General features: G+C 43.7%; 1 protein-coding gene, 1 non-coding gene and 2 pseudogenes across 4 annotated transcripts; 3 read left to right on the top strand and 1 right to left on the bottom strand.

Annotated features, from left to right (window-relative positions):
• The first annotated feature begins 23,588 nt into the window (after positions 1 to 23,588).
• LOC141585218 (glyceraldehyde-3-phosphate dehydrogenase pseudogene) lies at positions 23,589 to 24,593 on the top strand (annotated as a pseudogene).
• Positions 24,594 to 27,965: 3,372 nt separating this feature from the next.
• Positions 27,966 to 30,450, top strand: LOC101039153 (interferon-related developmental regulator 1-like; annotated as a pseudogene).
• A 10,307-nt stretch (positions 30,451 to 40,757) lies between these two features.
• Positions 40,758 to 40,864, top strand: LOC120365108 (U6 spliceosomal RNA). Its single transcript, XR_005580127.1, has one exon. It is a non-coding gene; the product is annotated as a U6 spliceosomal RNA (small nuclear RNA).
• A 6,129-nt stretch (positions 40,865 to 46,993) lies between these two features.
• Positions 46,994 to 66,731, bottom strand: APOBEC1 (apolipoprotein B mRNA editing enzyme catalytic subunit 1). Of its 3 annotated transcripts, none has more exons than XM_039472164.2 (5): positions 66,639 to 66,731; positions 53,914 to 53,941; positions 51,652 to 52,049; positions 50,868 to 50,986; positions 46,994 to 47,290 (listed from the first exon to the last, which is right to left on the bottom strand). In XM_039472164.2, exons 1-5 carry the CDS (start codon positions 66,652 to 66,654, stop codon positions 47,141 to 47,143), a joined length of 711 nt encoding a protein of 236 aa, XP_039328098.2. In that variant the 5' UTR covers positions 66,655 to 66,731; the 3' UTR covers positions 46,994 to 47,140. The 3 variants fall into 3 exon arrangements, with proteins under 3 accessions (XP_039328098.2, XP_074259230.1, XP_074259231.1); XM_074403129.1 differs by having other exon boundaries at positions 66,603 to 66,727; XM_074403130.1 differs by lacking the exon at positions 50,868 to 50,986 and having other exon boundaries at positions 66,603 to 66,727.
• Between the last annotated feature and the right edge of the window lie 5,068 nt (positions 66,732 to 71,799).

The following is a 71,799-nucleotide window of genomic DNA, read 5'->3' as shown; positions in this document are numbered from 1 at the left end:
TTGGCTTTAGCAACTGAATCATTTCACAATCCAAGCGGCACACAATAAAAATTCAATTTTCAATGCACTTTAAATCCAAGAATTTAAAATTAAAAGAACAAAAAAGCAGTATATAGAAGTAGACTATTTAAAAATAGGTCCAGTAAATAGTGACAGAATTAGAATGACTGAAGTCCGGGGAAAGCACAGACTGATCAGATTAAAGAGACGGCTTAGGACAGGAGAATGTTTCCTTTAGAGTTAAAAATAGAAACAGGATATGAGGCAGGAGTGGAGCCCAGTTATAGAGATCAGGCAAAAATGTAGGACAAGATGGCAAACCTCTTAGTTCATCAAAATGCTGATGCTATTCCTGTCCAAGAATGCAGGATTGCAAACGTGAGTTTGTGTTTTCAATGATGGCCAACAAGAAAGAATATTCAGGGGAGAAAACGGCATTGCAGAAGTCTTTTTACTTCTTCAAAATCATAAAGTCTGGAAAGTATGTATCAACCTTTAAAAAATAATTAGACCTTTAAAAATTAAGAAGTCACTTTAAAAATCAGATATTAGGGGTGGGCACAGTGGCTCACGCCTGTAATCCCAGCACTTTGGGAGGCCAAGGTGGGCAGATCACGTGAGGTTAGGAGTTTGAGACCAGCCTGGCCAACACGGTGAGACCCGTCTCTACCAAAAATACAAAAATTAGCCGGGCATGGTGGCGCATGCCTGTAAATCCCAGCTACTCAGAAGGCTGAGGTAGGAGAATCACTTGAACCCGGCAGGCGGAGGTTGCAGTGAGCCAAGATCACACCACTACATTCCAGCCTCTGCGACAGAGCGAGACTCAGAGAAAAAATATATCAGGTATTAAATATGAAAAAGGAAAATATAACTTCATGAGCAAAGAAGAAGCACAAATACCAAATTCTAACATATAGAAGAACCAAATAAAGGAAACTAAGGCCTTTGCAGAAGTCAGGCCAATCCTGTCTAACAAGCACAGAGGACCCACTGTTTACCCAGGGGGTGTTCTGTGCATTTTCAAGCACATGGCCTCCTTTCATCTTGCCAGCCACTCTGTAAAATCATTAATAATTTCTGCATCTTGCAGATAAGAATGTCAAGGTTTAAATAAGTTCAAGGCGTTTCTCAACACTGTGTTATGTAGAAGAACAAGGACTGAAACAGTGACACCCACTCCATGCCTATTTTCCTTTCCATTTAAACATATTCTATGTTAGGGTTAGAAAACGCTTTAGCCGGGCGCGGTGGCTCACGCCTGTAATCCCAGCACTTTGGGAGGCCGAGGCGGGTGGATCGCGAGGTCAAGAGATCGAGACCATCCTGGTCAACATGGTGAAACCCCGTCTCTAACTAAAAATACAAAAATTAGCTGGGCATGGTGGCACGTGCCCGTAATCCCAGCTACTCAGGAGGCTGAGGCAGGAGAATTGCCTGAACCCAGGAGGCGGAGGTTGCGGTGAGCCGAGATCGCGCCATTGTACTCCAACCTGGGTAACAAGAGCGAAACTCCGTCTCAAAAAAAAAAAAAAAGAAAAAGAAAACGCTTTCATATAAAGATTCCAGAAAACTTTAAGGCAAAGGAAAGCAAACTGAACAACGAATTCTCATCATGAAGAACACAATCTCAGAGACCAGAAATTTTCATTTAGGCTGAAGAAGTTGGAAAAAAGAAAAAAATGTAAACTCTAAGAAAAACTTAAATCCATAATAAAAGTGCCATTACAAATGGTCAAAGATAACTTGGTGGGCTTCAGAAATATTTTTATCTTTTCTTTATTGTCAATGTTCCAAGTATAAGATATTACCACTGATTTATAATATAGAATCTTTTCCCTTATTCTCTCTGGAAAAGAAACGAGTAATAAGTCAGATAACAATCAAACGAAACGAGTAATAAGTCAGATAACAATCAAACTTGTTCTTTCTGCTGAATTCCAGAAGTAGTATGTGAGATTTAGGTTCATCCTTGTTAAGTTTCTTTAAAGTTTGTCAGCACAGTATGAGAGTTTTCATAAATGGATTTTTTAAGGAAGAGTGTAACATGCTTCCTTTTTTTAAAAGCAGCTGCTTGAAAAACCCAGAAACAGCACATTCAGTTACTTGCTGAAAACGTCAGCCTTTTACATCCACAGTAAAAATTGAGTACAAAATGTACAAAGCATAGATTTTTCCCTGTGTGCTTATTATTAAATCCTTAAGTCAAAAATATTTAAGAAGTCATCAATAGGCATAGATGCCAAGAAAACAAGCGAATAAGATAAATATGCAGTTATTTATAGTAGTGAAAATTTTGAAATAAATGTGTATTCAATAAGAAATTTTTCAATAAAATTTAGGACATCAATTCAGTAGCTATTATGCAGCTATTAAAGATGCTAATGTCACTAGGTGCTGACATAGAAAATCAGTATTATTTTATAAGTTGGAAAGGAAGGTTACAGAACATTAAAATATATAATCACATTTTACAACTATCTACATATGTTTATATTTTTACATATATCTATGCATATATTAAAAGGTCTGAAATGACAAAAATTGAATTACACTTTACCTATTTCTGACTGACCTGTACTATATATTTTATTTTATATTGAAAGTAAAGAAATAACTTTTTAAAATAGCATATGGCTCCCTATGTATGATTTATCAGGGGAATATGGTTACATCTGAAATATAGAAAGCTAACTCAGAAGGAGAATAAAAAGCAAAAGGAAAAACAAAGTGTGTATCCCAAGTGAATATGAAATCTCCTGATATCTAAAGTTAATCTTCAGTTTAGCTGGGCACAGTGGCTCATCATAATCCCAGCATTTTGGGAGGCCAAGGCAGGAGAATTGCTGAGGCCAGAAGTTTGAGATTGGCCTGGTCAATACAATGAGATCCCATCTCTACAAAAAATAATAATTTTTTTTTTTTTGAGACGGAGTTTCGCTCTTGTTACCCAGGCTGGAGTGCAATGGCGCGATCTCGGCTCACCGCAACCTCCGCCTCCTGGGTTCAGGCAATTCTCCTGCCTCAGCCTCCTGAGTAGCTGGGATTACAGGCACGCACCACCATGCCCAGCTAATCTTTTGTATTTTTAGTAGAGACGGGGTTTCACCATGTTGATCAGGATGGTCTCGATCTCTTGACCTCGTGATCCACCCGCCTCGGCCTCCCAAAGTGCTGGGATTACAGGCATGAGCCACCGTCCCGGGCCAAAAATAATAAATTTTTTTTTAAATCCAAGTGTGGTGCTGTGCTCCTGTAGTCCTGGCTAATTAGGCAGCTGAGGTGGGAGGATTGCTTGAACCCAGGAGTTCAAGGCTGCAGTGAATCATAATCGTGCCACTGCACTCCAACCTGAGTGACAGAGCAAGACCGTCTCCAAAAAAAAAAAAAAAACTCACAAACAACAACAACAAAAATCTTCAGTTTAATAGTAAATTATCTATAATTTGAGTCCTTATCCTGTGGTCCTGCAAAGAATTCAGTCCTTATGCCTAAAATCTCCCAAACTCTCCTGCGGATGTTTACATGATTTGCTCACTTCTCAAAGTAACTCTTCCCCCTTCTCTAGGATCACTTCTGTTCTCTTACACATTTTTCTTCCTAATATTCCTGCTAATAACCCTTCGTGAAGATTTAAAGAATTCATTTGGAGAACAAGACAAAACAGAAAACTTAAAAGTGAATATCGGATAATCCGTGCTTTGCGACCATTAGCACTGCCCTGTCACAGAGGTTCTTTGGTGGAGAATCAACAACTCCCTTTTTAGCCCCAATCTTCTCATGTTTCTAGAACTTGCTTCTACTCAAAGTAGAGGCCTCTCTTTGTTATGACTTCTTTTTTTTTTTTTTTTTTTTTTTTTGAGACAGAGTCTCACTCAGTCACCAGGCGCCAGGCTGGAGTGCAGTGGCGCGACCTTGGCTCACTGCAACATCCGCCTCCCAGGTTCAGGCAATTCTCCTGCCTCAGCCTCCCAAGCAGCTGGGACCACAGGCGCGCGCCACCACGCCCAGCTAATTTTTTTGTATCTTTAGTAGAGACAGGCTTTCACCATGTTGGCCAGGATGGTCTCGATCTCTTGACCTCATGATCCACCTGCCTCAGCCTCCCAAAGTGCCGGGACCACAGGCACGTGCCACCATGCCCAGCTAATTTTTTTTGTATTTTTAGTAGAAAGAGGGTTTCACCATGTTGGCCAGGATGGTCTCGATCTCTTGACCTCGTGATCCCCCCACCTTAGCCTCCCAAAGTGCTGGGATTACAGGCGTGAGCCACCGTGCCCGGCCTGTTATGACTTCTTTACCAGGGCTCCTACAAGTAAAAAAAATACAATAATCTGTCACTAGTTAACATATAGTAACCTTGACACCAACAAAAATAATCATTTTGCTTTATTTTGCAGAGCTGTTCTTCCTAGTTTTGGCTGTTTTTACCTGGCATAGCCAAGGGTAATTGAAGAGGTCTCCCAAACAAATGAGTCCCTAAATAACGACCTGCAATTCTGTAACTAGAAACAGCTTATAAATCAGTAACTTTTGCTGTGTGTAGTACAGGAGTAGTTGAAGAAAGAAATAATAAGGGCCTGAATTAATTCAAGGGCACATTAGAGAAGATAGTTAATAGATGTTAGAATATAGAAGTAAATAAACTTGGTTAATGGATGCAGGCACTAATGGAGTGGTGTGGATGACTTCCAGATTTTCTGCCAAGCAACTAGGTTAAAGGGGAAGATTTGAGGAATCTCCAATGTGGTTACAAATACTGGTACACAGTTCTGGGCATACAAGTGTTTTAGAGTTCAATATGAATTTAAGATTATTCTAGGAAAGTCAATCCCCAGGTGTCTGGCATTATAGAGAGACACTTAAAAAAGAAAGTGAAAATCTTTAGAGAATGGATTAAAAAAAAGAGAAGACTCATTCATACATTCAAGACTCACAAATAAAATCAATGAACAAATAGGCAGAAAAACAATGCCCAGCAGTAATGACCAAGAGTCAGCTAAAAAAAAGAAAAAATGTGGCAAGTAGGTTAAAAAGACATTTGTTAGGCCGGGCACAATGGCTCACACCTGTAATCCTAGCACTTTGGGAGGCCAAGGTGGGTGGATCACCTGAGGTCAGGAGTTCAAGACCAGCCTGGCCATCATGGTGAAACCTCATCTTTAAAAAAAAAAAAAAAAAAGGTCAGGAGTTCAAGACCAGCCTGGCCATCATGGTGAAACCCCATCTTTAAAAAAAAAAAAAAAAAAAAAGGCCGGGTGCGGTGGTTCAAGCCTATAATCCCAGCACTTTGGGAGGCCAAGGCGGGTGGATCACGAGGTCAAGAGATCAAGACTGTCCTGGTCAACATGGTGAAACCCCGTCTCTACTAAAAATACAAAAAATTAGCTGGGCATGGTGGCGTGTGCATGTAATCCCAGCTACTCGGGAGGCTGAGGCAGGAGAATTGCCTGAACCCAGGAGGCGGAGGTTGCGGTGAGCCAAGATCGCGCCATTGCACTCCAGCCTCGGTAACAAGAGTGAAACTCCGACTCAAAAAAAAAAAAAAAAAAAAATTTAAAAAAAAAAAGACATTTGTTATTGAAGAAAAGTGAGTTACTATTCTGTGACAGCTTTTATGAACAATATAAATGACATATGTCATTTTGACCACCAAGTCAAGAATGTGACTTAGATGCTAAGAGAAAAATTGTTAGAGAGCCAGTATGAGCAATGACTTAAGAAATATGCCAAGATGGACGGCTGTGCCAGTCTGAATGAGGTATTTCTGGGGACTGATTCTAATTCAGATTAGAACTCAGCTTTAATTCTTTCTCCACTCCATAAAGAAAATTAAAAAGGCAACCTGAAACAGGCAGTAAAATCTCTCAGAACAACTTTCTTAATCTAAGTATAATTAGACATTCCAAGATATAAATGGGGAAAATCCATGTATTACCAATATAGATTCTAGGTTTTCACCACCACATACATGAAAGGCATATTGATGAGAACACCACCAGTTTTCAGTGTTCACGGCAAAATCCTTGGGTTTCATCCTGAATCCCCTTCCTTCCACATTCCGTAGCCAATTCTTCAGGAAATCCTATTTGCACCACTTCCAAAATACATCTACATCCATTACCATCATCCTCCTCAGGGTCACCATCATCCCCTGCCTGGACTCCTGCTCCAGCCTCCTAACTACTTTTGCCTCTCCCAAGCATCTATTCTCATCAAGATAACTAGGGTAAACTTTTTACATTTTAGGTCAGGTCACGTTACTGGTTGATTCAAAATCCTTCAAAGGGTCCCTGTCTCATTCAGAATAAAAGCTAAGCTACTTAAAATGGCCAAGCTGGCCGGGCGCGGTGGCTCACGCCTGTAATCCCAGCACTTTGGGAGGCCGAGGTGGGTGGATCACGAGGTCGAGAGATCAAGACCATCCTGGTCAACATGGTGAAACCCCGTCTCTACTAAAAATACAAAAAACTAGCTGGGCGTGGTGGCGCGTGCCTGTAATCCCAGCTACTCAGGAGGCTGAGGCAGGAGAATTGCCTGAACCCAGGAGGCGGAGGTTGCGGTGAGCCGAGATCGCGCCATTGCACTCCAGCCTGGGTAACAAGAGCGAAACTCCGTCTCAAAAAAAAAAAAAAAAAAAAAAAAAAAATGGCCAAGCTAAAGGGAAGTAACCAGCTCACCCCACAACTACCACCATTCCACTTACCTCTCTGAATCTTCTTTACCGTTTTACTACTCATTAATTTCCACCACAATGGCCATCTTGCTGTTCTTAGTCCTGCTCTCGGGCCTTTGCAATGGCTGTTCTCTTTTTCTTGAATATTGGTCCCCCAAATATCCACCTAGCCAATGCCCCCACCCCCTGCAAATCTTAACTCAGCTTATCCGTGAGTCTTGGCCATAATTTTTTTTAATTTCTCCATTTTTATAACTATTACTGTATTCGCTTTTCTTTTTGTTTATCGAATTTTCATTTTCTAACATACTAGAATTTATTTATTTATTTGGTCTATTTTGCCCGAGGGTACATCTCTCCCCTGCTCCACATCCCACATCTGAAAATAGGCTCCGTGATGGGTAGGGATTTTGTTCTCTGATATGTTCCAAGCACTTACAAAAATACTTCATACATATTTTTGAGTAGACTAATGAGAGTCAGTTACTTTTTCTAAATCAGTCAGTGCCATGTATTCCAGTCACTGCAGTTCACAAACAAGTTTTCCGTCACTCTGGACAACCGATGTTGTTCATTGGTGCTAACGTTGGGTGGAAGGTGATGAAGAGACCCAGACATCATGGCACCTTACTCTTCTTTTTGGAACATCATTACAATTTAATATTTTAAATACTATAATTAATGATATCTTGCCGGGCGTGGTGGCTCACGCCTGTAATCCCAGCACTTTGGGAGGCTGAGGCGGGTGGATCATGAGGTCAGGAGATCGAGACCATCCTAGTCAACAAGGTGAAACCCCGTCTCTACTAAAAATACAAAAAATTAGCTGGGCATGGTGGCAGGTGCCTGTAATCCCAGCTACTCAGGAGGCTGAGGCAGGAGAATTGCCTGAACCCAGGAGGCGGAGGTTGCGGTGAGCCGAGATCGCACCATTGCACTCCAGCCTGGGTAACAAGAGTGAAACTCCGTGTCAAAAATAATAATTATTATTATTATTATAATACCTCATTGCACCTCCTTGCAAATGTGTTTACCTAGAGAAGGCAACACAAGTTGAGTTATTCTAGATCATGTAGCCTTCTAGGAATTGTCTTGTGCATAGTTAAATAAATAAAATTTCACTAATAGATCAATATGAATTAAATTAATAGTTGGGGTTTTTTTGTTTTTTTGAGACAGAGTCTTCTCTGTTGCCAGGCGCCAGGCTGGAGTGCAGTGGCACAATCTTGGCTCACTGCAACCTCCGCCTCCCAGCTTCAAGCAATTCTCCTGCCTCAGCCTCCTGAGCAGCTGGGACTACAAGCGCATGCCACCACGCCCAGCTAATTTTTGTATTTTTAGTAGAGACGGGGTTTCATCACGTTGGCCAGGATGGTCTTGATCTCTTGACCTCGTGATCCGCCTGCCTCGGCCTCCCAAAGTGCCGGGATTACAGGCGTGAGCCACCACGCCTGGCCAAGAGTTTTTTTTGTTGTTGTTGTTGTTGTTTTTGAGACGGAGTTTCGCTCTTGTTACCCAGGCTGGGGTGCAACGGCGCGATCTCGGCTCACCGCAACCTCCGCCTCCTGGGTTCAGGCAATTCTCCTGCCTCAGCCTCCTGAGTAGCTGGGATTACAGGCACGCGCCACCGTGCCCAGCTGATTTTTTGTATTTTTAGTAGAGACGGGGTTTCACCATGTTGACCAGGATGGTCTCAATCTCTCGACCTTGTGGTCCCCCGGCCTCGGCCTCCCAAAGTGCTGGGATTACAGGCGTGAGCCACTGCGCCCGGCCAAGAGTTGTTTTATAAAGATTGAGTATTTCAGGAAAATGAGTCACTAAAAAGTAATTAGATTAAATGTATATAAGAAAATTTGAAAATATTATCAAAAGATCCTAAAAAGCTAGACAGCTCCTACACAGAGATTGCTTGAAAAATGTCTTTTAGCCGGGCGCGGTGGCTCAAGCCTGTAATCCCAGCACTTTGGGAGGCCGACGCGGGTGGATCACGAGGTCAAGAGATCAAGACCATCCTAGTCAACATGGTGAAACCCCGTCTCTACTAAAAATACAAAAAATTAGCTGGGCATGGCGGCGCGTGCCTGTAATCCCAGCTACTCAGGAGGCTGAGGCAGGAGAATTGCCTGAACCCAGGAGGCGGAGGTTGCGGTGAGCCGAGATCGCGCCATTGCACTCCAGCCTGGGTAACAAGAGTGAAACTCCGTCTCAAAAAAAAAAAAAAAAAGAAAAAAAAAGAAAAATGTCTTTTTAAGCTCTGACTCTAAAGAATCGGAAATTAGTTATCTTAGCTACTGCTTTATATATAAGATTATTCAAGAGTAAGGGGATAGAACTACCGTCTGTCAAGCCAATCAAAAAGGAATCATTTTGCCTTATATAAAAGGATTGGGAAGGAATGTGCATTTATATATTTTCTATTTTGTTTCAATAACGGTATTTACATAACATCTGAAATGATTTTCTCACAGCCACTCTCAACCCAAAAGTTGAAACGTGATGTCCACTTTATCCAAATAATTTATTAAAATAGGCAAGTACTTTCTTGTTTCCTTGTGTTTTTCTAAAAATAAGGACATCTTCTTTTATAACCGTAGTACAAATATCAAAATCAGAGAAATTTATAAAATCAAGAGATTAACATGGATGCTGTTATATATTTAATCTACAGATATTAATCAGATTTTGCTAGTTTTTTCAGGGATGTCCTATGTAGCAAAAGAAAAATTTTAGACCATCTGTTTCTTTGATCATTTGGCTAAGTGGTTTATCTATCAGTTTTCTTCCTTGTGTCAATTTACTATTTTTCCTTTTGTACATAAGTAATTTGCAGAAATATATTTTAAGAACACGTAAATAACTTTTTCTCCCACCACAACTACTATACCCAATCTACTTAAGTTAGGGAGGCTTTTCCAAAAAATTACATTTTTATTTAATACTTATTTACATAGATTTTATTATTATGATGATTGTGTTATTTTGATTATGCACTAATCAACATTGTAATTGTACTAAATCCAGAAGATTCAGGTTAGGCATTTTTAAATCCTTCACAGTCACTATATCAGGGACAAAAGATGTTTATATCACTACTGGTGAGGTTGAATTTGATCCTTTAAGGCTTCTGTGTATTCTAGGAAAGAATAAATATAAAATAGAGCTCACTATGGGAGAAGAGAGTTACAAATATGGAATGAGAGAAGTTAGAATGAATCCTGTGAAACTGGATTGGATTTTGGAAACACCAAATATGAATTCATGGTTTGTTTGTTTGTTTTTTGTTTTGTTTGTGTGTGTGTGTGTGTGTGTGACGAAGTTTCGCTCTTGTTACCCAGGCTGGAGTGCAATGGGGCAATCTCGGCTCACCGCATCCTCCGCCTCCTAGGTTCAGGCAATTCTCCTGCCTCAGCCTCCTGAGTAGCTGGGATTACAGGCACGCGCCGCCATGCCCAGCTAATTTTTTGTATTTTTTAGTAGAGACGGAGTTTCACCATGTTGACCAGGATGGTCTCTATCTCTTTTTCTTTTTTTTTTTTTTTTTTTTTTTGAGACGGAGTTTCTCTCTTGTTACCCAGGCTGGAGTGCAATGGCACGACCTTGGCTCACCGCAACCTCCGCCTCCTGGGTTCAGGCAATTCTCCTGCCTCAGCCTCCTGAGTAGCTGGGATTACAGGCATGTGCCACCACGCCCAGCTGATTTTTTGCATTTTTAATAGAGACGGGGTTTCACCATGTTGACCGGGATGGTCTCGATCTCTCGACCTCGTGATCCACCCGCCTCGGCCTCCCAAAGTGCTGGGATTACAGGCGTGAGCCACCGCATCCGGTAAATTCATGGTTTTTGATTGATAGAGGCATAGATATAGATTGTGTGAATGTTTGTGTGTTTGTGTTAAGTAACTCTCATTCCTTAGACAACCAGCAATGACATCCCAAAATCAAGAATCTCACTTAGTATTTATATCTTTGTTTCTAAATGTCATTATCCACAAAATGAATCAGAGTTCCTTTGAGAAACGGCTAATTCCAAGACTAGGAAAGTACAAACTAACTTCGTTATTTTTTTACGTCATTTAAAATTTTTGCTTTAATTTTTAATTCTAGATGACACATTTTTTTCTAGGTTTAATTATGATTACAATTATTAGTACATACTCAAAACAACATAATTATATAGAAATCTTGGTAAATCGTTCCTAAACGTAAAAAGTACAGTTTTGGAGATTTCAAGATGGTGGTGGCTGAGGGGACAACAGAGGGGCTGAGCAGAAGACCTTTACAAAGTAAAAGAAGCTGCGATACTGTGCATTCTGGCAGACGGGAGGCAGGACTACTCTGCAGCTCCAGACAGAGCAGTCTGTGCGGATTCTCGCTGTGAATTTTAGCTCCAGATGAATTGCAAGAACAAGCCAGCAGTCCCAAGAGGACCCACAGACCCTCTGAAAGAAACAGACTGCTCTTGCAGGACCTGGGAAACCACCCCCAAAACTGAGACCCTCAGCTGTGGAAGTGGGAATGAGAGACCCTCCTCTCTGGACCACACACCCCAACTGGAGAAACTAAAGGTCTGTTTGGAAGAGAAGTTTCTTTTTTTTTTTTTTTTTTTTTTTTTGAGACGGAGTTTCGCTCTTGTTACCCAGGCTGGAGTGCAATGGCGCGATCTCGGCTCACCGCAACCTCCGCCTCCCGGGCTCAGGCAATTCTCCTGCCTCAGCCTCCTGAGTAGCTGGGATTACAGGCACGTGCCACCATGCCCAGCTAATTTTTTGTATCCTTAGTAGAGACGGGGTTTCACCATGTTGACCAGGATGGTCTCGATCTCTCGACCTTGTGATCAACCCGCCTCAGCCTCCCAAAGTGCTGGGATTACAGGCTTGAGCCACCGCGCCCGGCTTGGAAGAGAAGTTTCTAACTTTACCTGGAGCTGAATCAATCTGGAGAGCCAAGTGAAATACAGGGGTAGAGGAAGCAGCAAAAAGCCCCTGGGCACTCACTGGGTCTCCAAGCAGGCCATTCCTGCCTGGCACCACAGGGATCCAGCAGGAGAGGAGCAGGGATTAAAACTACACAGGGAGGGGCCAGGCGCGGTGGCTCACGCCTGTAATCCCAACACTTTGGGAGGCCGACGCGGGTGGATCACGAGGTCGAGAGATCGAGACCATCCTGGTCAACATGCTGAAACCCCGTCTCTACTAAAAATACAAAAAATTAGCTGGGCATGGTGGCACGTGCCTGTAATCCCAGCTACTCAGGAGGCTGAGGCAGGAGAATTGCCTAAACCCAGGAGGCGGAGGTTGCGGTGAGCCGAGATCGCGCCATTGCACTCCAGCCTGGGCAACAAGAGCGAAACTCCGTCTCAAAAAAAAAAAAAAAAACTAAACAGGGAGAAGGAACTCTCTAGTAAAACTTCGTAACAATTTGAATGCAGTGAGAAGCCTCCCGGCCAGTACCTGGGGGAGAGTGCGAATCCAGTGTGCAGATTGAATAAGTAGAAGAAAGAAATTCAGAGTTATAATAGTCTTGAATTAATCCAATCCAACAAAAATAAAGAAAAAAGAATAAGAAAATATGAACAAAGTCTCCAAGAAGTCTGGGATTATGTTAAATAACCAAACCTAAGAATAATCATTGTTCCTGAGGAAGAAGATAATTCTAAAAGCTTGGAAAACGGGCTGGGCGTGGTGACTCAAGCCTGTAACAAGACCGAAACTCCGTCTCAAAAAAAAAAAGCTTGGAAAACATATTTGGGGGAATAATCAAGAAAAACTTCCCTGGCCTTGCTAAAAACCTAGACATCCAAATACCAGAAGCACAAAGAACACCCAGGAAATTCATCACAAAAAAGACTTTTGCCTAGGCACAAAGAAGTGATTGGGGCCCTATCTTCAGCCTACTCAAAAAAAAAAAAAAAAAAAAAAAAAACCACGATTATCAGCCAAGAATTTTGTAACCAGTGAAATGAAGCATCATATACGAAGGAAAAATGCAGTCTTTTTCAGACAAACAAATGCTGAGAGAATTCACCATTACCAAGCCACCACTACAAGAGCTGCTAAAAGGAGCTCTAAATCTTGAAACAAATCCTGGAAACACATCAAAACAGAATCTCTTTAAAGCATAAATCACACAGGACCCATAAAACAAAAATACAAATTAAAAAGCAAAAACAAACAAAAAAACAAAACAAAGTACCCAGGCGCCAAAGGGCATGGTGAATGCAACACTAATCACATCTCAATACTAACATCGAGTGCAAATGGCCTAAATACTCCACTTAAAAGATACAGAACCACAGAATGGATGAGAACTCCAGCCATCTGCTGCCTTCAGGAGACTCACCTAACACATAAGGACTCATATAAACTTAAAATAAAGGGGTGAAAAAAGGCATTTTATGCAAATGCACACAAAAAGCAAGCAGGGGTAGCTATTCTTATATCAGGCAAAACAAACTTTAAAGCAACAGCAGTTAAAAGAGACAAAGAGAGACATTATGTAATGGTAAAAGACCTTGTCCAACTGGAAAATATCACAATCCTAAATACATGAAGCTCCCAAATTTATAAAACACCTGACACTGGAACTCCCAAATTCATAAAATGATTACTAATAGACCTAAGAAATGAGATAGACAGCAACACAATAATAGTGGGGGACTTCAGTACAGTACTCCACTGACAGCACTGGACAGGTCAACAGGACAGAAAGCCAACAAAGAAACAATGAATTTAAACTAGACCTTGGAACAAATGGACTTAACAGACATATGTGGAACGTTTCATCCAACAACTGCAGAATACTCATTCTATTCAACAGCACGTGGAGCTTTCTCCAAGATAGACCATATAATAGGGCATAAAACAGCCTCAATACATTTATGAAAATTGAAATTATATCAAGCACTCTCTCAGACCACAGTAAAATAAAACTGGAAATCAACTCCAAAAGGAACCTTCAAAATCACACAAATACATGGAAATTAAATAACCTGCTCCTGAATGAGCATTGGGTCAAAAATGAAATCAAGATGGAAATTTAAAAAATTCGTTGAGCCGGGCACGGTGGCTCAAGCCTGTAATCCCAGCACTTTGGGAGGCCGAGGCGGGTGGATCACGAGGTCAGGAGATCGAGACCATCCTGGTCAACATGGTGAAACCCCGTCTCTACTAAAAATACAAAAAATTAGCTGGGCATGGTGGTGCGTGCCTCTAATCCCAGGTACTCAGGAGGCTGAGGCAGGAGAATTGCCTGAACCCAGGAGGCGGAGGTTGCGGTGAGCCGAGATCGTGCCATTGCACTCCAGCCTGGGTAACAAGAGCGAAACTCCGTCTCAAAAAAAAAAAAAAATTCTTCAAATTCAACAATAATGATACAACCTATCAAAACTCTGGGACTCAGCAAAGGTGGTGCTAAGAAGAAAGTTCACAGCCCTAAAGGCCTACATCAAAAATACTGCAAGAGCACAAACTGACACTCGAAGGTCACACCTCAAGGAACTAGAGAAACAAGAACAAACCAAACCCAAACCCAGCAGAAGAAAGGAAATGAGCAAGATTAGAGCAGAACTAAATAAAATGGAAACAAAAAAATACAAAAGATAAATGAAAGAGAAAAGTGGTTCTTTGAAAAGATCAATAAAATTGATAGACCATTGGCAAGATTAACCAGGAAAAGAAGGGAAAAAATCCAAATAACCTCACTAAGAAACAAAACAGGAGATATTAAAACAGACACCACTGAAATATAAATCATCATTCAAGGCTACTATGAGCCCCTTTATGCACATAAACTAGAAAACCTGTAAGAAATGGATAAATTCCTGGAAAAATGCAATGCTCCTAGCTTAAATCAAGAAGAATTAAATCCCCTAAACAGACCAATAACAAGCAGCGAGATTGAAATCATAATTTAAAAATTAGCAACAAGTAAGTCCAGGACCAGAGAGATTCACAGCAGAATTCTACCAGACATTCAAAGAAGAATTGGTACCAATCCTTTTGACACTGTTCTACAAGATAGAGAAAGAAGGAACCCTCCCTAATTCATTCCGTAAAGCCAGCATCACCCTAATACAAAAATCAGGAAAGGACATAACCAAAAAAGAAAACTACAGACTGACATCCTTGATGAACACAGATGCTAAAATTCTTTTTTTTTTTTTTTTTTTTTTTTGAGACCGAGTTTCACTCTTGTTACCCAGGCTGGAGTGCAATGGCGCGATCTCGGCTCACCGCAACCTCCGCCTCCTGGGTTCAGACAATTCTCCTGCCTCAGCCTCCTGAGTAGCTGGGATTACAGGCACACGCCACCATGCCCAGCTAATTTTTTGTATTTTTAGTAGAGACGGGGTTTCACCAAGTTGACCAGGATGGTCTCGATCTCTTGACCTCATGATCCACCCGCCTCGGCCTCCCAAAGTGCTGGGATTACAGGCTTGAGCCACCGCGCCCGGCCTGATGCTAAAATTCTTAACAAAATACTAGCTAACCAAATCCAACAACATATCAAAATGATAATCCACCATGATCAAGTGGGTTTTATACGAGGGATACAGGCATGGTTTAACATACACAAGTCCATAAATGTGATACATTCACTGGGCATGGTGGCTCATGCCTGCAATCCCAGCACTTTGGGAGGTCAAGGTGGGTGGATCACTTGAGGCCAGAAATTTGAGATCAGCCTGGCCAACATGGTGAAACATGGCCAACATGGTGAAACCTCATCTCTACTAAAAATCCAAAAATTAACCAGTCATGGTGACATACGCCTGTAATCCCAGCTATTTGAGAGGCTGATGCACAAGAATCACTTGAACCCTGGAGTCAGAGATTGCAGCGAGTTCAGTCGGGGCAACAGAGTGAGACTCTGTCTAAATAAATAAATAAATAGTGATATATCACATAAACAGAATTCAAAACAAAAACCACATGATCATTTCAATAGATGAAGAAAAAGCATTGGACAAAATTCGGCATTACTTTATAATTAAAACTATCAGCAAAATTGGCGTACAAGAGACATACCTTAATATAACAAAAGCCGTCTATGACAAACCCACAGCCAACATAATACTAAATGGAGAAAAGTTGAAAATATTCTCTCTGAGGACTGGAACAAGACAAGGATGCTCACTCTCACCACTGCTCTTCAACATAGTACTAGAAATCCAAGCCAGAGCAATCACACAAGAGAAAGAAGTAAAGGGCATCCAAATCAGTAATGAGGAAGTCAAACTGTCACTGTTTGCTGATGATATGATTGTTGACCTTGAAAACCCTAAGGACTCCTCCAGAAAACTCCTAGAACTGATAAAACAATTCAGCAACGTTTCTGGATACGAGATTAATGTACACAAGTCAGTAGCTCTTCTATACACCAACAGTGACCAAGTGAAGAATTGAATCAAGAACTCAACCCCTTTTACAATCGCTGAAAAAAAATATTTAGGTATATACTTAACCAAGGAGGAGAGAGCCCTCTACCAGTAAAACTACAAATCACTGCTAAAAGAAATCACAGAGCACACAAACAAGTGGAAACACATCCCATGCTCATGGATAGGTAGAATCGATATTGTGAAAATGAGCTTACTGCCAAAAATCTACAAATTCAATGCGATTCCCATCAAAATACCACCATCATTCTTCACAGAATTAGAAAAAAACAATTCCAGTATTCATATGGACCCAAAAAAGAGCCTGCATAGTCAAAGCAAGACTAAGCAAAAAGAATAAATTTGGATGCATCATACTGCCTGATTTCAAACTATACTATAAGGGCATAGTCGCCAAAACAGTGTGGTGTTGGTATCAAACTAGGCATGTGGACCAGTGGAACAGAATAGAAAACCCAGAAATAAACCCAAATACGTACAGCCAACTGATCTTTAACAAAACAAACAAAAACATAAAATGTAGAAAGGACACCCTTTTCAACAAATGGTGCTGGGATAATTGGCTAGCCCCAAGTAGGATGATAAAACTGGATCCTCATCTCTCACCTTATACAAAAATCAACCCAAGATGGATTAAGAACTTAAACCTAAGGCTGGAAACTATAGCCAAGTGCAGTGGCTCATGCCTGTAATCCCAGCACTTTGGGAGGCCAAGGCAGGTGGATCGCCTGAGGTTAGGGGTTCGAGACCAGCCTGGCTGACATGGTAAATTCCTGTCTCTACTAAAAAAAAAAAAAAGAAAAAGAAACACAAAAATTAGCTGGGTATGGTGGTGGGTGCCCATAATCCCAGCTGCTAGGTAGGCTGAGGCAGGAAAATCACTTGAACCTGGGAAGCAGAGGTTGCAGTGAGCCGAGATCATGTCATTGTACCCCAGCCTGGGCAACAAGAGCAAACTCTATCTCAAATTTTAAAATAAGGCCCTGAAACTATAAAAATTCTAGAAGATGACATTGCAAAAACCCTTCTAGGCATTGGTTTAAGCAAGGATTTTATGACCAAGAACCCAAAAGCAAATGCAATAAAACAAAGACAAACAGCTGGGACCTAATTAAACTAAAGAGTTTTTGCATGGCCAAAAAAAAAAACAGCAGAGTAAACAGACGCCTCACAGAGTGGGAAAAAAATCTTCACAATCTACAACATCTGAGAAAGGACTAATGTCCAGAATCTACAACAAACTCAAACAAATCAATAAGAAAAAAAAATCCCGTAAAAAAGTGGGCTAAGGACATGAATACGCAATTCTCAAAAGAAGATATACAAATGACCAACAAACATGAAAAAATCCTTAACATCCCTAACCATCAGGGAAATGCAGATCAAAACCGCAATGCGATATTACCTCACTCCTCAAGAATGGCCATAATCAAAAAACAGTAGATGTTGGCATGGATGAGGTGAACAGGGAACACTTTTACACTGCTGGTGGGAATGTAAACCAGTATGCTAGTTTACAGCCACTATGGAAACAGTGTGGAGATTGCTTAAAGAACTAAAAGGAGAACTACCATTTGATCCAGCAATCCCACTACTGGTTATCTACCCAGACAGAAAGAATTCATTATTCAAAAAAGATACTTCCACACACATGTTTATAACAGCATAATTCACAATTGCAAAATCATGGAACTAACCCAAATGTCCATGAATTGATGAGAAGATAAGTAAACTGTGATATGGATATATATACAATACAAAGAAATATATATATATAATGGAATATTATGCAGCCATAAAAAGGAATGAGTTAACAGCATTTGCAATGACCTGGACTATTACTCTATGTAAAGTAACTCAGGAATGGAAATCAAACATCATATGTTCTCACTGATAGGTGGGAGCTAAGCTACGAGGACGCAAAGGCATAAGAATGATACAATGATACCCACCAAGGTAACCTCCCCCTGTGCTTCCAGGTATTTCTGTTTCTCCACCTTATCCTGGCATGATGCACCCACCTTTGGTGCCTCCACCAGGACCTGCTCACCCCCAACCTGGGGCTTTTCCCACCAGCTCCCTTGCTGAACTCTGGGTTGTTTTTTTTTTTTTTTTTTTTTGAGACGGAGTTTCGCTCTTGTTACCCAGGCTGGAGTGCAATGGCGCGATCTCGGCCCACCGCAACCTCCGCCTCCTGGGTTCAGGCAATTCTCCTGCCTCAGCCTCCTGAGTAGCTGGGATTACAGGCATGCACCACCATGCCCAGCTAGTTTTTTGTATTTTTAGTAGAGACGGGGTTTCACCATGTTGACCAGGATGGTCTCAATCTTTCGACCTCGTGATCCACCCGCCTCGGCCCCCCAAAGTGCTGGGATTACAGGCTTGAGCCACCGCGCCCGGCCTACTCTGGGGTTTTAAGTGCTCCACCTAACTTGATTCAGCAACCCGAGGCAGATACACAAGTGCAGACACCACTGAGAAGAAAGCCACAGTAGCCATCAGTGCCAAGCCACAGATCACTAATCCCAAGGCAGAGATTACTTGATTGGTGCCCACTACTCTTAGAGTACACAGGGAAAATAAGAGGGTTACTGCTGCTCCCCAAAGAAAGCCAGAGGAGGATTCTGCTGTGCCTCTTGCCAAAGCAGCACCCCCAAAGCTGATCCTTCTGTTTCTGTCTCAGTACAAACTAAGGACGATGTTTATGAGGCTTTCATGAAATAGACGGAAGGGCCCCTGTGACCATTTTTATTGCTAGAAGGTGCTTCTGTGCACAACGGTGTCCACGAAGAAAGAAGTTCTCATTAAACTTAAATAACAGAGCTACTTCCATTGCTGGGATAGTTTATAATTTTAGTTCAAGGAATATCCTAAAGTTTAGCCTTGTTCAGAATTTACTGCATTTAAGAGAGGGTATTTGATTCAGAATAAACTGGTTATTGAAGCACTGCTGTTCACATCCTTCCCTTTCACACCATCATTTTCATGCCATTTCTGCCCCTTCTCCAGTTCTTTGGAAATCTGTGATCAGGGATTCTTTGTTACCTATTTCTTTTGACTCTCTTCTTGTGTGCTGTGGGCACCAGAGTAGAGATTCCTGAAAATCCACTTTATTTCATCTTACCTTTTATGTTTGAATCATTTTTTAACATTGTTCTGCAAATATTTTGTAATATTTAACATCTATATGAGAGGATACATATACAAAGCAGGATATGTATCAAATAATTGATATATGTGATATATGATATATTTGATTAAATAGTTTTAATCAAGTAATTGTACATTTTTCTCCAAAATGTTGATGTATGGGAGGAAAACGTACAAGTATTTAATTAAAATTATTTGTCACTGACCTAAAGTGTTTTATGGGGAAAATAAATAAATATTCTACACCAAAAAGTGCAATTTTATTAAAAAGTCTCCCTCGACAGATTAGACTTTAAAAAAATATAGTGTATATTCAAAATAAAAAGTAGATACAGTATGTATTCAAAATTGAGTGTTATCTATCATTATAGTCTACAGGCTTCAACATAAATTCCATCATAATTTTTATAGATCAAGATACTAATAAATCTTATGCAAAAAAAATAATGAAAATGGGAATGGAGGAAGATTTGTTATAGCAATGCCATTTAATTTGTTGAATTTCTTTTGAATTATATACCAAAAATCACATGATAAATTATTACTAATGATTATAACTGATCACTCAGCTAAGTAATGGATATTCCTTCAATTTTACTGAAAGCAAAGAAATGGAAACATTCTAACTTTCAAATATATTTATCATCTAATCAAGATAATTATTTTTCCAAACATGTACCACTATTTTATTTTATTTTACTTTATTTGACACACTGGAGTTTTCTACAGTGCAGGAAAGTGCATTAAAAAAAAATCTGGCTGGGCGCAGTGGCTCACACCTGTAACCCCAGCACTTTGGGAGGCCGAGGCAGGCGGATCACGACGTTAAGAGATCGAGACCATCCTGGCCAACATGGTGAAACCTTGCCTCTACTAAAAATGCAAAAATTAACCTGGGAGTGGTGGCATGCACCTGTAGTCCCAGCTACTCAGGAGGCTGAGGCAGGAGAATTGCTTGAACCCAGGAGGCGGAGGTTGCAGTGAGCCAAGATCACGCCACTGCACTCCAGCCTGGTGCCTGGCGACAGAGCAAGTCTCTGTCTCAAAAAAAAAAAATGAGAAGGAAATACATGTCTTTCTTCTGCAAAGTAGTGGAGAGCAATATGGTAGCTTGCAAGGGAGAAATTTTTGTAAAATACACATGAAATTGAAGATTGAACATTCTTTCCCTTTAAGCTATTCTTGCCAAAACAACCTTTGGAAACTCTCACTGTATCACTGTAGATACAGGTACTCGAGTCTGAAAACTACTGAACTAAGTGTTATTTGAAGTCCTTTTTGAACTCTAACATTTTTACAATATATCCATGTAAGAAAATTACACTTGTGGCCGGGCGCGGTGGCTCAAGCCTGTAATCCCAGCACTTTGGGAGGCCGAGGCGGGTGGATCACGAGGTCGAGAGATCGAGACCATCCCGGTCAACATAGTGAAACCCCGTCTCTACTAAAAATACAAAAAAAAAATTAGCTGGGCATGGTGGCGCGTGCCTGTAATCCCAGATACTCAGGAGGCTGAGGCCGGAGAATTGCCCGAACCCAGGAGGCGGAGGTTGCGGTGAGCCGAGATCGCGCCATTGCACTCCAGCCTGGGTAACAAGAGCAAAACTCCGTCTAAAAAAAAAAAAAAAAAAAAAAAAAAGAAAATTACACTTGTATACACTAAAAATTTAAAAAAAATTAAAAAATAAAAAAAAGTTGGCCGGGCGCGGTGGCTCAAGCCTGTAATCCCAGCACTTTGGGAGGCCGAGGCGGGTGGATCACGAGGTCAAGAGATCGAGACCAACCTGGTCAACATGGTGAAACCCCGTCTCTACTAAAAAAAAATACAAAAAATCAGCTGGGCATGGTGGTACGTGCCTGTAGTCCCAGCTACTCAGGAGGCTGAGGCAGGAGAATTGCCTGAACCCGGGAGGCGGAGGTTGCGGTGAGCCGAGATCGAGCCATTGCACTCCAGCCTGGGTAACAAGAGCAAAACTCTGTCTCAAAAAAAATAAAAATAAAAATAAAAAAATAAAAATAAAAAAATAAAAAAAAAGTAAACTGCAGGAAGTTTGATACAGTGCAACTTTTCCCAACCATTGGTTCACAGATCACTGCAGCTTATTATGTTAGTAAAAGATATTCACATCAGTAAATGAGGCAACAGGATATTTCATTTTGACAAACAATGATGAAATAATTATTAAAATAGTATATGCTTAAAACAGTATTAGTTTGAGAGTGTCGGTCAGATGCAGTGGCTCACACCCTTAATCCCAGCACCTTGGAAGGCTGAGGCAGGAAGGTCACTTGAGGCCAGTAAGTTGAGAACAGCCTGGGCCTCATAGCAAGACCCCATTGCTACACACACAAAAAAAGAAAAGACAGAGAAAGAGAATCTTTCAGTGGGCATAAACAGCAGTTTGGAAGAAAGGGCCTGTGATGGAATTCATGTGGCACATAGTTAACAGTGACAAAAAGTTAGCTATTACTATTATTATTATTTGTATTATTTAAATATGGTAAAAATCATTCTAGATACCAAAATTTGAAATTACAACCATTAGATATGGGAGTTTTCACTATAGATGTCCCTGTATTTTCTATAACTTGATTTAGTTTGCACAGATTTAGACATAGTGAAATATGATTTACAAATGGTTTCTGCAGAAAACCAAATATCACATATTCTCACTTATACATAGGAGCTAAATCTTGGGTACACACAGACATAAAGATGGGAACAATAGACACTAGTGACCCCAAAAGGAGGGAAGTAGGGAGGGGGAAAAGAGTGAAAGTTTTCCAATTAAGTACTATGTTCTCTACCTGAGTGGCAGGATCAGTAGAAAGTCCAAACCTCAGCATCATGCAATATACCCTTGTAACAAATTTGCATGAGTCTTCTAAAATACAAATGGAAATCAAAAAGCAAAACAAAAATAAAAATAGTTTGTAGATTGTATTAAAGGGAAAATATCATAATCACAACAGATTAGTGAATGAAGATCGTAATGTTTTTTAAAGTCTATAAGGACACATTCACAAACCTGCTTTGATAGTTGTAAAAAACATATTATGTCCAATACATAAGAAATATGTCTCTTTATTAAGAAAACATAACTTTCATCCAAGCTCGTTTTTCTTGGTTAAAAAAAAAAGAAAACATGGCCGGGCGTGGTGGCTCACGCTTGTAATCCCAGCACTTTGGGAGGCCGAGGCGAGCGGATCACAAGGTCAAGAGATCGAGACCATCCTGGCCAACATGGTGAAACCCCGTATCTACTAAAAAATACAAAAATTAGCTGGGCATGGTGGTGCGTGCCTGTAATCCCAGCTACTCGGGAGACTGAGGCAGGAGAATTGCTTGAACCCAGGAGGCGGAGATTGCAGTTAGCTGAGATTGCGCCACTGCACTCCAGCCTGGCTCCTGGCGACAGAACAAGACTCTGTCTCAAAAAAAAAAAAAAAGAAAAAGAAAACATAACTTTTGTTGGAATCAACTATTTAAAGAGAATATACGCATCAATGATAGACTGGAAAAGAAAATGTACGTATACACCATGGCATAATACTATGCAGCCATAAAAAGGAATGAGATCATGTCCTTTGCAGGGATGAAGTTGGAAACCATCATTCTCAGCAAACTAACACAGGAACAGAAAACCACACACTGCATGTTCTCACTCATAAGTAGGAATTGAACAATGAGATCACATGGACACAGGGAGGGGAACATCACATACCAGGGCCTGTTGGGGGGTGGAGGGGGAGGGGAGGGGACCTGGAGGATGGGTCAATAGGTGCAGAAAGCCCCCAGAGCACACAAACACCTTCGTAACCACCCTGCGCATTCTACACATGTATTCGGGAGCTTAAAGTCAAATAATTGTTTTAAAAGGTGGGGGGGACATATATGAGCTAATAATGATAGTATATTAACTTGAGATCCTATCTCAAGTTAATATAACCTAAGTTAATATTACTTGCATTATAACCCCAGCAAGTAATTTGTTTCCAGGTTAAATACTTGAAGAGTGTGTCAACAGTAGGTATGTTGTATCTCTGAACGGAATTATCACCTGCTTTTTAACAATTGTAGTAGTAATACCAGAGGATTTTATACTTTCCTTATTTCATATATAAGACTTCTGCAATTTTGGCAGTTGTCTTAGCTGAGGGTATCTAGAAGGAACTGGAAAGAACAGGTATGAATACCTGACATCTTTAGTCTCAAGATACTAGGACTGTTTATACCACCTAAAGTGATAAGCATTTTCGGTGCAATCCCATCAAAATTCCAGTGACTACTCTGTTTCTCCCATTTGACAGATAGTCAGTTTTCTCATGTAGCGCCAGCCATCTTCCTGAGACACCAGAGTGAATATGACGGCTGGAGTAAATGGATTTGGCCGTATTAGGTGCCTGGTCATCAGGGCTGATTTTAATTCTGGCAAAGTGGATATTGTTACCACCGGTGACCCTTTCGTTGACCTCAGCTACCTGGACTACTATGTTCCACTACAATCATGTTCCACTATGATCCCACCCATGGCAAATTCCCTGGTACCATCAAGGCTGAGAATGAGAAGCTCGTCATCAATGGAAATCCCATCACTATCTTCCAGGAGTGAGAGCTCACCAAAACCAAATGGAATGATGCTGGTACTAATTATGTCATGGAGTCCACTGGCATCTTCACTACCTTGAAGAAGGCTAGAGCTCATCTGGAAAGAAGAGTCAAAATGTTCATCATCTCCGCCCCCTCTGCAGATGTCACCATGTTTGTGACACACATGAACCATAAGTATGAAAACAACCTCACAATCATCAGCAATGACTCCTGCACCACCAACTACTTAGATCTCCTGGCCGAGGTCATTCAGGACAACTTTGGCATCAGGAAGGGACTCAGGACCACAGTCCACACCGTCGCTGCCACCTAGAAGATTGTGGATGACCCTTCCAGGAAACTGTGGCATGACAGCCACGGGGCTTTCCAGAACACCATTCCTGCATCTACTGGAGCTGCCTAGGAAATGGGCAATGAGAGGGCAAGATCATGCCTAAGCCCAAGGGGAAGCTCCCTGGCACAGTCTTCTGTGCTGCCGGCACCACTCTGTTGGTTGTGAACCTGACCTCCTGTCCCGAGAAACCTGCCAGATGGTGAGGCAGGCATCCAAGGACCCCCTCAAGGGCATCCTGGGCTACACTGAGCACCAGGTTGTCTCTTCAGACTTTAACAGCAATACCCACTCTTCCACCTTTGATGCTGGGGCTGGCATTGCATTCAATAACCACTCTGTCAAGCTTATTTCCTGGTATGACAGTGAATTTGTCTACAGTAATGAGGTAATGGACCTCATCGTACACATGGCCTCTAAGGAGTAAAAGCCCTCGATCACACAACACCTGGGAGAGCAGAAGAGGAAGAGAGGGACCGTCAGCTGCTGGGGAGTCCCTGCTACACTCCGTGCCCCCACCACATACACACACAGAATCTTCTCTCCTCACAATTTCCAGACCCTCTGAAGAAGGAGGGACCTGGGGAGCCCCACCTTGTCTTTTACCATCAATAAAGTCCCCCGTACTCAGCCAAAAAAATTATATTTTTCGTAGAAATAGAAAAAACAATTCTAAAATTGGTGTGAAATCACAAAATACTTCAAGTAGTCAAAACAATATTGAGGAAAACAAAGTTGAAGGGATCATACTTCCTCATCTCAAATTATATCACAAAATAGGCGTAACGAAGCAGTGTGAAAACAGACATATAACAGACATACAGGCGGGGCGTGATGGCTCACGCCTGTAATCCCAGCACTTTGGGAGGCCAAGATGGCTGGATCACCTGAGGTCAGGAGTTCAAAACCAGCCAACATGGTGAAACCCCATCTCTATCTACTAAAATTACAAAAATTTGCCAGGTATGGTGGCATGTGCCTGTAATCCCAGCTACTCAGGAGGCTGAGGCAGGAGAATTGCCTGAGCCCAGGAGGCGGAGGTTGCGGTGAGCCGAGATCACGCCATTGCACTCCAGCCTGGGTAACAAGAGCGAAACTCCGTCTCAAAAAAAAAAAAAAGAAAGAAAGAAAAGGAAAGAAAAATAGACATAGACCAATGGAACAGAATAGAGAGCCCATAAAAAAAATCTAAGCATATCCAGTCAATTAATTTTTGGCAAATCCACAAAAAAGACGCAATGAGGAAACGATAGTCTCTCCAATATAGGGTGTTTGGAAAACTGGATGTCCACGTGCAAAAAAAAAAGGAAACTGTAAAACCCTTGTCTTACACTGCACACAAAAATAAACTCTTTCACTAAAAAGAACAGGCCATAAGAACAAAAGAAACAAGTGGAACTCTATCAAACTACAAAGCTCTACACAGCAAAGAAAACAATCAAAATGAAAAGTCACCCAAGGGATTGGGAGAAAATGTATCAGCATGTAGCAGAAAAAGGGTTAAGATCCAAAGTATATAAGGAAGTCAAACAACTTCATAGCAAAAGAAACAAATAATCCTATTAAAATATAGGCAAATAGGCCCAGTGTGGTGGCTCAAGCCTGTAATGCCAGCACTTTGGGAGGCCGAGGCGGGTGGATTTTCTGAAGTCAGGAGTCCGAGACCAGTCTGGCCAACAAGGTGACACCACCTCTCTACTAAAAATTCAAAAAAAAATACCCAGGCGCGGTGACAGGCATCTGTAATCCCAGTTACTCAGGAGGCTGAGGCAGGGGAATTGTTTGGACCAAGGAGGTGGAGGTTGCAGTGAGCTGAGATCACGCCACTGCAGTACAGCCTGGGGGAAAGAACAGAACTCCATCTCAATCAAACAATCAGTCAATGAAAAATAACCTGACTAGATATTTCTCCAAAGAAGTAGTAAAAAGGGCCAACAGGTGTAGCAAAAGTTGCTGAACACGAAACATCAGGGAGATGAAAATAAAAACCAAAATGAACTTCACTTCACATCTGTTAGGGTGGCTACTTTCTTTTTTTTTTTTTTTTAGACAGAGTTTCTTTCTTGTTACCCAGGCTGGAGTGCAGTGGCGCGATCTCGGCTCACCGCAACCTCCGCCTCCTGGGTTCAGGCAATTCTCCTGCCTCAGCCTCCTGAGTAGCTGGGATTACAGGCACGTGCCACCATGCCCAGCTGATTTTTTGTATGTTTAGTAGAGACGGGGTTTCACCATGTTGACCAGGATGGTCTCGATCTCTTGACCTCGTGATCCACCCGCCTCGGCCTCCCAAATTAGGGTGGATACTTTCAAAAATACAAGAGATAAAGCAATGTTGGTGAGGATGCAGAGAAAAGGGAACACTTATACACTGTTGGTGGAAATGTTGATTGGTACAGCCATATTTATGGAAAAAAATATGGAGGTTTCTAATGAAATTAAAAAACAGAGTCACCATGTAACCCAGCAATCCCTCTTCTGGGCATATACTCAAGGGAAATGCAATCACCACCTTGTAAAGCCACTTCATCACTGCATTCTTCACAATAGCCAAGAGGTAGAAACAGCCTGTCTGTCAACGGAAAATGGATTTAAAACATTGTGGGACACACACCCACACACACAGACGGGAATATTCTTCAGCTTTAAGAAAGAAGATCCTGTCACTTGCAAAAATATAGCTGAACCTAAAGGACATCACGCTAGGTGAAATAAGCCAGACAGAGGAAAAATATGCCATGTGAACGCACTTAGATGTGGAAGATTTTTTTTTTTTTTAATTACAAACTCAAATACATAGAAACAGAGAGCAGAAAGATGGTTACCAGGGACACAGGTCACGACAGGGAAAATGAGATGAAGTCAAAGGACACAATGCTTCAGTTATGCCGGGTAGATAAACAGAGCTCTAGTGTGCAGCATGTAGACTGCAGTTAATAGTATGGTATTGAATACTGGAAGTTTGCTAAGAGATCGATTTTAGGTACTTTAGCCACAAAAAGTGAAATATGAGATGATGGATATGTTAATTTGCTTGACTATAATAATCATTTCACTTGTATATGTATATCAATACTTCATGTTGTATAGTTTAAATATGTACAATTTAGGCCAGGGGCGGTGGTTCACGCCTGTAATCCCAGCACTTTGGGAGGCTGAGGCGGGTGGATCACGAGGTCAAGAGATCGAGACCATCCTGGCCAACATGGTGAAACCCCGTCTCTACTAAAAATACAAAAAATTAGCTGGGCATGGTGGCGCGTGCCTGTAATCCCAGCTACTCAGGAGGCTGAGGCAGGAGAATTACCTGAACCCAGGAGGTTGGAGATCGATCCACTGCACTCCAGCCTGGCAACAGAGCAAGAGACTGTCTCAATAATAATATAGGCCTTAGCTCCCGCCCTAGAGAGAAACATGTATCGTTTCCTATCACTGTCCTTCGGGGGGATTTCTGCTGCCGCCACCGCCCACTCTGACCCCAGCCGCTTCTCGCCCCTGTTGTTAGCCGAAGACTCGCCTCTCAGCCGCTCACTGCACAGACGCACGAGTCCAAAGTGCGGCTCCAAAAAAAAAGAGGCCGGGCGCGGTGGTTCACGCCTGTAATCCAAGCACTTTGGAGGCCAAGGTGGGCGGATCACCTGAGGTCGGGAGTTCAAGACCAGCCTGACCAACGTAGTGAAACCCGTCTTAAAAAAAAAAAAAAAAAGAAAAAGAAAAAAAAAGAAAAATTAAATTTAAAAGTGCAGCTCCATCGACTGATCGACGCTAAGCTCCAACCCCAGGCGGCACCGGGCGTCCCACGATGCCGAAGAACAAGAAGCAGAACACTCCCCACCGCGGTGACAGGGCTGGCGGTGGCGGTTCAGGTGGAGACAGCAAGTGGCCAGCAGCGAAATGTTCAACCTTTTAGTGATGAAGATGCATCACTTGAAACAATGAGCCATTGCAGTGGTCAGTTTTGCTGAAGATGGACCAGAAGTCCTTGATCAGGAAGGAACTCAAGAAGACCTAGAATATAAATTGAAGGAATTAATTGACCTAACCCTGGATAAGAGTGCGAAAACAACGCAAGCAGCTCTTGAAGGTATTAAAAATGCGTGAAATCGTTCTGCTATAAGGACACATGCACAGGAATGTTCATTGCAGCACTGTTTACAACAGCAAAGACCTGGAACCAACCCAAATGCCCATCGATGATAGACTGGACAAGGAAAATGTGGCACATATACACCATGGAATATCATGCAGCCATGAAAAATGATGAGTTCATGTCCTTTGTAGGGACATGGATGAATCTGGAAACCATCGTTCTCAGCAAACTGACACAAGAACAGAAAATCAAACACCGCATGTTCTCACTCATAGGTGGGTGTTGAACAATGAGAACACATGGACATAGGGAGGGGAGCATCACACACTGGGGTCTGCAGGGGGGAAATAGGGGAGGGACAGCAGGCGTGGGGAGTTGGGGAGAGATAGCATGGGGAGAAATGCCAGATATAGGTGAAGGGAGGAAGGCAGCAAATCACACTGCCATGTGTGTACCTATGCAACTATCTTGCATATCTTTCACATGTACCCCCAAAACCTAAAATGCAATAAAAAAAATTTTTTTTTAAGTAATATGCCATTCAAGGATAGAAAATATATGTTAAAACAAAGGCCTTCCCGCACTGCAGGTGAAGATGCAATGTGGTAGAACATTTTTGTAAAGCAGTTTGGTAACATGTAACAGGAACTTAGAAAACATTTTTCTTTTTTTTTTTTGAGACGGAGTTTCGCTCTTGTTACCCAGGCTGGAGTGCAATGGCGCGATCTCGGCTCACCGCAACCTCCACCTCCTGGGTTCAGGCAATTCTCCTGCCTCAGCCTCCTGAGTAGCTGGGATTACAGGCACGCGCCACCATGCCCAGCTAATTTTTTGTATTTTTAGTAGAGACGGAGTTTCACCACATTGACCAGGATGGTCTCGATCTGTTGACCTCGTGATCCACCCACCTCGGCCTCCCAAAGTGCTGGGATTACAGGCGTGAGCCACCGCGCCCGGCCCATTTTTGTTATTTAAATGAATGATTCTACTTTTTGGAATTTACCCTTGAGATAATTAAAATTGAATTAAGAATGTAAAAAAAATGCACTGGCTTCAAAAATGCTGTATGAATTTATTCGGGAAAGAAGAATGACTTTAATTGACAGTATTGAACGCTGCCTGAAAAAAGGTAAGCGTGATGAGCAGCGTGCAGCCGCAGCATGAGCATCTGTTCTCTGTGTTCAGCTGGGCCCTGGAATTGAAAGTGAAGAGATTTTGAAAACTCTTGGACCAATCCTAAAGAAAATCACTGGCGATGGGGCAGCTAGTATCCAGGTTAGGCAGACTCGTGCAACTTGCTCTGGTGTTTGCAGCTTTATTGCCGCAGATGACAAACCGCCTCAACTCTGGAATGTTTGGAAAATATTTTCACTAAGTCCTATCTCAAAGAGAAAGACGCTACTGTTACTTGCAGCACCCCTGATACAGGCTTCATAGCAGCTCGCTTCTTGCACGGACACTCCTGCTGACCATATGCCCAATCAATGAAGTGAAGAAAAAGCTTGAGATGCGTTTCCATAAGCTTCCAAGCCTCCTCTCCTGTGATGATGTAAACATGAGAATAGCTGCTGCTGAATCTTGGGCACTGCTGTTTGAATCGGCCAGAGGAACAGAATGACTTTTTTTATGAAGACATGGAGTCTTTGACGCAAACGCTTAGGGCCTTGGCAACAGATGGAAATAAGCACCGGGCCGAAGTGGACGAGGGAAAGCGGCGGTCAGTTTTCAGAGATGTCCTGAGGGCAGTGGAGGAACGGGATTTTCCAACAGAAATCGTTAAATTTGGTCCTGAACGCATGTATATTGATTGCTGGGTAAAATAAAAACACACCTATGACACCTTTAAGGAGGTTCTTGGATCAGGGAGGCAGGACCACTTGGCAGTCAAATGAATATCTTCGAAACGTGTTTGAACGTGGGCCCCCAGTGGTGCTTGACGCTGCAACACTTAAAACGGTGAAGATTTCTCGTTTTGAAAGGCATTTCTATAACTGCAGCCTCCAAAGCTCGAACCAAAGCTAGAAGCAATGTCGAGACAAGAGAGCAGATGTTGGAGAATTCTTCTAGATTTTCAGAACTTGAAGACTATTTTTTAACTTCTATTTTTTCCTATTTCGATGTGTTTAAACTCGAAAGACAGTTTTTATCTTGGATTACCTTATATAACTTTTGTAGTTAGGGTTGCATTGCTTGTAATTTAACGTACAGTGTTGAAATTGGTGAGTTCTGATTATTATTATTCTCTGTAAATCAGTAAACACATATAAAGTGTTTGTAATGTTTGGTCATATTTTATTTATGAAGACAGCAAAGAAACTTTGATTTCATGATGGGAAAAACTATTAGCCAAAGTTTCATTTCTTACACTGTGCTTTTCAAAAATACTGATTTACTACAGTGATACATACATATAAGATATTTAACTTACTGTCTTAGACAAGAGTTCTAGGTACAATTTTGGGATCTAGTTCCTCTGGAAACGCTGCTGTGTTTTAAATTTTGAATGGAATGCAGCTTTTAAAATTTTGTCATTAGCGTCAACAAAAGGAATTATACCATGAGACCTTACAGCCGTACTTAAAAGCCACTCAGCTGAGCTATTGGGAGTTCATGATGAGCTAGCATATGCCAGAAAGGTTGCTAACTTTAACCTCCGAGAGCAGTAACACTGATTTTATCTGCTGTATGAGACCGTGCATTTTACTTTGAAATAAAGTTTTTTTATATAAAAATATATATATATATGTATGTATATAAATATACACACACACACACAATTTAAAAATTAGAACTGTCCAGATCTTTTTTTTTTTTTTTTTTTTTGAGACGGAGTTTCGCTCTTGTTATCCAGGCTGGAGTGCAGTGGCGCGATCTCGGCTCACCGCAACCTCCGCCTCCTGGGTTCAGGCAATTCTCCTGCCTCAGCCTCCTGAGTAGCTGGGATTACAGGCACGCGCCACCATGCCCAGCTGATTTTTTGTATTTTTAGTAGAGACGGGGTTTCACCATGTTGACCAGGATGGTCTCGATCTCTTGACCTTGTGATCCACCCGCCTCGGCCTCCCAAAGTGCTGGGATTACAGGCTTGAGCCACCGCGCCCGGCCCCCAGATCTATTCAGTGTTTGAAATTACATTTTTTGTCCCACATGTTATCAGAAAACTACTAGAATAAAATAATACCTCTAAGAGCAAATGTCTTCATTGTGTAAGGGCAACATAATTAGCTTCCTCCTTTTTGTCTGAATACTATTTCTGTTCTTTTTCCTGGTAATTGGAGGTAAAATTAACTGGGAATTTGGAGGAGATTGTGAAAATTTTGGATAGTACACCAAAGGGTCAAGATCCAAGGCTCAGACCTGCACTTCAGCTCAAATAATATTAGTGCTATCTCATAAGGACAATTAAATTACCTAAAATTTTGTTTTGTGGGCTCTAGCTAATTATGTGTTCTGTTATTGGGTGGGTAAAATCATGTCTGACACAACCACCATCTTCTATTCTATGATTATGTTGCTAATTGTCTCACGAATCTCTCATCCTTTTCCTACTCTCTCTTTCTACCTCGAGAATACAAAGTCGCCGGGTGCTGTGGCTCACACCTGTAATCCCAGCACTTTGGAAGGCTGAGGTGGATGGATCATGAGGTCAAGAGATCAAGACCATCCTGGCCAACATAGTGAAACCCTGTCTCCACTAAAATACAAAAATTAGCTGGGCGTGGTGGTGCGCGCCTGTAGTCCCAGCTACTCAGGAGGCTGAGGCAGGAGAATTGCTTGAACCCAGGAGGCGGAGGTTGCAGTGAGCCAAAATCACACCACTGCACTCCAGCCTGGCGCCTGGTGACAGAGTGAGACTCTGTCTCAAAAAAAAAAAAAAAAGAATACAAAGTCTGTACCTATATTTACCTGAGGAAACTGGGAAGCCACCATTCTATTTTCTCTGGTTTTGAAGCAAACCAATGTGATATCCTTTGGAGAACTATGATACCAAAATGACTGATAGGTGGTAGAAAATGAATTGAAATGTGCTCGTATCTTGTATGAATAATGGGAATGAGTTATAATTTTCAAAATATTCCATAAATTGAACGTTTAAAACCAGACACTGAGCACTGAATGGAAGTTTACTTAAATCCAGCTGGGCTAAAGTAATATCCTCCAGAAATTGGAACTGCATGGGAAGCAGTGCCCATCAAACTGTCCTCCCGCTGTAGATATGAGGAAGTAAACGAGCAAAACCTTATGCACATGCTTTACCTCAGAAGGAACAAAACAAAATCAGCATTATATTTACTAAGAAGTAATAGGTGAGCCGGACGCGGTGGCTCAGGCCTATAATCCCAGCACTTCAGGAGGCCGAGGCAGGTGGATCACGAGGTCAACAGATCGAGACCATCCTGGTCAACATGGTGAAACCCCGTCTCTACTAAAAATACAAAACATTAGCTGGGCATGGTGGTGCGTGCCTGTAATCCCAGCTACTCAGGAGGCTGAGGCAGGAGAATTGCCTGAACCCAGGAGGCGGAGGTTGCGGTGAGCCAGGATCGCACCATTGCACTGCAGCCTGGGTAACAAGAGCGAAACTCCATCTCAAAAAAAAAAAAGAAGCAATAGGTAAGACAAAGACTGTCAACATGAAGGATGGGTAACACCCGAAGAAAGGAAGGAGGCAGAAAAATCTTTAGATGATTTGTCATCCTCAATAGGTTTGTAAATGTTGTAAGCTTTATGAGATATGAACAAACACACATGGGAAGAGAGCAGAATAATATAAAAGTAAGAGTTGGAATGGGAGCTTGGTGAAGTTGAAAAGTCTTGTGGAACATTAAAAATGTAATAGTAGGGCTGGGCGCGGTGGCTCAAGCCTGTAATCCCAGCACTTTGGGAGGCTGAGGCGGGCAAATCACAAGGTCAAGAGATCGAGACCATCCTGGCCAACATAGTGAAACCCCGTCTCTACTAAAAATACAAAAAAATAGCTGGGCATGGCAGTGTGCGCCTGTAGTCCCAGCTACTTGGGAGGCTGAGACAAGAGAATTGCTTGAACCCAGGAGGCGGAGGTTGCGGTGAGCTGAGATTGTGCCACTGCACTCCAGCCTAGTGCCTGGTGACAGAGTGAGAGTCTGTCTCAAAAAAAAAAAAATATATATATATATATGTACACATATATATATAATAGTATAATTAAAATCCATATTAGAGCAAGTAAAGATAATTAACAGTACAGAAAAATAAATTTATAAAAGGAAGATAAAATTGAGAAACTCTGCTGGACTATTGAGGAGTAAGACAGAAATAATCAATAGGAGGCAGATGTGAATAATACAACCTAGGGAATAGAGCTCTCTCCTAAGTATGAATCAGAGTAAATGGGATAAAACAAATAATCAAGACTTTGATTGGAATAACAAAAGTTTTCTAAATGGATAAAGGTAAATTAAACATGTAAATTTAGAGGGATCATTGTATTTTGGGAAATAAATCATGAAAAGAGACTCACTCATATTATTTGGCAACATGTTAAGTACACGAGAAAAAAACCTGAGGAAAAAAATCATAAATTTTTAAAAGAGATAAACTATAATGTACAGGAACAACAGGTGGCAATGAATATAGAGTAATGGATTATCGTAAGAAAATGTTTATGATACAATAGTTCTCAACCCGCCCATGTGTGAAGACGGTAGGACATTTTCGATTTATAAAGGTTTAGAAAATGTGCACCCGCACACAGTGTCCAAAATGACTTCAGAAAGACAAAACATAAGTGACTAAGAAAAACAGGGGAAAGCAGAACAGGGAGGAAGGCAAGGGAAGAGAGAAGAAAACGTGTGTCAGCAGGACATACCAGGCAAGTCCTTTTGGAATCAGCAAAACGCGTGAGAGGAAATGCTGAGTTTATTATTTAGGAGAATCTGAGGTTGCATTTTTTTACCTCTTGCCATGCTCTTCTTCCTGCCCCAGTCCTCCTTCCCTGGCTACTGTCTCTAGGGCCAGCAAGTGAAGGAGAAAGTACGCATGAAGAGGAAGTACGTTTAGAAGGAATGAGGAAATGTATTCAATGTGAGGCCTGTGACCTTTTCCTAAACAGTACAAGGAAGAACAAGAAATTCTGAAATATAGCAATGAACATGAGGATTTTCGTGTGTCCAGGAAAGTTCATATGATTCAGAAGACTACGAATCTGGGTTAAAGGACCATTAACGGCGGGGCGCGGTGGCTCAAGCCTGTAATCCCAGCACTTTGGGAGGCCGAGGCGGGTGGATCACAAGGTCAAGAGATCGAGACCATCCTGGTCAACATGGTGAAACCCCGTCTCTACTAAAAATACAAAAAAAAAAAATTAGCTGGGCATGGTGGCACGTGCCTGTAATCCCAGCTACTCAGGAGGCTGAGGCAGGAGAATTGCTTGAAACCAGGGGCGGAGGTTGTGGTGAGCCGAGATGGCGCCATTGCACTCCAGCCTGGGTAACAAGAGCGAAACTCCGTCTCAAAAAAAATAAATAAATAAAATAAAGGACCATTAACTTTTCTGTGTCAGTTTTTCCCCTTGTGACCATGATGTATAATATCTGTTTGACCTCACTTGAATGTTAGTGATCCTTCTACAGACATGGAGGATAGAAAGGGGATGGTAGCTACAGTTGTATGAGAGACAGATCAAAACTTGAAAGCAAGCTCTGAACACCTTACGGTGCCCTTCCAGATGAGTAATTAAAAATAATTAGGCTGGGCGCGGTGGCTCAAGCCTGTAATCCCAGCACTTTGGGAGGCCGAGGCGGGTGGATCACGAGGTGGAGAGATCGAGACCATCCTGGTCAACATGGTGAAACCCCGTCTCTACTAAAAATACAAAAAACTAGCTGGGCGTGGTGGCGCGTGCCTGTAATCCCAGCTACTTAGGAGGCTGAGGCAGGAGAATTGCCTGAGCCCAGGAGGCGGAGGTTGCGGTGAGCCGAGATCGTGCCATTGCACTCCAGCCTGGGCAACAAGAGTGAAACTCCGTCTCAAAAAATAATAATAATAATAATAATAATAATTAAACATTCCAATATGAATAAGGAAGTCCAACAAGACTCTAGATTTAAAATGTGGTAACTATATACAATGGAGTACTATGTAGCCATAAAATGGAACGAGATTCTGTCATTTGCAATAACATGGATGAAACTGGAGATAATGATGTCAAGTGAAATAAGTCAGGCACAGAAAGACAAACATCACACATTCTCACTTCTTTGTGGGCTCCAAAAGCAAAAACAAACTGATGGACATACAGAGTAGAAGGATGGTTATCAGAGGCTGAGAAGGGTAGTGGGGGACTAGGGTGGAGGTGGGGATGGTCAGTGGGTTAAAAAAAAATACTTAGAATATGACAAACTATTTGACAGCAAAACAGGTGACTATAGTCAGTAATAACAATGGTACATTTTAAAATAACTAAAACCATGTAACTGATTTCTTTGTAACACAAAAGATAAATGCTTGAGGGGGTGGCTACCACATTTTCCATGGTGTGCTTATTTCACATTGCATGCCTGTGTCAAAACACTCATGTAACCCGTAAATATATATACCTACTATGTACCCACACAAATTAAAATTTAAAAAATTTTTAATATTCTAGATTATGTTCCAACAATTACTCCTTCAATGGTTTACTGTTATTTAAAATAAGAAAAGTTTTCCCAGTTGCCTTTGAATACCATAACTAGACATGCTTTGCCTTTCTATTAGATAAGCTTTCTTATCTATTCTATTAGATAAGCTTTCTTATCTATTCTATTAGACAAGATTTCTTATCTATTCTATTAGACAAGCTTTCTTACCCTTATCTGGTTTTATTATGCACCATCATACCTTGGATAATTTTTTTCTAGCTTTGTATGCTTTTTTTTTTTTTTTTTTTTGAGACGGAGTTTCGCTCTTGTTACCCAGGCTGGAGTGCAATGGCGCAATCTCAGCTCACCGCAACCTCCGCCTCCTGGGTTCAGGCAATTCTCCTGCCTCAGCCTCCTGAGTAGCTGGGATTACAGGCACGTGCCACCATGCCCAGCTAATTTTTTGTATTTTTAGTAGAGACGGGGTTTCACCATGTTGACCAGGATGGTCTCGATCTCTTGACCCTCGTGATCCACCCGCCTCAGCCTCCCAAAGTGCTGGGATTACAGGCTTGAGCCACCGCGCCCGGCCGGGAGTACTTTCTTGAGTTTTAGGTTCTCCTGCTAAGGACCAGAGAAAAACCCTGTCACGCATCCAGCAGGGGGAGGAGAACAGTAACCATTTAAAATAGGCATTGAGCTCTCTGTTCTTAAGATAATGCTCTTCAAAGGAAAATATTTTAACACAGCCTAAGCTATTGGAGTTTTACCAAAGCCTAACTGACCTGGGAAAGGTAACAAAACTCCAGCTCCATCTAGCCCTTGATATGGGGGAAGGGAAATACCAACTCAAACTCATTAAAAGAGTTAGACAATCTATAAAATTATTTTCCTCCCCTGACACCTTACCATCACATCAATAGGGCTCCTGTATAAACATTGTGAATTACAGCTTAAAAAGGCTACAAGGCTCACACCCTATTAAGGGAGTCTCTAGGAAAATCTAAAGAAAATAAGGAGTCAATAACATGGCCATAAAGGAAAAAATCTTAGCCTCTGACACCAAATTACAAGTCATAGTAAACACAGGCTAAGTCCTAGCAAGATAAATGTGAACCTACACATTTAAGGCCTATTTACTTCAGTTCCTTTTAATTGGTGCATTATGTCCAGTTTTCAACAGCAACAAGGAAATTATAAGGCAGGCTGAAAGGCAAAAAGCACTCTAAGAGACAAAGCAGGCATCAAACCAGACTCAGTTATGGCACAACCTTTGGAATTATTTAACTAACAATTAAAATAATGGCCAGGCGCAGTGGCTCAAGCCTGTAATCCCAGCACTTTGGGAGGCTGAGGCAGGTGGATCACGAGGTCAAGAGATCGAGACCATCCTGGTCAACATGGTGAAACCCCGTCTCTACTAAAAATACAAAAAAGTAGCTGGGCATGGCGGCGCGTCCCTGTAATCCCAGCTACTCAGGAGGCTGAGGCAGGAGAATTGCCTGAACCCAGGAGGTGGAGGTTGTGGTGAGCCAAGATCACGCCATTGCACTCCAGCCTGGGTAACAAGAGCGAAACTCCGTCTCAAAAAAAAAAAAAAAAATTAAATGAAGACTGTCCTAGAATTTACACTTCCTGGCACGGTAAGGAAAGTATCAGAATTAGTGCTTCAGTATTTTTCATCTGCTTATATTTACATGTAGCCTGAGGCCTATACTATGGATCATGTGCATTCCTATGTAGTGTCTTATAAACATGTGCTTGTCCTACAGAGAAGCCGAACACATTTCCCTGTTCTGCTTATTAAGGGTTCCCCATCTTTGGAGTGGTGGTGGTGGTGATAACTTTATTCTCCCATTTAGTCTGTGGATCTGGAATAGGATATTCAAGAAGAGAAATGCAGGTGCTCCTGAATTTTATGATTGGGACAGCTGTAGCTAGGAAACCACACAAGAGTCCCAATTAATTCCCCAAAGGTCACACAATTGAAAGTCAGGAGATGGAATGGATTGAAAGTCATCATCAACTTGACCTAGACTTTTTCCAGTAATTGAAAGGACAAGAGGCTTTTGAGCCAAGTATTGTCCCTTGCTGAATTTAGTTTTTTCACTTTGGAGATCACAAGAGGTTTGAAAATATTCATGTGAATTCCTTCTTGTTCCAGCTTCTACAACAAACACAACTTTCCCAATAGTTGCTGGGCTTCGATTCTTTTTCTTATTCAAGGGCCTTTTGAAATATTTAAAATTATCAAAATAGTATTCCAACTGGCAAGTCTTCTAAAAGTAAAAACTGATATCATTGATACTGTTTTTTGAAGGTTAATATTTTTGAAGGAAATTCCTGTGAGAAAATTTCCCAGAAAGTGTTCTGAGCCCAAGAACATACCTGAATTTTCTATCAGTTACGATCATATTCTGAAGGTTTTGGCAGAAAATGTGGGAAATAGTGGCCGGGCGCGGTGGCTCAAGCCTGTGATCCCAGCACTTTGGGAGGCAGAGGCGGGTGGATCACGAGGTCAAGAGATCGAGACCATCCTGGTCAACATGGTGAAACCCCGCCTCTACTAAAAATACAAAAAATTAGCTGGACATGGTGGCACGTGCCTATAATCCCAGCTACTCAAAAGGCTGAGGCAGGAGGAGAATTGCCTGAACCCAGGAGGCGGAGGTTGTGGTGAGCCGAGATCGTGCCATTGCACTCCAGCCTGGGTAAACAAGAGCGAAACTCCTTCTCAAAAAAAAAAAAGAAAGAAAGAAAATGTGGGAAACGGAGAAAATGCACTCACAATATTGCTACATAATACATACTTCTGTTACAGTTTGTTAATTTGTTTTTCTCTGTTTCTATACAGCTGTAATTGATGTTCATATATAATTTTGTACACCAATCTTTACAGTTAAAAAAAATAATTATTATAATAATAATGGCCATTCTGACTAGTGTTTTAATTTGCATCTCTCTGATAATTAGTGATGTTGAGCATTTTTTTCATGTGTTTTTTGGCTGCTATTGATTCTTTTTTTCTCTCTCTCTCTCTTTTTTTGAGACAGAGTTTTGCTCTTGTTACCCAGACTGGAGTGCAATGGCGCGATCTCAGCTCACCGCAACCTTCGCCTCATGGGTTCAGGCAATTCTCCTGCCTCAGCCTCCTGAGTAGCTGGGACTATAGGCACACACCACCACGCCCAGCTGATTTTTTGGGGTTTTTTTTTTTGTTTTTTTTTTTGGTAGAGACGGGGTTTCACCATGTTGACCAGGATGGTCTCGATCTCTTGACCTCGTGATCCACCCGCCTCGGCCTCCCAAATGCTGGGATTACAGGCTTGAGCCACCGTGCCCGACCGGACATCCTTTTCTTGTTCCAGTTCTTAGAGGAAATGTTTACAACTTTCCATCATTCAGTATGATGTTGTCTGTGGGTTTGCCATATATGGCTCTTATTATTTTGATGTATGTTCCTTTGATGCCTCATTGGTTGAGGGTTTTTTCGTTTTTGTTTTGTTTTGTTTTGTTTTGTTTTTGAGACAGAGTCTTGCTCTGTCTCCAGGCGCCAGGCTGGAGTGCAGTGGCACAATCACGGCTCACCGCAACCTCCGCCTCCCGGGTTCAGGCAATTCTCCTGCCTCAGCCTCCTGAGTAGCTGGGATTACAGGCACGCGCCACCATGCCCAGCTAGTTTTTGTATTTTTTAGTAGAAACAGGGTTTCACCATGTTGACCAGGATGGTCTCAATCTCTTGACGTCATGATCCACCCGCCTCGGCCTCCCAAAATGCTGGGATTACAGGTGTGAGCCACCGCGCCCAGCGGTTGAGGGGTTTTGTTACAAAAAGATGTTGAATTTTATCAAATGCTCTTTCAGCATCAGTTGAAATGATTGTTTTTTTGTCCCGCACTTTGTTGCTATGATGCCTCACATTAATTGACTAGCGTATGTTGAACCATCTTTGCCGCCCCGGAATGAAGCCCCCTTGACTGTGATGAATTATCTTTTTGATGTGCTGATAGATTCCCTTTGCTAATCTTTGTTGAGGGCTTTGGTGTCTATGTTCATCAGGGATATTGGCCTACAGTCTTCTTTTTGTTGTTGTTGTACCCTTGCCTGACTCTGGTATCAGGGTTTCATGGTGGATTTGCAGCATGAGTTAGGGAAGAACGTCTCCTCCCCAGTGTTTTGTAAGAGTTTCAGTAAGATTTGTACCAGCTCGTCTCTGTGTATTTGATAAAATTCAGCTGTAAATCAGCGTGATCTTGGGTTGTTGTTGTTTTTTTTTTTTAAGATTTTTAGGTACTAATTTGATTTCCTAACTCATTATTGGTATGTTCAGGATTTCTTTCTGGTTCAATCTTGGGAGGTTGTATGGTCCCAGGAATTTATTCATTCCCTCTAGTTTTCTAGTTTATGCACATAGAGCTATTCTTTTTAGTGGTCTCTGCTCATCTTTTTTATTTCTGTGGTATCAGTTATAATGTCATTTTATCATGTCTAATTGTACTTATTTGAATCGTCTCCTTTTTTTTGGTTAATCTAGCTAGTAGTCTTTCAATATTCTTTATTTTTTCAAATAACCAACTTTTTATCTCATTGATCTTTCATATCATTTTTATGCTCAATTGCATTTAGTTCTCTAATCTTTGTTATTTGTTCTACCAGCTTTGGGTTTGTTGTTTTTCTAGCTTCTTGTGTTTATTTGGGATCTTTCTGTCTTTTTTATGTTCACTATAACCTTTCCTCTTAGCACAGCTTTTGCTATATATCCCAGAGATTTTGGTTTTGTGTCTGCATTTTCTTCCGTTTCAAATAATTTGTTAATTGTGCCATTATTTCATTGTTTACTTAGAGTTCTTCAGGAGAAAGTGGTTGAGTTCCATGTACTTGTGTAGTTTCAAGAGTTCCTCTTGTGCTCACTTCGGCAGCACATATACTAAAATTGGAACGATACAGAGAGGATTAGCATGGCCCCTGCGCAAGGATGACATGCAAATTCGTGAAGCGTTCCATATTTTTCATCATTCTCAGCAAACTGACACAAGAGCAGAAAATCACACACCACATGTTCTCACTCATAGGCGGGTGTTGAACAATGAGACCACATGGACACAGGGAGGGAAGCACTACACACTGGGGTCCGTTGGGGGGAAATGGAGGAGGGACGGGGGGTGGGGAGTTGGGGAGAGATAGCATGGGGAGAAATGACAGATATAGCTGACGGGGAGGAAGGCAGCAAATCACACTGCCATGTGTGTACCTATGCAACGGTCTTGCATGTTCTTCACATGTACCCCAAAACCTAAAATGCAATTAAAAAAAAAAAAAAATAGGCGTTAGGCTTACAGACAGATGGACCGCAGGCTGAACTGAGGGTTCCTCTGCTGCTCTACAGTTTCAAACACATGTGGCCCACCACGCAGGCACCAGATCACCGACCCTAAATAAAGAGGACCGCTGAGAGGTGGGTGCAGTCTCTGGCAGACAGGTGCTAGGGCACTGGGTTTTGATTTTAAACACTGTGAAATGTGTAGCCAATATGTTCCCTTCGCCTCGGCACCCAGGAAGCTCAGAGCCAGTTTTAGAAGCTCAGGAATCACCGGCACGTTTCTGTGAACTCACTTCACCGTTGTCTTCATCTTACTATTCCACTTTTACCTTCTTCCCCTTGCCCTAGCTCTTTGTCTGTTTCAGTTTGATATATTAGATGCATGTGTATAAAGCCAACTCAAATCCTTTTGGGAGTAAAGTGGGGGAAATAAATAAGAAAGATCTCCTCAAAAAAAAAAAAAAAAAAGCGTTCCTCTGGTATTGTTTCTAATTTTATTCTGCTGTGGTCTGAGAAGATACTTGATATAATTTCATTTTTAAAAAAATTTATTGAGACTTGCTTTACGGCCAAGCATATTTTAGCACTGTTGTGTGTGCAGATGAGAAGCATGTGTATCCTACAGCAGTTGCATAGAATGTTCTCTAAATATGTATTAGGTCCATTTTATCTATAGTCTAGTTTAAGTTGAGAGTTTCTTTGTTGATTTTCTGCCTACCGATGTCAGTGAGGGATGGAAGTCTCCCACTATTACTGTATTGCTATCAGTATCTTTTCTTAAATCTTGTGGTATTTGTTTTACAAATCTGGGTGCTCCAGTGTTGGGTGCATATATATTTAGGACAGTTAAACCTTCTTGTTGTATTGAACCCTTTGTCATTACATGCTCTTCTATTTTTTGTCTTTTTTTTTTTTTTTTGAAACGGAGTTTAGCTCTTGTTACCCAGGCTGTAGTGCAATGGCGCGATCTCGGCTCAGCGCAACATCCGCCTCCTGGGTTCAGGCAATTCTCCTGTCTCAGCCTCCTAAGTAGCTGGGATTACAGGCACGCGCCACCACGCCCAGCTAATTTTTTGTATTTTTAGTAGAGACGGGGTTTCACCGTGTTGACCAGGATGGTCTCGATCTCTCGACCTCGTGATCCACCCGCCTCAGCCTCCCAAAGTGCTGGGATTACAGGCTTGAGCCACCGCGCCCGGCCTTTAAATTTATTTTTATTTCGATGGGAATTTTTTAAACTATTGTTCCCCTTTCCCTGGGGGTGTGACTGTGGAGTATGTAGGGTGGGGTCTTTTGGCTTCGCTTCTGTAGATAGCCAGGTGCCCTTTTCTCTGCAGGTTTTCTATTGGACGGTGCAGTTTCACCTGCAGGCCAGTAGATGGTGCACATGGGTAGTAGCCAGCTGGGGCACACGCAGACGGTGTGTACTCGGCGTTTGTTCACTGTGAGGTGCTGTCTGTTGCCTATAGTGTTGGGCTGGAAAATGCAATGCCTGGTTCCCTGCGCTTCCTGTTTAGCAGGGATTGGGGAGACACAGCTGGACTCCCTGACTTGCCCACGAATACCCCAGTGATGAGCGGGCACCAGCCCTGAGAGGAGTGGCGAGAGGAGCTCCTTGTGAAGTGTGCTGAGGTCTCTGCAGGTGTTGGGTGAGAGAGCGAGCTGCACCAGCTCCACATCCTAGTTAGACAACAGTGTGCCCTGTTACCCTATCATGCCACAGTCCCAGGGCACATGACTCGCAGCTCGGATGTGCTTCATTGTCCATCCGAAGGCCTCCGTGTAGCTGAGAGGCACAGAAAACACCTGTCCCATGGCTCTCCACAGGAGTGGTTTCAGGACAGAACCTCTCCACTCAGCCCAGTACAGACGCTTTATGGTCCAGCTATTCTCTGATGTGGTAATGCTGCTGCTTCATGTAGAGACGGGGAAGGGCTTCATCTTTTGGCACATGTGAAATAGATGTCAGTTGTGGTGGTGTTGGCAGCTTGAGTTGCCCTGAGCTCAGGTCCTGGTGGGAGTGGTCAGTGCCAAGGGTGTTGGATAATTCCCCAATCCCTACATTTTCTCACTTCATTAATTCCAAGCTAACCACATCTTTACTCCTTAAAAAATGCCGAGTGTGTTTTGTTTTTTATGAAAAAACTTGGTATGTCTGCACCTTCTGTTTCATCTGTGTGAAATAACCTTCCTCCAGATTTTCACATGGCCTTCTCATTTATTTCATTCAGGTCTTCATTTAAAAATTACCAATATCCGCTGGGCGTGGTAGCTCACGCCTGTAATCCTAGCACTTTGGAAGGCCGAGGTGGGTGGATCACCTGAGGTCAGGAGTTGAAAACCAGCCTGGGCATCATGGTGAAACCCCATCTTTAAAAAAAAAAAACGGCCGGGTGCGGTGGCTCACGCCTGTAATCCCAGCACTTTGGGAGGCCGAGGCGGGTGGATCATGAGGTCGAGAGATCGAGACCATCCTGGTCAACATGGTGAAACCCTGTCTCTACTAAAAATACAAAAATTAGCTGGGCATGGTGGCACGTGCCTGTAATCCCAGCTACTCAGGAGGCTGAGGCAGGAGAATTGCCTGAACCCAGGAGGTGGAGGTTGCGGTGAGCCGAGATCGCGCCATTGCACTCCAGCCTGGGTAACAAGAGCGAAACTCCGTCTCAAAAAAAAAAAAAAAATGACCTATGCTTAAAATTATTCTCTGATGGCAGGTCAAGGGGAAAATGTATGCTTTTCTCAAAGAAAATGTTACTTTTCTATTACCGTCTCTGGTGATGTACAGCGACATCTAGTGGAAGAACCCTGGTATTGCACTCCATTGGTGTAACTGACCAGTATCAAACTCAGTTTGGTCTATAGGACCCCCACGAACGGTGGTCATCTTAATACTCACACTCTAGCTCTGTATTTTAAATCTTCTTGTAAAAATTATCTCTCTTCAGCTAGAAGCAACCAAACTCCAAACGGTGCTGTGAGCAGAGCGACACAGGACACACCATTCTTTCCAGAACCCTTGGATCAACCTCAGGAAGAGGACCGACTGCTCAAGTAAGTGATGATTTTTTATACTGAGATACAGTTTGTGGTGTATATATATATTTATTATATAAATATATTTTTATAAAAATAATTATATATAAATATATTGTTACATATTTATATATAAATTATATATAAATATATTTATTATATAAATAATTGTTGTGATAAAATTAGTAGCACCTAACATTGATGAAATACCTGCTAAGTGTAATTAGAAAATGGTTTCATTGGCCAGGCACGGTGGCTCATGCCTGTAATCCAAGCACTTTGGAGGTCAAGGCTGGCGGATCACCCGAGGTTGGGAGTTCAAGACCAGCCTGGCCATCATCGTGAAACCCCATCTTAAAAAAAAAAGGGGGCCGGGCGCGGTGGCTCAAGCCTGTAATCCCAGCACTTTGGGAGGCCAAGGCGGGTGGATCACGAGGTCAAGAGATCGAGACCATCCTGGTCAACATGGTGAAACCCCGTCTCTACTAAAAATACAAAACATTAGCTGGGCATGGTGGCGCATGCCTGTAATCCCAGCTACCCAGGAGGCTGAGGCAGGAGAATTGCCTGAGCCCAGGAGGCGGAGGTTGCGGTGAGCCGAGATCGCGCCATTGCACTCCAGCCTGGGTAACAAGAGCGAAACTCCGTCTCAAAAAAAAAGAAAGAAAGAAAGAAAGAAAGAAAATGATTTGATTCACAAAGGCTCCAGCCTGGGCTGAATTTCCAGCTAAAAGTGCTGTTTTAAAGCTTTAAAATGATTCTACTTCCATAGTTTGCGACATGAGTGATGTATGTTTTGCTGTGGTAAGAACGTGGACTGTAACTCCCCCTCCCTGCAAGAGTGTTATGTCACACTTCATTAGACCACATATGTGAGTAACTGACCTCAACTACTAGACTCCAAAATACATATAAACCCAAGATTTTGACAGACACTTTGAGAGGTCAGACTGTGGCCAACCCCTACTGTGTTAGCCTTTGGGCTCATCTCTGAAACCTCATTCTGCCAACACACAGCCCATGGGTGCTGAGGGACCTAAGGCATCATTTGTCTCTCTGAGAAGATTCCTCATAAAGGGACATCTTGAACTTCGATCAGATTTTACTTTCCACAGAGGCCTGCTTCCATCTTAACGGAGCAACTAGACTTTGATAATTGGATTCTATCAAAATTGGAGCTCACAGCCGGGCGCCGTGACTCAAGCCTGTAATCCCAGCACTTTGGGAGGCCGAGGCGGGTAGATCACGAGGTCAAGAGATCGAGACCATCCTGGTCAACATGGTGAAACCCCATCTCCACTAAAAATACAAAAAATTAGCCGTGCATGGTGGCACGTGCCTGTAATCCCAGCTACTCGGGAGGCTGAGGCAGGAGAATTGCCTGAACCCAGGAGGCGGAGGTTGCGGAGAGCCAATATCGCGCCATTGCACTCCAGCCTGGGTCACAAGAGCGAAACTCCGTCTCAAAAAATAATAATAATAATAATAAAAATTAAAAAATAAAGCCCCTTGCTACATGGGCGGTAGACTCATGCCAAGCAGCCACAGCCCTGTGCTGGACACCATGTATAGCCACTCACTAACCAACATTATTTCTGTAAACCAATGAGAATTCCTACCAAAAAACTTCTGCAGGCATGTCATTCAATGCCTCTGCAGGTCTCTGAAGCTCTTGGAAAGAGGGTAGCTCAACTCTGCAGCTAGTCATCCAATCCTCCATAAATTATCTGTAAATCTTACGATATTCTAATTAAGAAACAAATAAAAACAAGTGTTACCACTTTGTCTTCTGTTTTCCTGTAGCTGTGCCTGCAGAAGTTGGTTCCATGTCATTATTTGTCCTGAAAACAGAGAAAGCCCCTACAGGGAAAATCCATTTTGGATTTTCACGTCCTGAGTTTCAAATTCTTGTGTATAAGTCCCCTCTTACTCTGAATCATGGCTGGCCTGTGTGACGAATAGAATATCGCAAAAGAGGCCGGGCGCAGTGGCTCAAGCCGATAATCCCAGCACTTTGGGAGACCGAGGCGGGTGGATCATGAGGTCAAGAGATTGAGACCATCCTGGTCAACATGGCGAAACCCCATCTCTACAAAAAATACAAAAAATAAGCTGGGCATGGTGGCACATGCCTGTAATCCCAGCTACTCAGGAGGCTGAGGCAGGAGAATTGCCTGAACCCAGGAGGCGGAGGTTGCGGTGAGCCAAGATCGCGCCATTGCACTCCAGCCTGGGTAACGAGCGAAACTCCGTCTCAAAATTTAAAAAATAAAATAAAATAATATTGCAAAAGAAATAAGGTGTGATTCCAAGATGAAGCCATTAAAGTCACGGAAATTTCCACCTTGGTCTCTCTTAGATCACTTGCCCTCGGCCAGGCACGGTGGTGGCTCACACCGGTAATCCCAGCACTTTGGGAGGTCAAGGCTGGTGGATCACTTGAGTCCAGGACTTTGAGACCAGCCTGGGCAACATGGCAAAGCACCATCTCTACAAGAAATTCTTCAAAAGATAACTTAATCTGTAGGAAGTCAGTTCTCTTGTCCTGAGTGTATTTAGGCAACCCTGTTGAGACTCCTACATGGCAAGAAACTGAAACCTTCTACCAGCCGATAGCACAAACTTGCCGGCCCTCTGAGCCTGCCGCCTGGGAGTTATTCTCCAGCCTCAGGCAAGTCTTCAAATGACTGCAGCCCTTGCTGCCGTCTTGACTGCAACCTCTTAGGGGACTAGACACAGGAACACACAGATAAGCTGCTTCTAAATTCCCTCCCCACAGAAACTGTGAGAGATAATACGCATTTATTGTTGGTTTAAGCTACAGAGTTTTGGGGTACCTTGTGAGCATTTCTAGATTCCATATGGCATTCACCCTTTAGTGGGTCATCATTGCTTGTTCTTGAATCAGGACACACATGGAATCACTCTGTTCATCTCCAAGTCACAGAAGGCTGGATCAGCCCTGTCGCTAAAAGGATTTGTGGTGAAATCATTTGGTAATGGCAATTCTGAAGGTGAAGTCTGAAAAATGTAAGTCGATTTTGCCATCTTCTTGAAATCTTTAAACAAGGTGGAAGACCCTGGAATGAAAAAGGATTATATTTAATCCTTAGGATAAAGATTTTAATTATGGGCCGGGCGCGGTGACTCACGCCTGTAATCCCAGCACTTTGGGAGGCCGAGGCGGGTGGATCACGAGGTCAAGAGATCGAGACCATCCTGGTCAACAAGGTGAAACCCCATCTCTACTAAAAATACAAAAATTAGCTGGGCATGGTGGCGCGTGCCTGTGGTCCCAGCTACTCAGGAGGCTGAGGCAGGAGAATTGCCTGAACCCAGGAGGCGGAGGTTGCGGTGAGCCGAGATCGCGCCATTGCACTCCAGCCTGGGCAACAAGAGTGAAATTCTGTCTCAAAAAAAAAAAAAAAAAAAAAGATTTTAATTAATACTATTATCACCACAAACATTTGTAAATGTCAATTGGAAGACGATTTACTTCTCTTTTCTTTGAGACAGGGTCTTGCTGTGGACTCAATGTATTCACCCAGGCTGGAGTGCAGTGACGCAGTCACAGCTGCCTGCAGCCTCACCCTCCTGGGCTCGAACACTTCTCCCACCTCAGCCTTCCAAGTAGCTGGGACTACAGGCATGCATCACAACACCCAGCCAATTTTTTTGTGGTTTTGTTGAGACATGGTTTCACCATGTTGCCCAGGCTGGTCTCCAACTCCTGGACTCTAATCATCCACCCACCTCTGCCTCCCAAAGTGCTGGGATCACAGGTGTGAGCCATCACACCTGACCTGAACGACTACTTTCAAGAGAATCCAAGCCAGGCACAGTGGCTCACACCTGTAATCCCAGCACTTTGGGAGGCCAAGGCAGGTGGATCACGAGGTCAAGAGATCAAGACCATCCTGGTCATCATGGTGAAACCCCATCTCTACTAAAAATACAAAAATTAGCTGGACATGGTGGCATGAGCCTGTAGTCCCAGCTACTCGAGAGGCTGAGGCAGGAGAATTGCTTGAACCCGGGAGGCAGAGGTTGCGGTGAGCCGAGATTGCGCCACTGCACTCCAGCCTGGCGCCTGGCAACAGAGCAAGACTCTGTCTCAAAAAAAAAAAAAAAAGATAATCCAATGTAACATACATTTTCTTCAATAAGATTACACATGCTAATAAGGGAAAGGGGAATATCTCAAATACAGTAGAACCAATATATGTTGTGGTAACAAGAACAATAATGATGATAAAGCCAGACACCATGACACATGCGTGTGGTTCTAGCCACACAGGAGGCTGAGGTCAGAGGATTGCTTGAGGCCACGAATTCAGAGTTTGAGGCTGTGTTATGCTGTGAGGGTGCCTGTGAATAGCCACTACATCCCAGCCTAGGCAATGTAGTGAGACCCTGTGGGTTAAAAGATAACAATAATGGTCGAGTGCAGTGCCTCAGACCTGTAATCCCAGCACTTTGGGAGGCCGAGGCAGGTGGATCGCCTGAGGTCAGGAGTTCAAGACCAGCCTGGCCAAGATGGTGAAACCTCATCTCTACTAAAAATACAAAAATTAGCTGGGCGTGGTGGTGGACACGTATAATCCCAGCTACTCAAGAGGCTGAGGAAGGAGAATCGCTTGAACCCAAGAGGTGGAGGTTGCAGTGAACCAAGATCACGCCATTGCACTCCAGCCTGGGCAACAGGAGCAAAACTCTGTCTCAAAATGATAATAATAATAAAATAAGAATAGCCGGGCACGGTGGCTCAAGCCTGTAATCCCAGCACTTTGGGAGGCTGAGGCGGGCGGATCACGAGGTCGAGTGATCGAGACCATCCTGGTCAACATGGTGAAACTCTGTCTCTACTAAAAATACAAAAAATTAGCTGGGCATGGTGGCGCGTGCCTGTAATCCCAGCTACTCAGGAGGCTGAGGCAGGAGAATTGCCTGAACCCAGGAGGCGGAGGTTGCGGTGAGCCGAGATCGCGCCATTGCACTCCAGCCTGGGTAACAAGGGCGAAACTCCGTCTCAAAAAAAAAAAAAAGAATAAAAAATAAGGCCAGCCGTGGTGGCTCACACCTGTAATCCAAGCACTTTGGAGGCCAAGGCGGGCAGATTACCTGAGGTTGGGAGTTCAAGACCAGCCTGACTAACATGGTGAAACCCTATCATTAAAAAAAAAAAAAAGAAAAAGAAAAAAAGAATAAAAAATAATAAAATGTAATTAACATGGGGACCACATATATCTTAGATCAGTTTATCCAAATTCCCTTCTCCTACTTACTTCTCACAAACAGGTTATCTTGTTCTTAGGTCGAGGTGCTGTTTGTTTGATGCATAATTTTCTTTTCTTTTTTTTTTTTTTTTTGAGACAGAGTCTTGCTCTGTCGCCAGGCTGGAGTGCAGTGACGCAATCTCAGCTCACTGCAACCTCTGCCTCCTGGGTTCAAGCAATTCTCCTGCCTCAGCCTCCCAAGTAGCTGGGACTAATTTTTATATTTTTTAGTAGAGACGGGGTTTCACCATGTTGGCCAGGATGGTATCGATCTATTGACCTTGTGATCCGCCCGCTGCAGCCTCTCAAAGTGCTGGGATTACAGGTGTGAGCCACTGCGCCCAGCCACATAATTTTCTTTTTTTTAGAACTGGCACCTCACTATGTTGGCCAGGTTGGTCTCAGGCTCCTGGCCTCAAGCAATCCTCCCATCTCAGCCTCCCAAAATGCTGGAATTACAGGCATGAGCCACTGCACCCAGCTGTTTTTTGAAACAGGGTCTTGCTATACCACGCAGGCTGGAGCATATTGGTATGATCATAGCTCACTACAGCTTGCAAGTGAGCTTCCTGAGTAGCTGGGACTACAGGTGTGCAGCACCACACCTGGCTCTGAGATTTTTCTTAAGAGGACCTAGCTAGCCGGGCACGGTGGCTCAAGCCTATAATCCCAGCACTTTGGGAGGCCAAGGCAGGTGGATCACGAGGTCAAGAGATCGAGACCATCCTGGTCATGGTGAAACCCCGTCTCCACTAAAAATACAAAACATTAGCTGGGCGTGGTGGCGCGTGCCTGTAATCCCAGCTACTCAGGAGGCTGAGGCAGGAGAATTGCCTGAACCCAGGAGGCGGAGGTTGCGGTGAGCCGAGATCGCGCCATTGCACTCCAGCCTGGGTAACAAGAGCAAAACTCCGTCTCAAAAAAAAAAAAAGAGGACCTAGCTAGTTAAATAACTGAATCTCAATATAAATGTCAAAAAGAAAGTAAGGGCCGGGCGCAGTGGCTCAAGCTTGTAATCCCAGCACTTTGGGAGGCCGAGGCGGGTGGATCACGAGGTCGAGAGATCGAGACCATCCTGGTCAACATGGTGAAACCCCGTCTCTACTAAAAATACAAAAAATTAGCTGGGCATGGTGGCGCGTGCCTGTAATCCCAGCTACTTGGGAGGCTGAGGCAGGAGAATTGCCTGAACCCAGGAGGCGGAGGTCGCGGTGAGCCGAGATCGCGCCATTGCACTCCAGCCTGGGTAACAAGAGCGAAACTCCGTCTCAAGAAAAAAAAAAAAAAAAGAAAAGAAAGTAAGAATCAAAATTCTCGGGAAAGAACTTTAAAGACGGATGTTTCTTTTTGCATCGGCATCTGTGTCCCTGAAGTAACTCACTAGAATTATGCAGTGCAGCTCCAGTGCATACAGCATCATCCACAGAGGTGGATGTCGTGGCCAGTGAGCTTCTTCCCCAGGTGGGTAGTTGACAAAATTCCTCCAGCAGTGATAATACTCTAAGGAAACACAAATCTTGGCTCATTCAACAAGCAGAATGGTAAATTACTTAAAAAGGGCCCCAACCTAGTTTACCATATAGAAAGCCTCTAGTCTCTGGTCTAGTTGCTGCTGGACATTAGGCTCCCTAAAAAGAATAAAGTAGTCTATTTAAAGATGGCTGAGAGGCAAGACCAGAGAAAAGAGTTGTTGGTGCTGATGGTGGTTGTGGTGGTTGTTTTTTGAGACAGAGTCTCGCTCTGTCACCTAGGCCAGCGTGCGGTAAGACCAAACATAGCTCACTGCAGCCTTGAACGTCTGAGCTCAGATCTTCCCACCTCAGCCTCCCAAGCAGGTTGGACTACAAGTGCATGCCACCATGCCTACTGATTTTTTAATTTTTTTGTAGAGATGGGGCTGATCTTGAACGCCTGGCTTCAAGTGATCCTCCCGCCTTGGCCTCCCAGAGTGCTGGGATTACAGGCACAAGCCACCAGGCATAGCCGGGAGTTGTATTTTTGTTATTTTCCTTGTCATGAATTTCAGATCTAATCCTTTCACACATTATTTTGGACTTTTACTTCGCCGATTTCCACCCGGGGATAACCAATCTTCTGGCCTAAAAAACAGCTACTGTCACCACAGCCTCTTGTAAACAATGAAGTTTCTTTGTTGACTGTTTTACCTGATGCTGTCATAATCTGAATAGTGACTCCACTGTTAACGAGCTCCCTGAGTCCTTGCCGGTTTTGTTGATCCATGTGCTGAAAAAGCCTCGCTACATAAATCACCAAAGTCACACCAGGGTGCTGACTCAGAAACTCTCTTATAGCCTGGGAGCATTCCCAGCAGGGACTCCAGGACAGGAACCAGGTGATGGAGCAGCTGACAGACGAGTGAAAATGCCTTTCTGACGTAAATTTTTCTATAAAATTAACTTCCACGTGATTGGTGGTGTTTTTGCCTGAACTTCTCCAGATCTTCCAGCTCATGCCCCACTTGATTTCGTAGAGCAGACAGGTCTCTTTACAAAGTTCTCTGGGGTCATAGGAGATGGAAAACTCCCATGGTTCAATTCTTCTCCTGAAGTATGAAAAGTAGCCCACACTGTTATGTCATATTTAGAGAGATCTTAGAAATCTTTTTCTGCTCCCTCTTCTTTTTTTTTTTTGAGACGGTGTCTCACACTGTTGCCCAGGCTGGAGTACAGTGGCTCGACCTTGGCTTCCTGCAACCTCCACCTCCAGGGTTCAAGCAGAGGAGCTGGGATTACAGGTACCTGTCACCACCACGTGTGGCTAATTTTTTGTGTTCTTAGTAGAGACAGGCTTTCGCCACGTTGGCCAGGCAGGTCTCAAACTCCTGACCTCGTGACTTGCCCACGTCAGCCTCCCAAAGTGCTGAGATTACAGGCGTGAGCCACTGCGGCTGGCCCCTGCTCCCCTCTTCTGTCAGGCTAATCTGAGATGTAACATCTCGAGAAACTTCCTTTTCTAGTCTGTCTCAATGTTATCTGAAGAGGTCTGTTTGAATTATAATTTTTTTTTTTTTTTTTTTTTTTGAGACAGAGTTCCGCTCTTGTTACCCAGGCTGGAGTGCAATGGTGCGATCTCGGCTCACCGCAACCTCCGCCTCCTGGGTTCAGGCAATTCTCCTGCCTCAGCCTCCTGAGTAGCTGGGATTACAGGCACGTGCCACCATGCCCAGCTAATTTTTTGTATTTTTAGTAGAGACGGGGTTTCACCATGTTGACCAGGATGGTCTCAATCTCTTGACCTCGTGGTCCCCCAGCCTCGGCCTCCCAAAGTGCTGGGATTACAGGCTTGAGCCACCGCGCCCGGCCTATACTAACTCTTATAAGAAAGAAATTCTAATTGCTCTCAGTGATATCTTTAGATTTAACACTCTATGTCTGAAAGCCGTGACTCAAGGGAAACTCAGAATTGAGCTGCAGACTCTTCCTTGAGGTATGGTTAAGTCACGAGCTTATTACATCCTAATAGCTCTCACTCATCCCTAAAGTGTCACGTTCGTTTATTACATAGACCAGTCCTTCCACCTATCATGAGATGGTATTCCTCGGCAAGACTTTCCTGTTATATGTCTGAAAAACAGGCAGACAGTATAAAATGAAGTTAAAGTGACAAATGAGTTTCCCAGGTATTTCACTAATGGCTATAAAAGCACACGATTGAAAAAGAGAAGAGATATTGTAAGACAATAACAGACAAGCAAGCAAGAGAGTCATTTATTTAAAGAGATCAAAAGACATAAGAGCAAAGATACAAAAAAAATCATAGAGCCGGGCGCGGTGGCTCAAGCCTGTAATCCCAGCACTTTGGGAGGCCGAGGCGGGTGGATCACAAGGTCAGGAGTTTAAGACCACACTGGCCAACATGGTGAAACCCCATCTCTACTAAAAAATACAAAAATTAGCTGGGCATGGTGGCGCGTGCCTGTAATCCCAGCTACTCAGGAGGCTGAGGCAGGAGAATTGCCTCAGCCCAGGAGGTGGAGGTTGCGGTGAGCCGAGATCGCACCATTGCACTCCAGCCTGGGTAATAAGAGCGAAACTCCGTCTCAAAAAAAAAAAAAAAGAAGAAGAAAAAAATGGTAAAAAATGGCATTGGAAAAGGTAAAAATGAAAGAATGGGGAAATGACAAAACAGAAAAGGAATAATAAAGGAAGCTATATCTACAGTTCCTTTTTTTTTTTTTTTTTTTTTTTTTTCGAGACAGGGTCTTAGTCTGTCAGCCCGGCTGGAGTGCAGTGGTGCAATCATAGTTCACTGCAGGCTTGACCTCCTGGGCTCAAGAGATTCCCCCGCTCCTGCCTCAGCCTCCTGAGTGGCTGGGACTATAGGCACATGTGCCATCATGCACTGCTCTTAAAGACCCATTTATCCTTGATTGAATTAAATGAGTACTGTGATAGTATTATTCTTACCTCAGAGTGAAATCGCCAGTGGAAGGACCTGTTGATCAAGACATGATTATGTCAAATAACACTCAAACACCAGATGAGATGCTCAGAAAAAGTGCTCTATCATTCCAAACCTGTACATCATCTCAGAAAATGGAATTTAACAATTCTCTCATAGATTAATTGTATTGGACCAGTTCATTGTACCCAAGAAAAGCAAGACTTTTTTTTTTTGAGACGGAGTTTCACTCTTGTTACCCAGGCTGGAGTGCAATGGCGCGATCTCGGCTCACCGCATCCTCCGCCTCCTGGGTTCAGGCAATTCTCCTGCTTCAGCCTCCTGAGTAGCTGGGATTACAGGCACGCACCACCATGCCCAGCTAATGTTTTGTATTTTTAGTAGAGACGGGGTTTCACCATGTTGACCAGGATGGTCTCGATCTCTTGACCTCGTGATCCACCCGTCTCGGCCTCCCAAAGTGCTGGGATTACAGGCGTGAGCCACCGTGCCCGGCCGAAAAGCAAGATTTTTAAGGGCTCTGTCAAAATCGATTTTGCCAGATGCCCAATCCCAAACATGGTAATCCTCCCTAAGGCGTCAACAAAAATTATTAAGTGCAATGGGAAAGTCACTTCGTAAAGGCTCTTAGAAGCCGGACATGGTGGCTCAAGCCTATAATCCTAGCACTTTGGGAGGCCGAGGCAGGCGGATCACCTGAGGTCAGAAGTTCAAGACCAGCCTGGCCAACCTGTCGAAACTCATCTCTACTAAAAATACAAAAATTAGCCAGATGTGATCACAGGCACCTATAATTCTAGCTACTCGGGAAACTGAGGCAGGAGAATTGCTTGAACCCAGGGGACAGAGGTTGAGTGAGCCAAGATCTCACCATTGCACTCCAGCCTGGGCAAAAGAGCAAATCCCTGTCTCAAAGAAATAAATAAAAATAAAATAAAGGTTCCTAGGTGTAATCTCTGTGTGACCTCATAGTACCCTGTACTGCATCATAGTCATTATCATGCTCTACCATGATTGTCTATTTACATGCCTTAATAACACTGAATTGTAAATTATGTGAGATACGGATTTTGTACATTTTGTTCAAACCCTATCACACTGCCTGAAACATGTTAGTTGACAATAGATTTGAATAAATTACTGAATAAATAATTAAATAAACTTCACTACTACCTACTATGAACATATTTTCCCCTTCCTTCTTTTCTTCCTTCCTTTACTCCTTCCTTCCTTCTTTCCTTCCTTCTTTAATCCTTTTTTTTTTTTTTTTTTTTTTTTTTTTTTGAGACGGAGTTTTGCTCTTGTTACCCAGGCTGGAGTGCAATGGCGCGATCTCGGCTCACCGCAACCTCCGCCTCCTGGGTTCAGGCAATTCTCCTGCCTCAGCCTCCTGAGTAGCTGGGATTACAGGCACGCGCCACCATGCCCAGCTAATTTTTTGTATTTTTAGTAGAGACGGGGTTTCACCATGTTGACCAGGCTGGTCTCGATCTCTTGACCTTGTGATCCACCCGCCTCGGCCTCCCAAAGTGCTGGGATTACAGACAGGCGTGAGCCACCGCGCCCGGCCTAATCCTTTTTTTTTTTTAAGATGAAGTGTTGCCCTGTTGCCAGGCTGGAGTGCAGTGGTGCAATCTCAACTCACTGCAACCTCCGCCACCCGGGTTCAAGCGATTTCCCTGCCTCAGCCTCCCGAGTAGCTGGAACTACAGGTGCCCACCACCATGCCCAGCTAATTTTTTTTTTTTTTTTTTTTTTTTTTTGTATTTTAGTAGAGATGGGGTTTCACCACGTTGGTCAGGGTGGTCTTGATCTCCTGATCTGCCTCATGATCCACCCGCCTCAGCCTCCCAAAGTGCTGGGATTAGAGGTGTGAGCCACCACGCCCAGCCCTTTCTGTTTTTAAATAGAGAAAGGGTCCCACTCTATTGCCCAGGCTGGAGTGTAGTGGTGCGGTCATGGCTGTCTGCAGCCTTGAACTCCTGGGATCCAGTGATCCTCCACTCAGCCTCCAGAGTAGCTAGGACTGTAGGCACAACACCTCGCCTGACTACTTTTTATTTTTACTTTTAGTTTTATTTTTGTAGAGACAGGGGTCTCACTACGTTGCTCAGGCTACTTTCGAGCTCCTGACCTCAAGAGATTCTCCCAACTTGGCTTCCCAGAGTGCTGGGATTACAGGTGTGAGTCACCAGGCCTAGCCCCCGTCTTTGTTTTTCTGTCTTATTTAACCTCTCTTTTTTGCGTATGCCTTAGACCTTATGATGGAATCCAATAACAATAGCATCTTTATACACTTCACAACACATTTAACCATTAAAGTATTTTGTCAGCCGGGCATGGTGGTTCACGCCAATAGTCCCAGAACTTTGGGAGGCCAAGGCAGGTAGATCATCTGAGGTCAGGTGTTCAAGACCAGCCTGACCAACATGATGAAATCCCGTCTCTACTAAAAATACAAAAATTAGCTGGGCATGGTGGCAGGTGCCTGTAATCCGAGATACTCAGGAGGCTGACGCAGGAGAATCACTTGAACCCGGGAGGCAGAGGTTGCGGTGAGCCGAGATCGCGCCATTGCGCTCCAACCTGGGCAACAGAGCAAGACTTCATCTCTAAATAAAATGTATATACATAGTTGGCCAACTCAAATATAATAAAACTCTAGTGGAACAAGCCCAGAACCTATAGTCTTAAGAAATGGTAATTCTAAGGCCAGGCGCCGTGGCTCAAGACTGTAATCGCAGCACTTTGGGAGGCCGAGGCGGGTGGATCACGAGGTCAATAGATCGAGACCATCCTGGTCAACATGGTGAAACCCCGTCTCTACTAAAAATACAAAAAATTAGCTGGGCATGGTGGCGCGTGCCTGTAATCCCAGCTACTCAGGAGGCTGAGGCAGGAGAATTGCCCGAACCCAGGAGGCGGAGGTTGTGGTGAGCCGAGATCGCGCCATTGCACTCCAGCCTGGGTAACAAGCGCGAAACTCCGTCTCAAAAAAAAAAAAAAAAAAAAGAAAGAAAGAAAGAAATGGTAATTCTATCAACATATCTGATGTAAAAGTTCTTTTTTTTTTTTTGAGACAATGATTTCCTCTCATCACCCAGGCTGGAGTGGAATGGCATGACCTTGGCTTACTGCAGCCTCTGCTTCCTGGTCTCAAGCCTCTCAATTAGCCAGGACTACAGGCGCATGCCACTGCGCCCAGGTAATTTTTGTATTTTTTGTAGGGATGGCGTTGCCCAGGTTGGTCTTGAACTCCGGGGCTCAAGTGAACCCCATGCCTCAGCCTCCCAAAATGCTGGCATTGCAGGCATGAGCCACCACAGCCGGCCTGAGGCCCAAGTTCTTTTCACTATACAGGATGGTCTCCTAGTGAAAGAGTAAACCCTAGAGGCCTAATTTTTACCAAATCAACAATTTGAGACGTTAAATTATGAAGAACAAAGCTGACAGTAAACTATTATGTTTTGTTTTGTTTTATTTGAGATGGAGTCTCTCCCTGTAGCCCAGGCTAGAGTGCAGTGGCGCGATCTCGGCTCACTGCAACCTCCGGCCCCCGGGTCCCAGTTCAAGCAATTCTCCTGCCTCAGCCTCCCAAGTAGCTGGGATTACAGGCACAAGCCACCATGCCCAGCTAATTTTTGTATTTTTTAGTGCAGACAGGGTTTCACCATGTTGGCCAGTCTGGTCTTAAACTCCTGACCTCGTGATCCACCTGCCTCAGCCTCCCAAAGTGCTGGGATTACAGGCGTGAGCCACCACGCCCAGCCCTAATATATTATATTTGACTTCACGTATTTATTTAGGAATAAGGAGAAAAATAATTCGAAGAAAAATTGGCTAGCATTAAAAAACAGAACTGAAGTAAAAAGACAATGAAAAAAGGAAGTCAGTAGAATACCACGTGTTGTCTATACACTAAACCAGACAGTTAAGGTGGAATACCTCACGTAATTTGGATTCCACAGGCATGAAACAGTTTGCATACATGCATAACTTTAGCTTTGGGTTTATCACTAGGAAAACACTGCCGAGGTGCTCAGATGACCAATCAGTTTCTGTGAAATGAAATGGAAATAGAAGAAATGGTATGACATGATGGGTACAGAAGCCTAATGTAGACGTGGGAATGGACAGCTTTGAGGGGTCTCACAGGGAGTGGTGCAGACGGTGGGTTGGAGTCGTTTGGAAAATAGGAAAGGAGGTGGCATTGGTGGGCTTTGGTTTTATGTGTGTGTGTGTGTGTGTGTGTGTGTGTGTGTGTGCATTGAGTGCCGGGGTTCACACCTATAATCCCAACTCTTTGGGAGGCCAAGGCAGGAGGACCTCTTGAAGCCAGAAGTTTGAAACCAGCCTGGACAACATGGTGAGACCCCATTCCTACAAAATATAAAATTAGCTGAGTGTGTTAGCACATGTTTGTTAGCACATATAAAATTAGCTGTGTGTGTTAGCACAGCTACTTGAGTGGCTGAGGAAGGAGGATCGCTGGAGCCCGGGAGTTACACGTTACAGTAAGCTATGATATGCAACTATACTTTAGCCTGGGTGATACAGTGAGACCCTATCTCTTAAAAAAAATTTTTTTTTTAATATTTTGAGAATGAGTTTCACTCTTATTGCCCAGGCTGGAGTGCAATGGTGCAATCTCAGCTCACAGCAACCTCCACTTCTGGGTTCGAGTGATTCTTCTGCCTCAGCCTCCCGAGTAGCTGGAGCTACAGATGCGTGCCACCATGCCCAGTAATTTTTGTATTTTTAGTAGAGACAGGTTTCTCTATATTGGTCAGGCTGGTCTCGAACTCCTGACCTCAGGTGATCCACCTGCCTCAGCCTCCCAAAGTGCTGGAATTGCAGGTGTGAGCCACCGTGCCCAGCACACCTGGCTAATTTTTGTATTTTTAGTAAAGACGGGGTTTCATCATCTTGGCGAGGCTGGTCTCGAACTCCTGACCTCATGATCCAATTGCCTCAGCTTCTCAAAGTGCTGAGATTACAGGCCTCAGCCACTGTGCCCAGCCGAAATTAGGTTTTTATTTCAAGTTTGATAAATGATTAAACAGGTGTTGGTTTAATAGGTGTTGGTCCTTGGTTACAAGTGTATTATTTTCCAGACTCAGGCTGCATTTTGAGAAGGGTGGTACAGGAACTGAAGAGTAAAGATCTTGATTTATGGCTCGATTACTCAACAGAAACATAGTGTCAGATGATCTGAGAGTCTGTGGCATGACGGAAAAAGGAAGTCTATGAGACTGCACTATAAGAAGCTTATGACAATAAAATTAAGTCTGAGAACTCTCCTCAAGCTAATATTTTTAAATAATAATCACTTTGCACATATTGATTGAAAATTTAGGCTGGGCATGATGGCTCGCACCTGTAATCCCAGCACTTTGGGAGGCCGAGGTGGGTGGATCACGAGGTCAGGAGTTTGAGACCAGCCTGGCCAATATGGTGAAACCTTGTCTATACTTTATATTTTTATATATACTTTAAATATATATACACATATATATATACAGGCCGGGTGCGGTGGCTCATGCCTATAATCCCAGCACTTTGGGAGGCCGAGGCAGGTGGATCACAAGGTCAAGAGATCGAGACCATCCTGGTCAACATGGTGAAACCCCGTCTCTACTAAAAATACAAAAATCAGCTGGGCATGGTGGCGCGTGCCTGTAATCCCAGCTACTCAGGAGGCTGAGGCAGGAGAATTGCCTGAACCCAGGAGGCGGAGGTTGCGGTGAGCCGAGATCGCGCCATTGCACTCCAGCCTGGGTAACAAGAGCAAAACTCCGTCTCAAAATAAAAAAATAAGCTGGGCGCGGTGGCTCAAGCCTGTAATCCCAGCACTTTGGGAGGCCGAGGCGGGTGGATCACGAGGTCAAGAGATCGAGATCATCCTGGTCAACATGGTGAAACCCCGTCTCTACTAAAAATACTAAAAATTAGCTGGGCATGGTGGCGTGTGCCTGTAATCCCAGCTACTCAGGAGGCTGAGGCAGGAGAATTGCCTGAACCCAGAAGGTGGAAGTTGCGGTGAGCCGAGATCGCGCCATTGCACTCCAGCCTGGGCAACAAGAGCGAAACTCCGTCTCAAAATAAATAAATAAATAAATAAATAAAAATAAATAAAAATAAATAAATAATAATAATAAATAATAAAAAATGAGGCCGGGCACGGTGGCTCAAGCCTGTAATCCCAGCACTTTGGGAGGCGGAGGCGGGTGGATCACGAGGTCAAGAGATCGAGACCATCCTGGTCAATATGGTGAAACCCCGTCTCTACTAAAAATACAAAAAATTAGCTGGGCATGGTGGCGCGTGCCTGTAATCCCAGCTACTCAGGAGTCTGAGGCAGGAGAATTGCCTGAACCCAGGAGGTGGAGGTTGCGGTGAGCTGAGATCACGCCATTGCACTTCAGCCTGGGTAACAAGAGCGAAACTCCGTCTCAAAAAAAAAAGAAAAGAAAAGAAAAGTCATGTAGCTGCTCCCAGAGCTCCTGGAGCTCCAACCCTCGGCTTGGCGGCTAAAGACCGATGCTGCCCAAGCATCTCAGAAGCCCCCTGGACCATCTAGGATGCCAAGCTTCCGGTAACTCTTACAGTGGAGGGTAAGTCCACCCCCTTCTTAATCAGCACTGAGGCACCCACCCCACACTGCCTTCTGTTCAAGGACCTGTCTCCTTGGCCTCCATAACTGTTGTGGAAATTGACGGCCAGGCCTCCAGGCCTCTCAAAACTCCCCAGGTCTGGTGTCAATTAGGCCAGCACTCCTTTCCACATTCTTTCGTATCATCCCCACCTGTCCAGTTCCCCTGTTAGGCTGAGATATCTTAGCAAAACTGTCTGCCTCCTTAACTGTTCCTGGGCTACAGCCACGTCTCACTGCTGCCCTCCTCCCTGAACCCGCACCTCCCTCAATAACTCTTTTTATGTCCCCCTACCTTAACCCTAGTGTATGGGACACCACGTCCCCATCAGTTGCTACAAGTCACTCACCCCTCATCATCCCCTTAAAACCTAACCCCCTTACCATGCCCAGCACCAGTACCCTGTCCCACAACAGGCGTTAAAAGGTGTAAAGCGTGTTATCGGGCCGGGCGCGGTGGCTCAAGCCTGTAATCCCAGCACGTTGGGGGGCCGAGGCAGGTGGATCACGAGGTCGAGAAATTGAGACCATCCTGGTCAAGATGGTGAAACCCCGTCTCTACTAAAAATACAAAAAATTAGCTGGGCATGGTGGCGCTTGCCTGTAATCCAAGCTACTCAGGAGGCTGAGGTAGGAGAATTGCCTGAACCCAGGAGGTGGAGGTTGCGGTGAGCCGAGATTGCACCATTGCACTCCAGCCTGGGTAACGAGAGCAAAACTCTGTCTCAAAAAAAAAAAAAAAAAAAAAAAAAAAAAAAAAAAAGCGTGTTATCACCCATCTGTTGCAACTTGGCCTTTTAATTCACCCTCCTGCTTCTTCAGCATCTGTACCCAAAGGGGTATCATGTATCCCCTTCCAAAGCCCAAATTTCTTCCCTATCCTGCCTGTCAAAAAAAACAAACTCTACAGACTAGTCCAAGACCTCCGCCTTCTCAGATCACACCTCCCATCCACCTGGTTGTACCAAACCCCATACCCTCCTATCTTCCATACCCACTTCCACAACTCACTACTCTGTTCTTCACCTCAAAAACGCTTTTCCTGCCGGGCGCGGTGGCTCAAGCCTGTAATCCCAGCACTTTGGGAGGCCGAGGCGCGTGGATCACAAGGTCGAGAGATCGAGACCAACCTGGTCAACATGGTGAAACCCCGTCTCTACTAAAAATACAAAAAATTAGCTGGGCATGGTGGCGCGTGCCTGTAATCCCAGCTACTCAAGAAGCTGAGACAGGAGAATTGCCTGAACCCAGGAGGTGGAGGTTGCAGTGAGCCGAGATCGCGCCATTGCACTCCAGCCTGGGTAACAAGAGCGAAACTCCGTCTAAAAAAAAAAACAAAAAAACGCTTTTCCTAAAGCCCAAATTTCTTCCCCATCTGTTATAATCTTTCACCAGCATACATGTGCTCTCTCCACCAACTATATCCAGTTAATTTCCCAAACCCCAACCCCATCCACGAAACAACAGCTTCTGTCCTTCCTAGGCATTGTTAGGACACTTTTGCCTCCAGATACCAGGGTTTTGCCACCGTAACCAAACCACTTTATAAACCTGTGAAAGGAAACTTGGCTAACCGTGTAAACCAAAAATTCTTCCCCCATTCTTCCTGTAAACCAACTCCTATTCCATCACCCTTCGATAACACCCTTTTCATCCTTAGCCCGCCTGCACCCAGGTGAATAAACAGTCATGTTGCTCACACAAACGCTGTCTGAGGGGTTTCTTCATTCAAAGTGCTCGTTTAACAAAAACTTCAAATTGGCTTTCTGGTCTTACTTCAAATTGTTTACATGACTTTTTTGTAGCCTAACCAGTTTGTTCATTATATTCCAGGTACAAGTCTCTATAAAAGCTTTTAAATTCTGTTTATCAGCAGGATTCAATCAACCTAAAATCTCCTCTTTTCTGTCAATCTGAAGTCTGCCCGTCTGGTCTGACGTGATGGCTTACCCTTGTAATCCCAGTACTTTCGGAGGCCGAGGCTGTTGGATCACTTGAGCCCAGGAGTTCAAGACCAGCCTGGGCAATAAAGGAAGACCTAGTCTCTACAAAAAATTAGCAGGGTCTGCCAGCCCACACCTGTTGTCCAGCTACCCAGGAAGCTGAGTGGGGAGGATCTCTTGAGCATAGGAGGTCAAGGCAGCAGTGAGTAGTGATCGCACCACTATCCAGCCTGGGCAACAGAGCAAATTGTGAAAAAAAAAAAATGTGGTCAGGCATGGTGGCTTATGCCTGTAATCCTAGCACTTTGAGAGGCCAAGGGTGGAGAATTGCTCGAGCCCAGGAGTTCGAGAACAACCTGGCTAAAGCAGTGAACCCACCCCCAAGTCGCTTAAAATAAATGTTTTTTTAAGTCTATGCTTCTCTTAGAATCCAGCTCAAATCCTACCTCAGCTGAAATTCTTTCCTTCAGCCTGAACTGTTCTTCCTCTCCCATGAATTTTTCTAACAGTAACTGTGCACTGATTTATTAATTTGTCATTGTCAGCTCATTTATCAATTAGCACCTTATTCTTATGCTACCATGTCTGTTGTTACCTTAAACTGTTTTTTTTTTCTTTTTTTTTTTTTCTTTTCTTTTTTTTTTTGAGACGGGGTTTTGCTCTTGTTACCCAGGCTGGAGTGCAATGGCGCAATCTCGGCTCACCGCAACCTCTGCCTCCTGGGTTCAAGCAATTCTCCTGCCTCAGCCTCCCTAGTAGCTGGGACTACAGGCGTGCGCCACCATGCCCAGCTAATTTTTTGTATTTTTAGTAGAGACGGGTTTCACTATGTTGACCAGGATGGTCTCGATCTCTTGACCTCGTGATCCACCCACCTCGGCCTCCCAAAGTGCTGGGATTACAGGCGTGAGCCACTGCGCCCAGCCACCTTAAACTGTTACTTAAACAGTTGTATTTTTATTTAATTTTTTTTATTTTTTGTTTTTATTTTTATTTTTTTGTGAGACAGAGTCTTGCTCTGTTGCCCAGACTGGAGTGCAATGGCGCGATCCCAGCTCACTGCAACCTCTGTCTCCCGGGTTCAAGCGATCATCCTGCCTCAGCCTCCTGAGTAGGTAGTGTAAGGCCGGCTGCCTGGCAGAGGGTTAAACGCACACATCCATCTCTCTCCGTGTCTGATAACTGCATCATCACCCAAGCCCATTATCTGGCCTTGCTGCACGGCTTCCCCGCACCTGCCTCCGCATACCAGACCTAAGCCCACATTCAGCACTAAACTATGCATTCAACCCCCAGCCCCATGTTGATAAACCCTGCAGAAAATTTTAAAAGAAGCCTCATCAGACCCTGCCCGGTAGCAATCTGCCCTGTATGCCCCCAGCAGGCCCACTTACCCAAGGACCTGCACACCTACCAATGGCAGCTAGTTCCAGGTATTTCCTGCTTCTTAACAGCCAATAAGATTACCTTTGCTTTGTTTCCCCAATAGCCGATCAATTGCCTTCCCTCCCCATAAAACCCCACTCCCTAAACAGCTGGGCATGACTTCTTTGGCCCCTTCCTGGACCACAGAACCTCGCCGGGGAGCTGAATAAATTAGCTCCTCATTTTCTTATACTTGCCTCAGTTTCCTCATTTTACCTTGGCAATAAATCTTACAGGTAGCACTCCAGGTATGCGCCACCATGCCTGGCTAATTTTTGTATTTTTAGTAGAGACAGGGTTTCACTATGTTGCCCAGGCTGGTCTCAAACCCCTGGCCTCAAGTGATCCACCCTCCTTGGCCTCCCAAAGTGCTGGGATTACAGGTGTGAGCCACTGTACCAGGCTGTATTTTACTATTTTTTATTTATTTAATTTTGAGGGCCTGACACGGTGGCTCATGCCTAATAACCCCAGCACTTTGGGAGGCCGAGGCATGTGGATTACATGAGCCACTGCACCAGGCTATTTAATTTTGTTTTGTTTTGTTTTGTTTTGTTTTGTTTTGTTTTTTTGAGACAGAGTTTCGCTCTTGTTACCCAGGCTGGAGTGCAATGGCGCAATCTCGGCTCACCGCAACCTCCGCCTCCTGGGTTCAGGCAATTCTCCTGCCTCAGCCTCCTGAGTAGCTGGGATTACAGGCACGTGCCACCATGCCCAGCTAATTTTTTCTATTTTTAGTAGAGACGGGGTTTCACCATGTTGACCAGGTTGGTCTCGATCTCTTGACCTTGTGATTCACCCGCCTTGGTCTCCCAAAGCGCTGGGATTACAGGCTTGAGCCACCGCGCCCGGCTACTTAATTTTTTTTTATCGTGAAACTGAGGAGGAAAACAAAATAAAATAAAATGAGAATTATAGTTAAGATTAAAATATGTGGCCAGACGCTGTGGCTCATGCCTGTAATCCTAGCACTGTGGGAGGCCGAGGTGGATGGATCACCTGAGGTCAGGAGTTCAAGACCAGCCTGGCCATCATGGTGAAACCCCATCTTAAAAAAAATAAAAATAAAAATAAAAGATGGCCGGGCGCGGTGGCTCAAGCCTGTAATCCCAGCACTTTGGGAGGCCGAGGCGGGTGGATCACGAGGTCGAGAGATCGAGACCATCCCGGTCAACATGGTGAAACCCCGTCTCTACTAAAAATACAAAAAATTAGCCGGGCATGGTGGCGCATGCCTGTAATCCCAGCTACTCAGGAGGCTGAGGCAGGAGAATTGCCTGAACCCGGGAGGCGGAGGTTGCAGTGAGCCGATATCGTGCCATTGCACTCTAGCCTGGGCAACAAGAGCGAAACTCCGTCTCAAAAAAAAAAAAAAAAAAAAGAGACCATCCTGGTCAACATGGCGAAACCCCGTCTCTACTAAAAAAATACAAAAAACTAGCTGGGCGTGGTGGCGCATGCCTGTAATCCCAGCTACTTAGGAGGCTGAGGCAGGAGAATTGCCTGAGCCCGGGAGGCGGAGGTTGCGGTGAGCCGAGATCGCGCCATTGCACTCCAGCCTGGGTAACAAGAGCGAAACTCCGTCTCAAAAAAAAAAAAGATTAAAATATGTTGCTAGAAAAATCACACTTAAGCTAAGTAAGTAACCCCTCCCAGCTGAATTATATTAACTGCAACTACAGGCTTATCAAGCAACACACACACATTCAAAGTAAGTCATAAAACTGTACTTAGTAAAAGTTAGTAAAAGAAGAGCAAATCCAATACAACTCCCTCCTCCCTTAGAAATAAGGAAGTTCATGTAAGCACCCAGGCATATATCTCTACCCACACGTATTTACATATTTCTGCTATCCTTGGGTTTTTCTTTGTTTTTTGTTGTTGTTGTTGTTGTTTTGAGACAGAGTCTCATGCTGTCACCCAGTCTGGAGTGCAGTGGCGTGATCTCGGCTTACTGCAACCTCCACTTCCAGGATTCAAGCAATTATCCTGTTTCAGCCTCCTAAGTAGCTAGGACTACAGGCATGCGCCACCATGCCCAGCTAATGTTTTTGTATTTTTAGTTGAGACAGGGTTTCAACATATTGGCTAGGCTGGTCTCGAACTCCTGACCTTGCAATCCTCCCGCCTCAGCCTCCCAAAGTGCTGGGATTACAGGTGTGAGCCACTGTGCTTGGCCTCTGCTATCCTTGTTTTTCTCTACCCCAGCTGCAAGGCCATGAGACCAAGGTGAACCAGGTAGAAAATATGTTTTTCAAGACTGCAAAACTGTCACGAAGTAAAATTAACTGCCTTTGTCTCCAAACTTGTTCCCTGCCTTGTTTTTCCCGCCCTAAAGTGTATTAAAAACATGTAATTCTTGGTTTGGGGCCACAGCCATTTAAAAACAGTAGTCTAAGTATGAGCTGGTGCACCTAATAAAATTCTCTTGAAGCCTGAAAGCTCTCTCTGTCCTTTAAAAATCCTGCTACAAAAGAAACACTGATTTAATGACATTTGGTTCAAGTCACTTGGACAAGTAAATGATAATAATAAATCATCTGATTTAAGATTAATATATGAATCAATAATTAAGGAAGTTGGAAAACACCTACAGATGGAAGAATCAGCAGGACACACACACACACGCACGCACCCATACACACACACACACGCACACACACACACTTCTTACATTGTTCGAGAATACTTGCCCCCGGCTCTGTTTTACCTCTCTCAGAAGTCATGGTGCTCTGTCTCTGGACTTCTTCCTCTGGAATCGTAAGTTGTGCTGATTGTTCCTGGACCTTGTTTCTTCAGGTGTGCCCACTGCCACCTGCTTGGGCAGAGGATGACTCATTCCTGACTCCTTCCTCATTCTCAGGCAATTACTGGGAATCTGGGCTGTCTGTACAAACAGGAGGCTAAGAGGGACGTTATCCTGGGGATTTACATCCTTAGTGATGAGAAAGCCTATTATGTCAATTACATTAATTTTGTAGAGTAGATCACTGGGGTTACCAAATTCCAAAGTTCTTCTCCAGTGACATCTGAATTTAGGAAACGTTCTCTTTTTATTTATTTATTTATTTTTTAGTAGAGATGGGGTTTCATCGTGTTGGTCAGGCTGGTCTCGAGCTCCTGACCTCAGGTGATCTGCCCACCTCAGCCTCTCAAAGTGCTGGGATTACAGACGTGAGCCACGGCGCCTGGCCACTTTTCTCTTTCTTCAAATAAAGATTAAGGCAAGACGGATCCATCATCCTTTATATATTTGTTTTGTTTGGTTTATTTCTTTCTTTTTTTTTTTTTTTTTTTGAGACGAGGTTTTGCTCTTGTTACCCAGGCTGGAGTGCAATGGCGCGATCTCGGCTCACCGCAACCTCCGCCTCCTGGGTTCAGGCAATTCTCCTGCCTCAGCCTCCTGAGTAGCTGGGATTACAGGCACGTGCCACCATGCCCAGCTAACTTTTTGTATTTTTAGTAGAGACGGGGTTTCACCATGTTGACCAGGATGGTCTCGATCTCTCGACCTCGTGATCCGCCCGCCTCGGCCTCCCAAAGTGCTGGGTTTACAAGCTTGAGCCACCGCGCCCGGCCTTTTTTTTTTTTTTTTTTTTTTTTTTGAGACGGAGTTTCGCTCTTGTTACCCAGGCTGGAGTGCACTGGCGCGATCTCGGCTCACCGCAACCTCTGCCTCCTGGGTTCAGGCAATTCTCCTGCCTCAGCCTCCTGAGTAGCTGGGATTACAGGCACGCACCACCATGCCCAGCTAATTTTTTCTATTTTTAGTAGAGACGGGGTTTCACCATGTTGACCAGGATGGTCTCGATCTCTTGACCTCGTGATCCACCCGCCTCGGCCTCCCAAAGTGCTGGGATTACAGGCTTGAGCCACCGCGCCCGGCTTATTTATTTATTTTTCATTATCCCCTGCTCTGCATCAAGGATGCGTCATTCTTTATTAAAGAAACAAGAGGAAGGAGAAAACTTAAGAGAGACTTCACCTGTAACTATAGCTTGAAAGTTTTTATGTTATCTGGTGAGCACACTCTGGCCTTGGCTATTATTCTCCTATTTCCAGCTTCCTCTCATTTTGCTCTTTGTCCCTCATCCCTGTTGGAGAGGGGAGGGGCGCTATTCGATACAAAATGAGAAGGACCTTGACCTCTGAGTCAGTAGTTTGTGTATAGGTCTTTGGTGTTCTCTTCATCCTTCAAGCTAAGATTAGCCTAGTGTGTGGCTAAGTCCACTGCTGCTATTTTTTTTTTTTTTTTTTTTTTTTTTTTTTTTTGACGGAGTTTCGCTTTTGTTGCCCAGGCTGAAGTACAATGGTGCAATGTCGGCTCACTGCAACCTCCACCTCCCCGGTTCAAGTGATTCTCCTGCCTCAGCCTCCCTAGTAGCTTGGATTACAGGCACCCACCACCATGCCCAGCTAATTTTTATGTTTTTAGTAGAGAACTTTTATATTTTGTCGTGTTGGCCAGGCTGGTCTCGAACTCCTGACCGAGAGTGATCCACCTTCCTCGGCCTCCCAAAGTGCTAGGATTACAGGCACATGAGCTACCAGGCCCGGCCACTTCTGCTTTTTTATTCCCCTTGAAAAAGTAAATGTGGTATTTTGCTACGCCATTGCTCTCTGTTGCCTGAACCCTGGGTCAACTTCAAGCCAAAAATTCCTCTGAGTCTCCTAGAATTGAGGTCACTTTCTCAAGGCCAAAGTCTCCCTCTACTGTCTCAAATCTTGAGCCCCTGAACTCTGAATTTCAAGGTCCGATGAACCTGGAACCTGAATCCTACATACAAGACTTTACCTAGTTACGCAAGTCAACCCGGAACCTCCATGAGATAAAGCAGGTAGGTGTTTGGACCGGGGCAGATCAGTGTTTTGAAGAAGGGCAGAAATCTCACATCATCAATAGAGGCCCTTCAGAGACCAAGTTTTTCTAAGTTAGGCAAAAGTAGAATAATGGTAGAATAAAGGTAGGATAGCCCAGGTGCAGTGGCTCACACCTGTAATCCCAGCACTTTGGGAGGCAGAAGTGGGCAGATCACCTGAGGTCAGAGGTTCAAGACCAGCCTGACCAACATGGTGAAACCCTATCTCTACTAAAAATGCAAAAATTGGCCAGGCGCAGTGGCTCACGCCTGTAATCCTAGCAGTTTGGGAGGCTGAGGTGGGTGGATCACCTAAAGCCAGGAGTTCAAGACCAGCCTGGCCACATGGCAAAACCCCATCTTTCAAAAAAAAAAAAAAAATGCAAAAATTAGCCAGGCGTGATGGCAGGTGCCTATAATCCCAGCTACTCATGAGACTGAGGCATGAAAATTGAAGGAACCCAGGAGGCAGAGGTTGCAGTGAACTGAGATCCCGCCATTGCACTGCAGCTTGGGAAACAGAGTGAGACTGTCTCAAAAAAAAAAAAAAAAAAAAAAGGTAGGATAATAGCCCCCAGCGATATCCATGTCCTGATCCCTGGAATCTGTTAAACATGTGAACTTAGATGCCAAAAGGGCCTTTCTCATTAATTAAGGATCTTGAGATGGGACAACGATCCTGGATTATCCAGGTGGGCACAGTCTGATCACAGGGTCCTTACAAGAGGGTTGTAGAAGAGTCAAGAGTCAGAATGAGAAAGGGAGCTATGAGGGTGGGAGCAGAGTTCTGCTTGCTGGCTCAAAGCAGGCCACGATTCAAGGAAGGAGGAAAGCCTGTAGAAACAAAAATGCAAGGAATGGATTTTCTCCCAGAGCCTCCAGAAGAAATGCTACCCTGATGAAATCTTTTTTTTTTTTTTTTTTTTTTTTTTTTCTGAGATGGAGTTTCGCTCTTGTTACCCAGGCTGGAGTGCAATGGCACGATCTCAGCCAACTGCAACCTCCGCCTCCTGGATTCAGGCAATTCTCCTGCCTCAGCCTCCCGAGCAGCTGGGATTACAGGCACGTGCCACCATGCCCAGCTAATGTTTTGTATTTTTAGTAGAGACGGGGTTTCACCATGTTGACCAGGATGGTCTCGATCTCTCGACCCTCGTGATCCACCCGCCTCGGCCTCCCAAAGTGCTGGGATTACAGGTGTGAGCCACCGCGCCCGGCAAAATCCCATCTTTTAAAAAAAAAAAAAAGAAAGAAAGAAACCTTAGAGGTTTCCGGCCGGGCGCGGTGGCTCAAGCCTGTAATCCCAGCACTTTGGGAGGCCGAGGCGGGTGGATCACGAGGTCGAGAGATCGAGACCATCCCGGTCAACATGGTGAAACTCCGTCTCTACTAAAAATACAAAAAATTGGCTGGGCATGGTGGCGCGTGCCTGTGATCCCAGCTACTCAGGAGGCTGAGACAGGTGAATTGCCTGAACCCGGGAGGCGGAGGTTGCGGTGAGCCGAGATCGCGCCATTGCACTCCAGCCTGGGTAACAAGAGCGAAACTCCGTCTCAAAAAAAAAAAAAAAAAAAAAAGAAACCTTAGAGGTTTCCACCTGATTCTGATAAGCGGGAAAAAAAAGAAAACTTCGAAGTATGACATGTGCTAGACTATCATGTTGTTATTTGTGAGGTCAAAGATAATCACGTATGAAATGTAGCTATTCAGTTTAAGTCAGTGTCCTGCGTCTGGAAATTTATGAATTTTGAAAAATCTATACATACGTTTATGTAACCATTACAGTCAAGACACTTAAAATTCCCATCATCCCCCCAATTTTTTTTTTTTTTTTTTTTTTTTTTGAGACAGGGTCTTGCTCTGTCACCTACGCTGGAGTGCAGTGGCTCGATCTTGGCTCACTGTAGCCTCAGCCCCCTGGGTTCAAGCCATTCTCAGTTCTCAGCCTCTCAAGTAGTGGGATTACAGACACGCGCCACCACACCCGGATAATTTTTGTACTTTTAGTAGAGACAAGGTTTCACCTTGTTGACCAGGCTGGTCTCAAACTCCTAGCCTCAAGTGATCCGCCCACCTCGGCATCGCAAAGTGCTATGATTACAGGCATGAGCCACCGTGACCGGCCAGCCCCCCAAAATTCTGTGTGTTAGCAGTTACGCTCCTACTCCTAGTCCCAGGCAAATACTGCTTTTTCTGTCTCTATTTGTTAGTTTTGGCTGTTACAGAACTTCACGCAAATGAAATCAGGCATCATGTACACTCTCATGTGCTCTTCTGCTCAGCTTTTCTTCCTGTTTTTTGAGGGGTTTTTTTTGTTTTTGTTTTTGTTTTTGTTTTTGAGATAGGGTCTCACTATGTCACCCAGGCTGGAGTCCCATGGCACAATCTTGGCTTACTGCAACCTCCGCCTCCCAAGTTCAAGTGAGTCTCCTGTCTCAGTCTCCCCAGTAGCTGGGATTACAGGCACCTGCCACCATGCCCAGCTAATGTTTTGTATTTTTAGTAGAGACAGGGTTTCAGCTTGTTGGCCAGGCTGTTGCTCAGCTTTTCTATAAAATTGGTCTACATTATTAGGTATATTGATGGCTAATTTTCATTGCTGAATACTATTCTACTACATAGGTATGCTACAATTTGTTTATTCTTCTGTTAACGTGATGTACTTTTTTCGGGTTTTATGAATAAAGCTGCTGTGAACGTTTGTGTACAATTATTTGTGTAAACTGTTAAAATGCACGTGCTGGATAAAGAGACCTCCCCCACCGACAGGCTTTGCATGAGCAACATGAGAGTTTATTCACCCAGGGGCGGGCGGGCTAAGGCCGAAAAGGTCGTCAGCGGAGGGCAGAGGGATAGGAGTTGGTTTTATAGGTTTGGGGTAAACAGTGAAAAATTACAGAAGCAATTTGAGGGCAGTTTTTTGTAAACTGGAAGGGGACCATAGGGTGTGGAGTCACAGGTTGGCCAAGGTCTGTCACAAAGTCCAATGGCCTTGTCAATCGAGAAACAATA

Source organism: Saimiri boliviensis, chromosome 7 (assembly GCF_048565385.1).
Source record: "Saimiri boliviensis isolate mSaiBol1 chromosome 7, mSaiBol1.pri, whole genome shotgun sequence".
Classification (NCBI taxonomy): Eukaryota; Metazoa; Chordata; class Mammalia; order Primates; family Cebidae; genus Saimiri; species Saimiri boliviensis.
The sequence above is the reverse complement of the archived record's forward strand: the minus strand, read 5'-3'. Positions and strand labels throughout refer to the sequence as shown.

What these genes read in the sequence shown, in the direction of transcription:
- APOBEC1 (XM_074403129.1), bottom strand. Translation starts at nt 66,654, where the DNA reads ATGACTTCTGAGAGAGGTAAAACAGAGCCGGGGGCAAGTATTCTCGAA. An exon ending in TCAGATTATGACAGCATCAG is followed by an intron (nt 50,987 to 51,651) that starts GTAAAACAGTCA and finishes GTGTTTCCTTAG; the next exon opens with AGTATTATCACTGCTGGAGG. An exon ending in AGCTGCACTGCATAATTCTA is followed by an intron (nt 47,291 to 50,867) that starts GTGAGTTACTTC and finishes TTTTCATTCCAG; the next exon opens with GGTCTTCCACCTTGTTTAAA.